The sequence below is a fragment of the Neoarius graeffei genome, chromosome 25, assembly GCF_027579695.1.
Source record: "Neoarius graeffei isolate fNeoGra1 chromosome 25, fNeoGra1.pri, whole genome shotgun sequence".
Classification (NCBI taxonomy): Eukaryota; Metazoa; Chordata; class Actinopteri; order Siluriformes; family Ariidae; genus Neoarius; species Neoarius graeffei.
In genome coordinates, this window is record NC_083593.1 from 38,430,743 (window position 1) to 38,502,831 (window position 72,089).

General features: G+C 41.6%; 2 protein-coding genes across 4 annotated transcripts; one reads left to right on the top strand and one right to left on the bottom strand.

Moving 5' to 3' along the window:
* Positions 1–13,006: 13,006 nt before the first annotated feature.
* Positions 13,007–37,948, top strand: ubxn8 (UBX domain protein 8). 3 transcript variants are annotated; one of them, XM_060908519.1, is made up of 8 exons: positions 13,007–13,044; positions 13,380–13,508; positions 24,855–24,931; positions 26,676–26,801; positions 26,946–27,074; positions 27,174–27,215; positions 28,608–28,682; positions 36,301–37,948. In XM_060908519.1, the coding sequence occupies exons 2-8, from the start codon at positions 13,442–13,444 to the stop codon at positions 36,469–36,471; spliced, it is 687 nt and encodes a 228-aa protein (XP_060764502.1). In that variant the 5' UTR covers positions 13,007–13,044; positions 13,380–13,441; the 3' UTR covers positions 36,472–37,948. The 3 variants fall into 3 exon arrangements, with proteins under 3 accessions (XP_060764502.1, XP_060764500.1, XP_060764501.1); XM_060908517.1 differs by having other exon boundaries at positions 13,019–13,120; XM_060908518.1 differs by lacking the exon at positions 13,007–13,044 and adding an exon at positions 13,070–13,155.
* A 1,776-nt stretch (positions 37,949–39,724) lies between these two features.
* On the bottom strand, positions 39,725–60,344 carry ppp2cb (protein phosphatase 2, catalytic subunit, beta isozyme). Its single transcript, XM_060908516.1, has 7 exons — positions 59,829–60,344; positions 50,714–50,923; positions 50,434–50,607; positions 50,233–50,322; positions 40,934–41,095; positions 40,681–40,799; positions 39,725–40,476 (listed from the first exon to the last, which is right to left on the bottom strand). The coding sequence occupies exons 1-7, from the start codon at positions 59,928–59,930 to the stop codon at positions 40,404–40,406; spliced, it is 930 nt and encodes a 309-aa protein (XP_060764499.1). The 5' UTR covers positions 59,931–60,344; the 3' UTR covers positions 39,725–40,403.
* Between the last annotated feature and the right edge of the window lie 11,745 nt (positions 60,345–72,089).

Sequence of the window (72,089 nt, forward strand, 5' to 3'; positions counted from 1 at the left end):
TCATCTCCAGCCGCTTTATCCTGTTCTACAGGGTCGCAGGCAAGCTGGAGCCTATCCCAGCTGACTACGGGCGAAAGGCGGGGTACACCCTGGACAAGTCGCCAGGTCATCACAGGGCTGACACAGAGACACAGACAACCATTCACACTCACACCTACGGTCAATTTAGAGTCGCCAGTTAACCTAACCTGCATGTCTTTGGACTGTGGGGGAAACCAGAGCACCCGGAGGAAATCCACGCGGACACGAGGAGAACATGCAAACTCCGCACAGAAAGGCCCTTGCCAGCCACGGGGCTCGAACCCGGACCTTCTTGCTGTGAGGCAACAGTGCTAACCACTACACCACCGTGCCGCCCACCCTGGCTACATATTTTTTTAAAACGTCTTTGTTTACGACATAATTCTATATATGTTCCAGTGTTGTAGTCGAGTCACTAAATCTCAAGTCCGAGTCCAGTCTTGAGTCCCTAGCGTTCAAGTCCAAGTCATTAAAGAAAATTTTGAGTCGGGTCCGAGAACAAGACTCCAACTGCACCAATTGACGCTGGCTGTTGCTGACTTTATGTGAAACCGTCTCTGCTACTGTGTTGGACTACCGTTACTGCTCGACTGCCCCATTTTAGGCTACATCCACACGACAACGGCAACGAGATTTTATTAAAAAAAAATATCGCGTCCACATGGGCAACGGATCAGTAAAATATCAGGTACATATGGCAACGCAACGCTTGCTGAAAACGATGCAATACACATGCCACACCTCTACGTGCGCTGTAAGACGGTCCCATCGGAGACACCAGAACAATAGAAGAAGTAGGACGCATGCGCATAAACCCCTTCTTCTACCCGGCGTGAAGCACTCAAAGGAACAAACACACAACAACAAGAAGAAGATGGCTGTGACTACGCGAGGAAATCGTGCCTTCTGTGTGTACAAATTAGTTTTATTAGTGTGCATAGTTTTATATAACTTAATTTTCTTATTGTGTGTGAACATTTTGAAAAGCATTTTTATATAATTTATATAACTTTTTATATTGTGTGTGAACATTTTGAAAAGCCGTCTTATCCAATAAAAAAAAGAAATTCAAGAAATGGTTCAGTTACTTGTTTATTTAAAAGAAAAGCTGTATACAAAAGTGAATGCAATGCAGTGGTTCATACAAAACAGTGAGAGTGCTGCTTGTTCTAGTCATGTGGTTGTGACATCATCGTAAACAAATCCTTTCTACTCATCCAGACGACTTCGCAACGGTGCCGTTGCCAGATTTTTCCACTCTGGAACCCGTTCTCAAAAAATATCGTTTTGGGGCACCCAAAACGCCGGTGCCGTGTGGACGCCAGGCCGAAACAATAAAGAATTTTATCAGATTCACCTGAATCCGTTGCCGTGTGGACAGGGCCTTAGTTAATAGCCTACAAATGAAAAGCTTGTTCATTGCTCAGCAAGCCCCGCCCACTATCAACAGGGCAAATAACATGAAAGAGGGTTAACACTAGCTAGTTCATCGCTCAGCAAGCCCCGCTATCAACAGGGCAATGAACATAGCATGTCACTTCCTTCTTTGGGTGTAGTCTTGCCAAATGACGATTGAAATTCGAGGTTGTCCTCGTCGTCTCCTCGATAGTTCTTCTACATATGGAACACATAGCAGTGCATTTTTTTCCCCACTGCACGAGAAGTCTGTAAAAGCAAAGCTGACAATCCTAGGGGCTTCTCTCCAGGCATTTTAGCGCCGTTAACGTTAGTTTGTTCCTGAACATGATGTATGAACAGGTGAATGTGCATTCTCTTGCACAAAATTAGTATAAAAATGAATGTAGATATAAATATGCCAAATTATTATGGCATGTTACAAAAAATAAAGAAAAAAATCTGAATCCTTGTCTCCAATTTACAAGTCTGAGTCACCAGTGCTCAAGTCCAAGTCAAGTCACGAGTCCTTAAAATTAGGGCACGAGTCAGACTCAAGCACTACAAGCCTGATATGTTCCATATGTTATTTCATAGTTTTGATGTCTTCAGTATTGTTCTACAATAGTCAAAATACAGGAAAAACCTGTGAATGAGTAGTCCAAACTACTGTCCTGTATATGACAAATAAAGGCTACTTCTTCTCCATATTTTTGTATAATGTTTTATGTTTTCATAAACTTCATTCACTTGTAAATTATGCTCTAAATCTTTATAGAGAACTATTTGCTTGGCCACCCAAATAGGTGGATGGCGTTTCTTTAATGTAATAAAATATAATGAAAATACAGCGTGTATACAGTACATACATAATTATATATTTTTTATCATTATATTTTTTTCTTTATATTGTATAGTCAGCTTGTTCTTTGGATTTTTTAAAATTCTATTTTATGTTGTACAATGTTTTTGCATGTCTGATAACTTGCTGCTGTAACATAACAATTTCCCAGCTTCGGATCAATAAAATATATCTATCTATCTATGTGATAAATTCAGAGTATTAGCCAATCAAGAAGTAAATGAATAAATCATTGTTTCTTCTCACAGTGTCTCCTATTACAGGCACTCTCGTACACGTAGCAGTTATCAATGTGTGTTTCTTCCAGGTTCTCTGATTTACTTCCAAAGTCATGTACAGGCATGCTTCAGACGCTACTTTGAAATCACTGGATTTGGTTTACAATTCAGCTTTAAGGTTCAGAATAAATGCCAGAAGCTGTACTCATCACTATCTCTATTAAATGACTGATTGCCCTCTGCTTTCAGTGCAAAGTGAGAGATGAGTTTTGTCCATCCATCCATCCATCTATCCATTATCCATAACCACTGATCCTGTTCAGGGTCATGGGCAAGTTGGAGCCTATCCCAGCTGACTATGGGCGAGAGGCAGGATACACCCTGGACAAGTCACCAGATCATCACAGGGCTGACACATAGACACAAACAACCATTCACACTCACATTCACACCTACGGTCAATTTAGACTCACCAATTAGCCTAACCTGCATGTCTTTGGACTGTGGGGGAAACCGGAGCACCCGGAGGAAACCCATGCGGACATGGGGAGAACATGCAAACTCCACACAGAAAGGTCCTCCTGTTGGCCACTGGGCTTGAACCCAGAACCTTCTTGCTGTGAGGCGACAGTGCTAACCACTACACCACCATGCCACCCTGGATGAGTTTTGTATATAAGGCAATTCTTGGTCAACCTCCTTGATAGTATCTATCTGTATGTACAGTATCTTTGATGTTCTCGTGGTAAGATCTGTAGCTTTTAGTTATAGAGCCTCATCATCGTAGAAAGGCTCCCAGAATCATCTAAAACGAGTAAAATTAATCTTGTGATCAGATTTTAAGCTTTTGATAAGAGAATTGTTTCAGTGTGAGTGCTCTTTTTATGTTTTTTTTTTTCAGAATCCTGTGTCTGAAATTTTTTTTCAGTCATATTTATTGTTCTGGCTTCTTAGCCAGGGCTTGCTTGCAAAAGAGATTTTTTTTTTTCTCTCGATGTGACTGCACTGCTTAAATCAATGTTAAATAAATAAATAAATAAATAAAAATGCTGGTAGGTGGATTGGCTATTCTAAATTGTCCCTTGTGGTGTGTGTGTGTGTGTGTGTGTGTGTGTGTGTGTGTGTGTGTGTGTGTGTGTGTGTGTGTGTGTGTGTGTGTGTGTGTTGGCCCGTGATGGAAAAAGCTGTTACTGAAGATAAAATAAATCTATTTATTTGACTAACACTTTTATCCAAAGCAAACTGCAAGCAAGGCAAATCTGCTCCAAGCCCAGACCTAAAAGCAGGTGAGGGTTAACTGTTTTGCTCAGTGGTGGTTTCCAACTACTCGCTCAGTAGTTTTTCCAGAACCTAAAATGCTGAGCCACAGCTTTCCCCTTTAACAGCCCTAATTCAATTTCCACAGAACATCAGTGTATGAACACTTGCTGCATGACAGCTAATTTTATTTGGTGGCATGTTGTGTGGTTTTCACATGTTCACACTCAAGTAGGCCTTCGTGAGAAGTCTATTTATGTTCTCTTGCTCTCTAATGGGATTTCAGCAGCGGGGTGCAGATCTTTCAGCAAAGGTTACTCATTAATAAAACATAGTTCACCTACATATTTTCATCTTATAATATGAATGTTTCAGAAATGATCAGCTGGAGATGTCTAATCATAGGGATAAGGTATTATGGGACAAAAGAATAACAGCATTCGGGGCTGTTTATTCCACTTTCAGTTCTTAGTTCGGGGTGGGCAATGTCTCATCTCATCTCATTATCTCTAGCCGCTTTATCCTTCTACAGGGTCGCAGGCAAGCTGGAGCCTATCCCAGCTGACTACGGGCGTAAGGCAGGGTACACCCTGGACAAGTCGCCAGGTCATCACAGGGCTGACACATAGACACAGACAACCATTCACACTCACATTCACACCTACGGTCAATTTAGAGTCACCAGTTAACCTAACCTGCATGTCTTTGGACTGTGGGGGAAACCGGAGCACCCGGAGGAAACCCACGCGGACACGGGGAGAACATGCAAACTCCGCACAGAAAGGCCCTCGCCGGCCCCGGGGCTCGAACCCGGACCTTCTTGCTGTGAGGCGACAGCGCTAACCACTACACCACCGTGCTGGGGGTGGGCAATGTGCCCAAAAAAAATTTCACAAGTTACTGAACAGAGCAACCAAAACGATTTCTCTATTGATGAAAATATAGCTCTACAAGGAAACATAAGCACAAAGAAAAAATAACAGAAACCATCTAGGCCAGTGTCATTTTCAAACAAATTTTAAGAAATTGCATTCGTTTCCTCAATATCGCATATTTTGTGAACAACCGTTGTTTGCGCCATGCCCATTGTGTAAAATCTATGTTGAATTTTTAGGCACCAACTCCTCGCTGTTTCATCAGCCACGTTACTGTGTTGCTAGCCAAATTGAAGAAGAAGTGTAAGAAGTCTAAGTGTAATGCCTCCTCTTTACTATTGGTTGATTCTTGTGTCCGTCAGAGAGAGCACAAGCTGGAATCTCATCTCATTAACTCTAGCCGCTTTATCCTGTTCTACAGGGTCGCAGGCAAGCTGGAGCCTATCCCAGCTGACTATGGGCGAACGGCGGGGTACACCCTGGACAAGTCGCCAGGTCATCACAGGGCTACAAGCTGGAATAAGAAATAAAATCTGGTTTGTACCATCTTGAGATACAACCCCGATTCCAAAAAAGTTGGGACAAAGTACAAATTGTAAATAAAAACGGAATGCAAGAATTTACAAATCTCAAAAACTGATATTGTATTCACAATAGAACATAGACAACATATCAAATGTCGAAAGTGAGACATTTTGAAATTTCATGCCAAATATTGGCTCATTTGAAATTTCATGACAGCAACACATCTCAAAAAAGTTGGGACAGGGACAATAAGAGGCTGGAAAAGTTAAAGGTACAAAAAAGGAACAGCTGGAGGACCAAATTGCAACTCATTAGGTCAATTGGCAATAGGTCATTAACATGACTGGGTATAAAAAGAGCATCTTGGAGTGGCAGCGGCTCTCAGAAGTAAAGATGGGAAGAGGATCACCAATCCCCCTAATTCTGCGCCGACAAATAGTGGAGCAATATCAGAAAGGAGTTCGACAGTGTAAAATTGCAAAGAGTTTGAACATATCATCATCTACAGTGCATAATATCATCAAAAGATTCAGAGAATCTGGAAGAATCTCTGTGCGTAAGGGTCAAGGCCGGAAAACCATACTGGGTGCCCGTGATCTTCGGGCCCTTAGACGGCACTGCATCACATACAGGCATGCTTCTGTACTGGAAATCACAAAATGGGCTCAGGAATATTTCCAGAGAATATTATCTGTGAACACAATTCACCGTGCCAGCCGCCGTTGCCAGCTAAAACTCTATAGTTCAAAGAAGAAGCTGTATCTAAACACGATCCAGAAGCACAGACGTCTTCTCTGGGCCAAGGCTCATTTAAAATGGACTGTGGCAAAGTGGAAAACTGTTCTGTGGTCAGACGAATCAAAATTTGAAGTTCTTAATGGAAATCAGGGACGCCGTGTCATTCGGACTAAAGAGGAGAAGGACGACCCAAATTGTTATCAGCACTCAGTTCAGAAGCCTGCATCTCTGATGGTATGGGGTTGCATTAGTGCATGTGGCATGGGCAGCTTTCACATCTGGAAAGACACCATCAATGCTGAAAGGTATATCCAGGTTCTAGAGCAACATATGCTCCCATCCAGACGACATCTCTTTCAGGGAAGACCTTGCATTTTCCAACATGACAATGCCAAACCGCATACTGCATCAATTACACCATCATGGCTGCGTAGAAGAAGGGTCCAGGTACTGAACTGGCCAGCCTGCAGTCCAGATCTTTCACCCATAGAAAACATTTGGCGCATCATAAAACGGAAGATACGACAAAAAAGACCTAAGACAGTTGAACAACTAGAATCCTACATTAGACAAGAATGGGTTAACATTCCTATCCCTAAACTTGAGCAACTTGTCTCCTCAGTCCCCAGACGTTTACAGACTGTTGTAAAGAGAAAAGGGGATGTCTCACAGTGGTAAACATGGCCTTGTCCCAACTTTTTTGAGATGTGTTGTTGTCATGAAATTTAAAATCACCTAATTTTTCTCTTTAAATGATACATTTTCTCAGTTTAAACATTTGATATGTCATCCATGTTCTATTCTGAATAAAATATGGAATTTTGAAACTTCCACATCATTGCATTCCATTTTTATTTACAATTTGTACTTTGTCCCAACTTTTTTGGAATCGGGGTTGTATAATGTCTGAGCATTTTAAAATGTGTTTAGTATCAGAAGACATGTGATCTTGTTATAAGTGGGCTCTTTCACAATCATAGTTGTCTTTTTGACTAACGCCAACTAACTCCTGCAAATAGGTCCAGTATATACAGTACATGCTACAGTCTCTTTTTTTTTCGTTTCCATTTCCGGTTGAGAGTACGCTGTGCGCATTCTGGCTGCCGCTTCTCACTGGAGCTTTTTATTTTTATTTTACTTCATTTTCCCTTTTGTTTTTCTTTTTTGTGTAGTTTGATGTTCGTTTTTTGTTTGAGTGTTTTGTCCGCCAGTTGTGCTTTAGCTCCAGACCCAGTTTTAGGCATCGGTTCCCTACAGGCTTTGGTTAGCCACGGGTGATGCCTGTGCTCCTGGCTGTGGACTCGTTGTTCTTTTAACATTGTGGTTGTCCAGCGCTCTGTGCGGCGGTGCTTTTGTGCTTGGCGCGGTGTTCCAAACGATGCTGCTTGGTGGTGTTGTGGTGGCTGTGCAGGTGGTTTGGGACATACCAGCGCTCAGCATGGTGGTGCTTCTGTGCTCGCTTTCCGGATCCATGGCGTGGTGTTCCGAGTGATGTTGCCTGGCAGCGTCCTGACGGCTTGCAGGCAGTGTGGGACTTACTGTATCTTCATGCGTCTTTTGGTGCGGCTGTGGCAGCTACACCATTGGAATGACATCCTGATCTTCTTTTGGAGGATTTTTTTTTTTTTTAATTGTAAAGCGACCTTGGGTATGAGAAAGGCGCTATATAAATTCAACTTATTATTATTATCTCATCTCTCATCTCATTATCTCTAGCCGCTTTATCCTTCTACAGGGTCGCAGGCAAGCTGGAGCCTATCCCAGCTGACTACGGGCGAAAGGCGGGGTACACCCTGGACAAGTCGCCAGGTCATCACAGGGCTGACACATAGACACAGACAACCATTCACACTCACATTCACACCTACGGTCAATTTAGAGTCACCAGTTAACCTAACCTGTATGTCTTTGGACTGTGGGGGAAACCGGAGCACCCGGAGGAAACCCACACGGACACGGGGACAACATGCAAACTCCACACAGAAAGGCCCTCGCCGGCCACGGGGCTCAAACCTGGACCTTCTTGCTGTGAGGCGACAGCGCTAATCACTACACCACCATGCCGCCCATTATTATTCTTTTTTTTTTATACCTTATTTTACAGAAACACACCGGCCCCACCTACAGCAGTAATGTCTCTTATAAATATGTTTGTGAGAGTCAGATGCGGGCTCAGTTTTGACCTTGTGGTCATTTCTTTTAATTCTACTTTGATTATTAAGTTTAGATTTTACTGGTTAACTTCAGAATTGCATTTTTTTAGCACTAACTATGTTTTACTTTGGGACATATACTTTCATTCACAACAGAAAGATATTTAAAGTGACACAGGTCAATGCGTTGGTTCAGGAATCATTTAATCCACTCCCCTTTCTGAATTGTTTGAGCTGATACCCATCCCCATAGCTGGTATACATTATCGTGTTTCAATACATTTTATTTCCTAACACGGGCATCCTAACCACGTGTTAGTCTGTTTACTAACTGTGAGGTCGCGACCATGGAGCCACAGCATATATGGCAGATCGCCCAGATCAAAAGAAGACTCCTAAATCAAGACAAAAAAACAATGATTTTAAGGAAGTATCTGACATTGTTAAAGGTAAAACGCGCCAAAAAAGAGAGGGAAAAAACATAGCAGACAAACCGAGTAAATATTGCTGGCTCTCGAGCGCTCACTCCTGTGTCGGAGGCCGCAGGTTCCACCATGTTTGCTACGACCTCGCTCATTATAGTATTATAATGAGGATAAACTTCAGCCGCTTCGGTACAAAAGTGTAAACATTAACGTGTGGTGTTTTTCCAGCTCATTCTCCTTCACAGGCATGAGGCAGCAGGCAATACAGCATGTGATTCAAGTACCCAGGGGTTATTCTAGCTCCATAGGGTACTATTCATCTTTTTAATACATCGACCTGTGTCACTTTACAGTGGTGCTTGAAAGTTTGTGAACCCTTTAGAATTTTCTATATTTCTGCATAAATATGACCTAAAACATCATCAGATTTTCACACAAGTCCTAAAAGTAGATAAACAGAACCCAGTTAAACAAATGAGACAAAAATATTATACTTGGTCATTTATCTATTGAGGAAAATTATCCGATATTACATATCTGTGAGTGGCAAAAGTATGTGAACCTTTGCTTTCAGTATCTGGTGTGACCCCCTTGTGCAGCAATAACTGCAACTAAACGTTTGGAGTAACTGTTGATCAGTCCTGCAATTTTAGCCCATTCCTCCATACAGAACAGCTTCAACTCTGGGATGTTGGTGGGTTTCCTCATATGAACTGATCGCTTCAGGTCCTTCCACGACATTTCCATTGGATTAAGGTCAGGACTTTGACTTGGCCATTCCAAAACATTAACTTTATTCTTCTTTAACCATTCTTTGGTAGAACGACTTGTGTGCTTAGGGTCGTTGTCTTGCTGCATGACTCACCTTCTCTTGAGATTCAGTTCATGGACAGATGTCCTGACATTTTCCTTTAGAATTTGCTGGTATAATTCAGAATTCATTGTTCCATCAATGATGGCAAGCTGTCCTGGCCCAGATGCAGCAAAACAGGCCCAAACCATGATACTACCACCACCATGTTTCACAGATGGGATAAGGTTCTTATGCTGGAATGCAGTGGTTTCCTTTCTCCAAACATAACTCTTCTCATTTAAACCAAAAGTTCTATTTTGGTCTCCTCCGTCCACAAAACATTTTTCCAATAGCCTTCTGGCTTGTCCACGTGCTCTTTTGCAAACTGCAGATGAGCAGCAATGTTCTTTTTGGAGAGCAGTGGCTTTCTCCTTGCAACCCTGCCATGCACACCATTGTTGTTCAGTGTTCTCCTGGTGGTGGACTCATGAACATGAACATTAGTCAATGTGAGAGAGGCCTTCAGTTTCTTAGAAGTTACCCCGGGGTCCTTTGTGACCTCGCCGACTATTACACGCCTTACTCTTGGAGTGATCTTTGTTGGTCGACCACTCCTGGGGAGGGTAACAATGGACTTGAATTTCCTCCATTTGTACACAATCTGTCTGACTGTGGATTGGTGGAGTCCAAACTCTTTAGAGATGGTTTTGTAACCTTTTCCAGCCTGATGAGCATCAACAATGCTTTTTCTGAGGTCCTCAGAAATCTCCTTTGTTCGTGCCATGATACACTTCCACAAACATGTGTTGTGAAGATCAGACTTTGATAGATCCCTGTTCTTTAAATAAAACAGGGTGCCCACTCACACCTGATTGTCATCCCATTGATTGAAAACACCTGACTCTAATTTCACCTTCAAATTAACTGCTAATCCTACAGGTTCACATACTTTTGCCACTCACAGATATGTAATATCGGATCATTTTCCTCAATAAATAAATGACCAAGTATAATATTTTTGTCTCCTTTGTTTAACTGGGTCCTGTTTATCTACTTTTAGGACTTGTGTGAAAATCTGATGATGTTTTAGGTCATATTTATGCAGAAATATAGAAAATTCTAAAGGGTTCACAAACTTTCAAGCACCACTGTAAGTGGAAGATACATTTTTTTTCATACTGTGAGCTGGCCTAGTGGTTAGCATGTTCGGCTCCTGACTGGGAGATTGTGAGTTCTACTCACGGTTGGGTCATATCAAAATGGTACCTACTACTATCTGGCGAAGCACACTGCTATACAGATGTGAGTAGGGAGTCAAACTCTTCCGATGACCAGACCCCTACTGTAAGCCTAGATATGTAATAAGCAAGAGGCCAAGGGCTATGGAGATTGGTGCTGCCCAATGTATTAAGTGCCTGGTTAGTACTGGGACAGGAGACTGCCTGGGAAGACCTGGCACGGGAGGGACTTTAACAGTTTTTTGGGAACTAAGTGTCTCAGACAAGAGCCTTCGTCCATCAAAAATATCATCTCTGTAAAACCTTCACCATATGATGAGGTTGTAAATGATTTTTTCAGAAAATATTTGTCTTTTTTGAAGCAGAATACTCTGTCATTTCACAGTAAAAAAAAAACAGGACTTGAAACAGATGCAAGACGCATTTGCAGCAGAGCTTCACACATGGTTGAAATGTGAGTCTGTCAAAAAGTGTCCTCTCCAGAAAACCACGAGGATTATTACTACTTCAGTTGTTATTACAGTTACCACTGTGTACAAACATTGCTGCACGGTCCTTGAAAATTTGTATATAAAATCATATACATTTCAATAGTTTTTCACTTACTCTTGTGGATGATAAGAAAGCGTCAATTTTAGAAATACACTACTGTATATGCTGTCTTCTTACCACAAGTAACATGATGAACAGTGTATGATCTGTAGCCCTGAAATTCTGTGCAGTTCATTTCCATCTCAAAAGGTCTTTTTTGGCAGCAGAGAAACACAAAAATCTGAGGTTTGATTTTTGGACTATTGTGGACCTGAAAAGTAGACCCTGATTGTGAAAGAGCCCTATTACAGCTCATGAACACATTTTAATTGTTCATGATCTACAATCATCATATCACCCACATCTTGTTAAGTATTTATGTTGTTTTAACATGCAAAATGTTATATTGTAAAAAGCATAATACTTTTCAAAGTAACTATTGGTGTAAATCATATGTCCAGTATCTGTGAGTCTGTGCCTCAGATTCTTTTTCTTGGCTGACAGGAGTGGACCCTGATGTGGTCGTCTGGTGTTGCAGCCCATCCACCTCAAGGTTTCATGTGTTGTGTGTTTTGAGATACTTTTTTGTTCACTGTGGTTGTAAAGAGTGATTATTTGGGTTATTATAGACTTCCTGTCAGCTCAGGCCAATCTGGTCATACTCCTCGGATCTCTCATCAACAACGTGTTTCACACACTGTGTTTTTTGTTTTTCACACTATTCTGTGTAAACTCTAGAAACTGTTGGGTGAGAAATTCCCAGGAGATCAGCAGTTTCTGAAATGACATAATTAAAGTCACAGAGATCATCCATCCATCCATTATGTCTAGCCGCTTATCCTGTCCTACAGCTGGCTATGGGCGAAAGGCAGGGTACACCCTGGACAAGTCGCCAGGTCATCGCAGGGCTGACACATAGACACAGACAACCATTCACACTCACATTCACACCTACGATCAATTTAGAGCCACCAATTAGCCTAACCTGCATGTCTTTGGGGGAAACCAGAGCACCCGAAGGAAACTCACACAGACACAGGGAGAACATGCAAACTCCACACAGAAAGGCCCTCATCGGCTCGAACCCAGGACCTCCTTGCTGTGAGGCGACAGCGCTAACCACTACACCACCCCACAGAGCTCACAATTTTCTTCAATCTGATGTTTGATGTGAACATTAACGAAAGATTTTGACCTGTGTCTACATGGTTTTATGCACTGCACTGCAGCCACACGACTGGCTGATTAGATAACTTTATAAATGACCAGGTGGGGCGGCACGGTGGTGTAGTGGTTAGCGCTGTCGCCTCACAGCAAGAAGGTCCGGGTTCGAGCCCCGTGGCCGGCGAGGGCCTTTCTGTGCGGAGTTTGCATGTTCTCCCCGTGTCCGCGTGGGTTTCCTCCGGGTGCTCCGGTTTCCCCCACAGTCCAAAGACATGCAGGTTAGGTTAACTGATGACTCTAAATTGACCGTAGGTGTGAATGTGAGTGTGAATGGTTGTCTGTGTCTATGTGTCAGCCCTGTGATGACCTGGCGACTTGTCCAGGGTGTACCCCGCCTTTCGCCCGTAGTCAGCTGGGATAGGCTCCAGCTTGCCTGCGACCCTGTAGAACAGGATAAAGCGGCTACAGATAATGAGATGAGATGATTTAATAGTGTTTCATAGATGTTTGTACCATGTCGAATTAGCTCCAAAGTGGATTATGGGTTTGTTTGTGCATTAAATCATGCATTAAATCCTTCACTGATTCATTGATTGATAAATTTATTGAGAGGAGACTATTTATTTATTTATTTATTTATTACAGACGCTGAAAAAAAAAACTTGAGGCTTTTATTTTGAAAACAGCACTTCTGTATGAAAGCCGTCAACGTCGAGGCTGAATCCCGAATGACTCCATCGTGCACTACATAGCGTAGAACTAAATGCTTTTTTAAAACTTTTTGTAGTGCACTAGATCAACAATGAGTATCCGTTTAGGATTGAGCCGCAGCTGGAGGAAATGGCTGAAGTGAGAGAGTATTTATTTGTTGGCGTTTTCTTTTTATCGGTAATTTGTATTGTTTCATGGAAGTTTTCAATAATAGGTAATGTGTCTTTTCGAAAATTTAATTCAACACAGGTAATAATAATTTATTATTATTTAAAAAAGCTTTTCAGATACTTAATAAAAAGTTTGTATATCATGTAGCTCTTCTGAGGTACTTTCTGGATCTCGGCTAAGAATAATACACTAATAATAATAATATGCCTGTTGTTGTTTTTTTCTCCCCCAAATGAAGTGTTTATAGTTTATTAATAATGTGTGTAGTTGTAGTAAATGTGCCCCTCCGGTGTGTTGTTCAGGTGTGAAGGATGCAGTGAAGTTAGCAGGACGCGGGCTGCTGCTGCTCGGTGGGTTGACTTGGATGAGCTCGTGCTTGTACCCCAAGCTGAAGTCATACCTGTGTCCGGTGACTCCGCCCCCACTGGAAGGTTCGAGAAGGTTTTCTTCTTGACGTCATGACACTGATACAGACTTACAGTGCCATTCCACCATTGGATGTATTCTTTGGCATAAAATACAATATATTTTATGACAACATGATTAGACAGAGAAATCTTTTAGCTTCAAAATGATATATCAAACATAATTTTTTGACAACGACAAGTATATTAATTTTGCGACCAAAGTCACCTACCCTTTTAATTTCCGCGCGGTAGTGAAACGTGATGTCATCGGCAGGTTCCCCTTCTTGTGTACCGTGTGACGTGGCACAGATTATCAGCAATGGCGGATAGAACGCGATTGTCAGCTTCGGAAAAGAAGCGAAGGAAAATAGCAAGTGATGCCCAAAGGAGACGGTCGATGGTGAATATCGGCACAGCAATCGACAAGTGGAAATCGCGTTCTATCCGCCATTGCTGATAATCTGTGCCACGTCACACGTGACGTGGTACACAAGAAGGGGAACCTGCCGATGACATCACGTTTCACTACCGCGCGGAAATTAAAAGGGTAGGTGACTTCGGTCGCAAAATTAATATACTTGTCATTGTCAAAAAATTATGTTTGATATATCATTTCGAAGCTAAAAGATTTCTCTGTCTAGTCATGTTGTCATAAAATATATTGTATTTTATGCCAAAGAATACATCCAATGGTGGAATGGCACTTTAAGGGTCGGAGGTGAAACGTAGAATATCAACTTTATTGTCTAGAAGAACGACCCAAAAAGCGAATTCAGTCTTCCTGGTGTCTAATTTGCACCCTAAAATTGAATAAAACGGTTAAAATATACTGTTTTGCCCAATTTTCTGAGGGCAGTCGTCATGACGTCATTTAAGCGAAACAGACTGGGAACAGGGGCAGCACGGTGGTGTAGTGGTTAGCGCTGTCGCCTCACAGCAAGAAGGTCCGGGTTCGAGCCCTGTGGCCGGCGAGGGCCTTTCTGTGCGGAGTTTGCATGTTCTCCCCGTGTCCGAGTGGGTTTCCTCCGGGTGCTCCGGTTTCCCCCACAGTCCAAAGACATGCAGGTTAGGTTAACTGGTGACTCTAAATTGACCGTAGGTGTGAATGTGAGGTGTGAATGGTTGTCTCTGTCTATGTGTCAGCCCTGTGATGACCTGGTGACCAGTGTTGCCAGATACTGCTGACGTTTTCCAGCCCAAAATATGTTCAAAACCCGCCAAAATGCACTTTAAACTGCCCAATCTGGCAACACTGCTGGCGACTTGTCCAGGGTGTACCCCGCCTTTCGCCTGTAGTCAGCTGGGATAGGCTCCAGCTTGCCTGCGACCCTGTGGAACAGGATAAAGCAGCTAGAGATAATGAGATGAGACTGGGAACAGTTCTGTGTTTACTTGTGAACCGAGCACACGTGTACGAACTTTGGTCATGAGAGGTTGTGTAAAATGTCTGAAAGCGACAGCGATTTTGAAGTAGGAACTCTTCAAATTGAATATCGAGAGGTGAAACCATATATGTATGAACTAGAGGTCTGCGCGGGACAGAATTTTCAGTCCCGCTCCCGCATTATGCAGTCCCGCTCCCGCAAAGAATTATGATTTTCAGCCCCGCTCCCGCCCGCAAATCCCGCATGATGCAGACGTTCGCGTTATTTCTCACAAAAGTTCTTGTCATTGGCTTGGGGAATTAAACATGCTGAGCTTAGCTGAGCTCTCCACTGACCAATCCTTCACCTAGCGCACGTAGCGAGGGTGCGCGTTGCCAGGCGGCATGCGCAGCTGAGGCTTTACAGAGATACTCAGAAACTTTTGGCACTTATCACAACAAGCAAAGGGCAGCTGATTTCCCTCTGTGTCGTACACGAGTGAGAACGACTTCCAAATGTCTGATTTCAGGACTCTTGACTTTTTAACGGTAAATGTACCTCTTTTTAAAGCAGCACTTACTTCTAAAGCACTGTGAGCTTCACTAGAGGAGCTCTGCTCTTCTGCCATGATCGGAGATCTCAAACACGGAAGAGCGGAAAGGAATCGGAAACGTACGCGAGATTAGACCACATCCGCAAATTTAGGCATCTTAAAATGTTTTTATTAATGCCAAATAAAATATCCAGCACAAATTATATATGATAGACAAATTAATAATTTATAAATTTTATTTTAAACACGTTTTTAGTTGGTGGGACTGCAGCTTATCACCTCTCCCGCCCGCTCCTGCATTGTGCACTCCCCCTCCCGCGCGCGCCCGCAATGAGCTTTCAAAATTTGTCCCGTGCCGCGCTGCTTTGTGTCGGGTCCCGCGGGACTCCCGCGGGAGTGCAGGGCTCAAGTATGAACCTATGGCCGTTGCGAAGCAATCGGTGAATGTGGCTCACTGGTTTGACCGTGCGGCCTCGGAATTGGACATCGACTCTGCCGACTCTGATCGCGGTGACCCCGGACCTCGACAAGACTCACGCCCAAATGATTTATTCTGGTAGTTATGATAAATTCCTACTTTCGTCGTAATACTAAATAAGAGCCCTTTTGAAGAATAATTAAAGCGCCCTCCCTAGTGGATATAGGGAACAATCACTGGACAGTGCGCCGGTAGGCCACATTAGCCTGCCATCCGTGGCATTATACTATTTATAGCCTACTCTAAGCGAGGAAATATCCCTTTGTCTCATTTCCACAATGATTGTACAGGATCCAACAGGATTCTTGAAAAGCCAATTGCAAGCAAAAGTAAAAATGTTTACCTCCAATTTTCTCCTTTTTGCTTGAGCGTTGCTGCTCTGTTTCTTCTTTGACTGCTTGATTTTGTTTCACATGCACAATCCACTCTCTCCACCTCGTCTCCTCTTCTGGAAAAAAAACAACCCTCTGGCTTTCTATGACTTTCTATGGATTTGCCCACCAAGTTGCGGTCGCCTTGTCCACAGCTAACGTTAACACATAGCTAGTTAACTTGGACACTGTTAGCATGTAAAAAATGGAGTTACACAAACATGAATAACATTAACTTATCTGAAGTCCTTTCAGAAATATGTTTTAGCATAACGTTGCCAAATAACCAGAACGTAGAAATCTTTCTTTTCTAGTAGCGTTAGCTACCCAATATGATTTTGAGTTTGAAAAGAGTTTGCTAGCATGTCAGGTGGAGCTTCACTGACTAGCTAGCTTAACGTTAAACCACCATGATGGCACAGCATGCGTTCATTTTGTGAATTCACATTTCTGTCTTTGGTAACAGCATTAAGTTTTGTAAGTGTTGTGGCAATAATACAACGATGTGTTGACAGAAAATCTACTTTTAATACTTAATTATTTTTAAAAGCAAGTACTTCAGTATTTAAGTAAAAATTTGACTGGACAACTTTCACTTGTATCAGAGTAACATTTGACCAGTGGGATCTGTACTTTTCCCACCTCTGTGTAATACTGAAGACAATTTTTTTTTTTTTTTTTTAAATTAAGGAAGTATCATTTCTGAGCATAGCCCTGTGATGACCTGGCGACTTGTCCAGGGTGTACCCCGCCTTTCGCCTGTAGTCAGCTGGGATAGGCTCCAGCTTGCCTGTGACCCTGTAGAACAGGTTAAAGCGGCTAGAGATGATTTTATATATATATATATATATATATATATATATATATATATATATATATATATATATATATATATATATAAAATTTACTGCAAATTGGGGTCACGGGGGGTTGTTTTGTTTGTTTTTTTAAACACATCTCTATCTCTTTCAGTGTAAGTGCTCCAGAGCTTAACAGGTCTTTCATTTGACTCAACCTAGTATAATGGAGTAGAACAGAAAATAAGGAAATAATAAAACATGATTGTATGGTTTTATTGGAAAAAAAAAATGCATCCGGAGTGATGTGAAGCAGAGAGCCATTATCTCTCCGAAGTGTTATTCCACTCATAGCACAACAATTTGATGATTCAATGTTTAATTTATTAACGAATGACACGTCATGCATTTTAATGGTTTATAGTTAGATTTAATCTTAAGGAACATCCGAGAGACAAGTTAGTTCCTGTTGTCTCATGTTATAGCTGTAGTAAAGTCATTCTCTTACCACCCTCTCTCTCTCTCTCACACACACACACACACACACAAAAAATAGCTTGTCATTTTACCAAGGAAGTTTAAATTCCGCTGTCCTGAAGACTTTCTGCGAAACTTTACAAAGGGCTGTGATCATTCCAAAGTGCTGACCCCCGAAACACATTCCATAAATGTTAAACAAAATGTCTACTAAAACCATTTTTTTAAAAACCATTCCATCAATGATTGTTTTACATCAGTAAACAATACTACTTATTTATTTTTTTATTCAGTGTAATCTTGCATTATGTGGAGCTTCTGCATACAAGTCTCTGCATATGAGCTGTTACTATGGAAACAATAGCATATTAAAATGAGCGCCTTAATATTAACTTATCATTCATGTTACAGGTGGAGCTACTGTCTGAACCGTACGCTTATACAAAAATAGGTACCCTATGGGTACGTGTGGCTACTGCTTATAAATAAAATTTTCTGATCCCATATCCATACAGTAAATATAGCATATATACATGTTAGCAATTATACTCTCCTCATCTCTTGCAAGCATCACCAAGCTGTGAGGAGCATCAGGGCTTGAAGTATTTTGGTTACCAATTTTGTTTACTGTGTTTTGTTCAAAATACAACGCTGTGAACTAGGGTATTAGGCAGTAAAAGAAAATTACCAGTCAAAAATAATATTTTATATAATCCTGATGAGTGCCGCAGGCGCGAAGTCCCTCTGGGGGGGTCTGGGGGCATGCCCCCCCAGACAATTTTTGAAATTTAGACTTAATTTCCTGCATTCTAGGACATTTTCAGGGTGAAATGGCGTGTAATTTTTGATCAGAAATATTGCATATTTTTACTTTGTATTTTTTTCAGTTTCACTCCTGAATGTATCAGATGTATGTATGGTGTTTGATTTGGTAACAAAAGTGAAAAGAAAATAAACAACAATGAATTGTATATAATCTTTTGATCTAGTTACAGTATTGAATAAAAAAAAAAAACCAACAGTATTCTATTTTACGTGGCACAAATTAAATCGCAGAATGTCTGTCACTGACTGTCATCCATAATATTTTGACCAAACTACTCAAAAATTAAAATTAACTTTGAAAGAACGGGAACTGAGTTTCTTTGGTTTACACAAAGATTACAGACGTCTAGGGGCCTGCAAGAATCGGTCGGCTGCTGCATCAAAGTCAAATTCCTGACGATCTAACTTTTCGTAGCTTTGTCTGATAAGCTGTTCCAGCCTAACTATACTTAATTTTGTTCTCAACTTGGTTTTGATCCTGTTCTGAACAGAAAAGACTCGCTCAGCCTCTGCATTGCCAACAAGCACACACATTGCCATTGACATGAGGTGAAACATGCTTGGATAGAGCCGCTGATTTGGCATGTTTGGACCTCCAAATATCTTCTTCATGAGCTGAGTTGGTCTTGCAAAATGACCCTCTTCCTGCCATTCATCATCACCATCTGTTGAGAACCTGTTCTGGTATACTAGTCGCTTGAAGGCAAGAAATTCTCCTCTTGCCTGTCTGAGGGTCGCTATCCCAATCGATCGGACGGCGACCCCCGTCCTCCTAAACCCAGATGCGCCTCGCGCCTCTCAAGGCTCTCTCCCCCGACCTCCCAACACGCGCCTCCCGCGTCACGCCGTGCGAACGCCTCGGCCCACCCCCCGCGGACGCGCGCAGCTGCCGGTGGATCCTTCCACTCTGGCTGCCCGCGCGCGCCCCGGACCGGGACGAGACGGGGTCGCGGCCACGGGCGCGAGAGGCTCAGGCTGAGGCCGGGGGTCGGAACGACGAGAGGCCGCCTGAAGGGGAGGGCCCCTCTCCCTTTTTCGAAAACCCCATCCGAATGCGACCTCAGATCAGACCAGACGACCCGCTGAATTTAAGCATATTACTAAGCGGAGGAAAAGAAACTAACCAGGATTCCCTCAGTAGCGAAGAGGGAAGCGATGAAATATTCTGATTTTTCATTTCAAGTTTTCAGTATTTTTCGTATTAAACTGTGTTTCTTACGATTTGTAAATGATGGCAGAACATAACTGGATTTATCGGATGACATGTGGGAGTATTCATGTGCGAAAATTTTCGGCATTATCGTCCGTTTCAGTATCCGTCTGTGTGTATACTTGCCCGTTGAAATCGGCAATCGCCCGTCAAATTTACGGGTGGACGGGTCTCTGCCTAATACCTTACTGTGAACAATATCTATTCTCAAAATAGTAAGAAAGCACTTGTTCATGAATTGTCTTAGAAGCATTATTTACAACCCCGATTCTAAAAAAGTTGGGACAAAGTACAAATTGTAAACTAGACAGGGACACTCTAACGAGTGCAAACCCCGCCTTTTCCCTATTAAAATACATTGGGCGAAAATTTCGAAGTTCTGCCTTGACCTTTGACCTTTGACCTCCAAAATTTAATGGTTTCCTTCCTGGGTGATTGGCAACACATGTACAAAATTTGGTCCAAATCGATCCATTGGTTCTTGAGATATCTTGCAGACACACAGACAGACAGATACACACACACACACACACAGACTGACGCAGGTGAAAATAATAACTCCTCCGACTACTGTCGGCGGGGTTAATAAAAACAGAATGCAATAATTTTTTTTTCCCCCCAAGATGGCGGCGCGCGTGGCTGCAGCGGCTTACGGCTCTCCTCTTTAAAGGATATGGGACATGAAACATAAAAGCACGCTATATCAGTTTCTTTCCATTAAAAATATGAATTAATTGCATCAACAAATACAAAATCATCTATTAAATTCAGCAAAATCGTTATATTCGTGGTGATTATATGGCATTTCTGCTCGACTTCCGATATGCATTTTTTGCAACCGGAAGAGCCGCTGTCACGTGATCATACGTCACAAAAACTTTCGGGCACAGCACAAGCGGGTAGATGAATGGAGAAGTGGATGACAAGAAAATTGTTTTTATAGTCTTTAAAGTACATTGGACATCATGGTGTATTGTGCTGCTTATGGTTGCAATAATTCCAATGGGAAATGCCCTGGAGTAAGTTTTTTTGCATTCCCCAAGGACCCAAAGCTGAGGAAAGTGTGGGCTCACCTGCGCATGCGCAGTAGGCTTCGCGCATGCGCAGTAGGCTTGGTAGGACAACTTTACAGAACACCTGTTGAAAAAAACTTTGCACCTACTGTTTCCCACAAACTGTATTCGGACCATTTCACTGAGGATTCTTTCAACATTAATACTCAGGTACTGAGCGATATTAATTCATGAAACAGGAAGCATAAGGATGAGAAAAAAAAAACAGTTCAAATCGGGAAGCCGCGCACACCTGCGCCAGGCTGCACAAATGCGCGCAGCTTCCCGACCCAAACCGCCTCTCTCTCATCCTTACACTTCATGCCTCATGCTCCATGAACCAACATCGCTATTTTTTATTTTTTTTAATCGGATCTGTGCGATTCAGCCGTGAAAAAGGCGGCATCCGCCGAAAGGCGCGCTGTTTGCATCCCTGCACGGAGGCCAGGGGACAGGGCAGGAATATTTTTGTTGATATGAGTGATCCGGTGCGATTTCGCGACCCCCCCGTTGAAGACCTCTGCGCTAAGCGGCTGAAAGCCGAAGTAAGGATTAGTATTATAATTTTGGGTGTATCAATTATTGATTATCATAATTCTGACTCGTTTCGCCATTTTGAATGTTTTCATCTTGGACTCTGGAAGCATTGTATCTCAATCAATCTCGAAAAATATCAGCAAAAAAAAAACTAGCTTGCAACGGACTTTAGCTAGATCTATGATGAACTTTCAATGTATGATACAAAAATAATACTTCTTTCAACAGATCATTAGCCTTTGAGCAGAATTGTTTTTAAATTACCAGGAAGTGTTGTCGAGCCGACCGCTTTCAGTTTCATGAGGGCTGAATGAACTCTCACTCTCAGAATCATCTGACCCGTCAGAGTAAAGACAAGATCCATGTTCATGTGAATTTCCAGCTATCGGTTCGAATTGATAGGGTCTAACTTCACATCTCTGTGAAACATCGGGAACATCACTGTCGATGGTGTCCATTTCGGTAACCTGTTTACATTAGATTCCCAAGCGCTGGCTCCTTGGAAAGTTTTTGTGACGTCACGTGACCACCTAGCTCATTAACGAATCCTTGTTTTACGCTGATGTATAGAAAAACTCGAATAATGTGGTGATTTTCACATTTTTGACGCCCTGCAGTGATTTAGATGGCATTTCTTATGTCCTTTATACATAATTATGCCCAGGTAAAAATCCATGTCCCATATCCTTTAATCTCATTGTACATGTGTATAGTGACAATAAAGGCATTCTATTCTACAAATCTCAAAAACTGATATTGTATTCACAATAGAACATAGACAACATATCAAATGTCGAAAGTGAGACATTTTGAAATTTCTTGCCAAATATTGGCTCATTTGAAATTTCATGACAGCAACACATCTCAAAAAAGTTGGGACAGGGGCAATAAGAGGCTGGAAAAGTTAAAGGTACAAAAAAGGAACAGCTGGAGGACCAAATTGCAACTCATTAGGTCAATCGGCAATAGGTCATTAACATGACTGGGTATAAAAAGAGCATCTTGGAGTGGCAGCAGCTCTCAGAAGTAAAGATGGGAAGAGGATCACCAATCCCCCTAATTCTGCGCTGACAAATAGTGGAGCAATATCAGAAAGGAGTTCGACAGTGTAAAATTGCAAAGAGTTTGAACATATCATCATCTACAGTGCATAATATCATCAAAAGATTCAGAGAATCTGGAAGAATCTCTGTGCGTAAGGGTCAAGGCTGGAAAACCATACTGGGTGCCCGTGATCTTCGGGCCCTTAGACGGCACTGCATCACATACAGGCATGCTTCTGTATTGGAAATCACAAAATGGGCTCAGGAATATTTCCAGAGAACATTATCTGTGAACACAATTCACCGTGCCATCCGCCGTTGCCAGCTAAAACTCTATAGTTCAAAGAAGAAGCCGTATCTAAACATGATCCAGAAGCGCAGGCGTCTTCTCTGGGCCAAGGCTCATTTAAAATGGACTGTGGCAAAGTGGAAAACTGTTCTGTGGTCAGACGAATCAAAATTTGAAGTTCTTTATGGAAATCAGGGACGCCGTGTCATTCGGACTAAAGAGGAGAAGGACGACCCAAGTTGTTTTCAGCGCTCAGTTCAGAAGCCTGCATCTCTGATGGTATGGGGTTGCATTAGTGTGTGTGGCATGGGTAGCTTACACATCTGGAAAGACACCATCAATGCTGAAAGGTATATCCAGGTTCTAGAGCAACATATGCTCCCATCCAGACGACGTCTCTTTCAGGGAAGACCTTGCATTTTCCAACATGACAATGCCAAACCACATACTGCATCAATTACACCATCATGGCTGCGTAGAAGAAGGGTCCGGGTACTGAACTGGCCAGCCTGCAGTCCAGATCTTTCACCCATAGAAAACATTTGGCGCGTCATAAAACGGAAGATACGACAAAAAAGACCTAAGACAGTTGAGCAACTAGAATCCTACATTAGACAAGAATGGGTTAACATTCCTATCCCTAAACTTGAGCAACTTGTCTCCTCAGTCCCCAGACGTTTACAGACTGTTGTAAAGAGAAAAGGGGATGTCTCACAGTGGTAAACATGGCCTTGTCCCAACTTTTTTGAGATGTGTTGTTGTCATGAAATTTAAAATCACCTATTTTTTCTCTTTAAATGATACATTTTCTCAGTTTAAACATTTGATATGTCATCTATGTTCTATTCTGAATAAAATATGGAATTTTGAAACTTCCACATCATTGCATTCCGTTTTTATTTACAATTTGTACTTCGTCCCAACTTTTTTGGAATCAGGGTTGTAGTATTAATGAGCACATTTTGTTTCACAAGTGTAGTGTAAAGACTTTAAAATAAAATTAAAAAATGAAAGTGAATAGCAGAAGTTTGATATTGACTTCTCAATATCTCATCTCATTATCTGTAGCCGCTTTGTCCTGTTCTACAGGGTCGCAGGCAAGCTGGAGCCTATCCCAGCTGACTACGGGCGAAAGGCGGGGTACACCCTGGACAAGTCGCCAGGTCATCACAGGGCTGACACATAGACACAGACAACCATTCACACTCACATTCACACCTACGGTCAATTTAGAGTCACCAGTTAACCTAACCTGCATGTCTTTGGACTGTGGGGGAAACCGGAGCACCCGGAGGAAACCCACGCGGACACGGGGAGAACATGCAGACTCCGCACAGAAAGGCCTTTGCCGGCCACGGGGCTCGAACCCGGACCTTCTTGCTGTGAGGCGACAGCGCTAACCACTACACCACCGTGCCACCCCGCTGTGATAATCAAAAGGTAAATTTTCTTAAAATAAACACCACTTACTGGATACTGAATCAGTAGCCTTGGCAAACCACAAGGTGAATTTCGTTTATCTTTTTATCTGCCGATTATCTTCCGATACTACGAAGTTATAACGAAGTTTCTCTTATTTCGTTTCTGGTTCTGATTGGTTCCGAAGTTTACCAAGCAGTAGAACGGTAATCAGACTTGATCAGGATAAATGCTGATTGGTTACGAAGTTTCGCTATTGTTACACTCATTCTTACAACATGATGACATCGAGGCGAAGCGAGACAGTAGTCACTATGAGGCAGTAACCACAAAAATAATGCACCCTTTCTGATCAGTCAGATTCGACAATATAACCTCGCTGTGATAGAATAGATTAGACCTAATTTCTTATAAAAAGATGAAGTATTTGGTCATAGCACTACAAACTAAGTATTTAAAAATTCGATCATTTCTATCAGGAATGTAGACAAAAATAAGCGTTTTGAGGAACTAGCTGGAAAACAGCTTAGAAATAAAACAATTATGAATTGAATTATGCACTTTTGTTACTTACAGCCAAGAAGATGATTTAAAATGAAGAAGAGCTCAAAAGGTACAGGATAAGAGCAATGCAGTTTTGCTTTTGCATATTATTCTCATGTCGCAAGTGAAAAGTGATTCCATGGGTGGATCGCATTTCATGTTTTTCCCTGGGTGGGATTGTTTCTGTCTGGCACTGAAACGTCTCCATACTTCATGACCTAAAATTTATTCCTCGGATTAACTCCTACTACTTCTAAGAGTGCCTCAGAGAAGTTTTATAACGCAGTTTGCTCCCAGCTTTTATCTCCGATGAGTTCTTGGATTAGATTATTTTTGCAAGTAATTTTTACAAAAATAATTCTACCGTTTATACATTATGATGCTGGCCCTGAACGCTGTACTGTCAATGCAGGTCCTGCTGAAGATGCACGCAGTAACACTGAACAGGAGAAAGCAAGAAGGGAGCAACAACATCAGCACAGTGTTAAGGTTGGGATAGTTGCACAAACCTGTATTGCAGAAATAAAAGGACTCCCTAAAGTGAATGACGTATGAAATGGAATGACGAATGACAGGTAGTAAATTTGAACAATAAATGGTCCCTTGTCATTCAGATTCTTACAAATGGAATAACGATTGAAATCTTTAGTTTTAGACCTCCCTAGGATAAGATAAGTGGGTGCTTGGTGGGATATCAGCTTTTACAAATGGAATGACAGGGTTTCTATATGTATTGACTTACTTTGAGCTAATGTTGTCAGTGATATCACCTTTTACAAATGGAATGACAGGGTTTCTATATGTATTGACTTACTTTGAGCTAATGTTGTCAGTGATATCACCTTTTACAAGTGGAATGACAGGGTTTCTATATGTATTGACTTACTTTGAGCTAATGTCAGTGATATCACCTTTTACAAGTGGAATGACAGGGTTTCTATATGTATTGACTTACTTTGAGCTAATGTTGTCAGTGATATCACCTTTTACAAATGGAATGACAGGGTTTCTATATGTATTGACTTACTTTGAGCTAATGTTGTCAGTGATATCACCTTTTACAAATGGAATGACAGGGTTTCTATATGTATTGACTTACTTTGAGCTAATGTTGTCAGTGATATCACCTTTTACAAATGGAATGATAAGGTTTCTAGGTGGAATGACATACTTTGAGGCAATGTTATCAGTGATATCAAATTAACAAATGGAATGACATTGTTTCTAGGGTTAGGTTATAGGTGATATCACTGATAACATTGCCTCAAAGTATGTCATTCCACCTAAAAACACTGTCATTCCATTTGTAAAAGGGGATATCACTGATAACATTAGCTTAAAGTATGTCATTCCACCTGGAAACGCTGTCATTCCATTTGTAAAAGGTGATATCACTGATAACATAACCTAAAAGTATGTCATTCCACTTAGAAACAATGTCATTCCATTTCATGAGCTGAAAGCATGTCATTCCACCTACATTTCAATCGTTATTCCATTTATAAGAATCTGAATGACAAGGGACCATTTATTGTTCAAATCACTAGCTGGCATTCGTCATTCCATTTCATGCGTCATTCACTTTAGGGAGTCCCGAAATAAACTACATGTGTGATCGTTGATCTTGCAGTATGTTTATGGTCCTCTGTTGTTTGCGAGGTGAAGTATAATACCTTGTAATTTCAGGGCTGGGAAATTTTAAACAAATGCTTGAAATAAATGAAGCAGATCCTATATGTACTTTGATGAAAATAGAACTGTATACTTTTTTTACATACAGTTTAGTATTTCAATAATATTGGCTGGCTTTGAGTGGTATATCAGATATATGCCATTCAGCTGAGCGAGTCGAAGACGAGTAGCTGAATGGAATATATCTGATATACCATGAAAAAAGCCAGCAAGTATTATTATTTATTATTATACGTTTGAGGGAACAATTATAGATTTTACAAAAAGTTATAAACGGGGTAACTTACCAATATCGAATGCTGATTCTGATCAAATGTAATTCAATGTTCTGTCAATCCAGTGTACAAAGTCAAAGTTCTAACAATAAAAATGGTACAAAAAGCCTGAACAACAACCCAACTTGTATACAGGCTGACAGTTCAAGGTCAAAGTTACTTTTGGTGGTCGTTAATTGTTACATTGCAGTTGCATTGCAGTCTACCTTTAATGTCTGCTGCTTTGTTAGTGACGTAAACTGATTTTTTATTTTCTTTCAAAACAGTGCGACAAATACGTCGAGGCAGTGGTGAAGCCCCGTCAGGAAGCAGTGCTCAGGAAGAAAGAGGAACACTTCTATAGCATGACTGGACAAAGCTGGAAACTTAGCCAGGGTTTCACACTAGGAGGAGTGAGACACCTGATCATATACCGTTTTAAACCAGCTCTGTAACCTTTTCCAGATCATTAATGAATTGTGCTACTCTGACCCTTTCAGTTTTAGTTGATGTAATGCCTCCCACTGCCAGTACACTAACTGTAGCCAATGATGCAGGAGGAGCAGATGACGGCACATACAGATGGCGATGATGAGACTCCTAACCAGAGGGCCGCAAGGAAGCGAAAGGAACTAGAGGTGCCGAATCCGGCTCCTGTCCAGACCCAACTTCTGAAAGAAAAAAAGGTAAGAAGTGATTCAGGTTACATTGAGTCACTGCCGAGGTAGTTTTGTGACTGGATTTATCATTACGTGATGTACTTTTTTTTTCCTTTTCTATCTAAGATCATAAGCTTACCTGATGAACCTTCAGAAGACGCTAATGGGGTGAGTGTGTTCATTCCCTAAAAGTTTGCTTTCACACCTTTTTTTTATATATATATATATATATATATATATATATATATATATATATATATATGTGTGTGTGTGTGTATGTATATATATATATATATATATATATATATATATATATATATATATATATATATGTGTGTGTGTGTGTGTGTGATTTACCAGCTGGGAGGTCCATATCGTGAAATACCGTGACCGAGGTCTTGAAAGTACTGACCAAGGCCGAGGTCACGGTATTTCACCATACGGACCGACCTTAAGCTGGTAAATAATATATATATTTTTTTCTTTACCAAATTCGAACAGAAAACGAGAGCGCCCGAAAGGGAAAACCGAGCCGAGCCGCCATTTTGAATCCTCATTCACGGCTGTAATGCAAATGGCTTCATCCTCGGTATACAAGTGCACTTCCATGGCAGGAAAAAAAACCTACTTTTTGCCGCCTATGTAGTCCCCTATTTATACAAATAGGAGTCATTCAGGGTTCAGCCATGTTTTTGCTCGGCGTTAGCAACAGTTAGAGGTTTTTAGCTTTCTCCTGAAATGTTTTCTTTTATTTCTTCTTCCTCAGGGTAGTAAAACTCGCTTTCGCTGTGAACACTGTCGTTATCGCTATCCATGCTGTAAAATTAATGCTATTCTCCTGAGAAATGCTGGCAAAAATGTATAAGATTTTTGATAATCTTATAAATAAATCTTATTTAAAAAAGATAAATGTTGATTAAAAAATGCTACTATGTTTGTTGTTGTGAACGAGCAAGTCGCCAGAGGTCCCTAACCGGGGTCCGTATCCTAGGATACGGACCTGCTCGCCAGCCAATCAGAGCGCAGGATTTGATGGAAACCGGACCGCGAAAAAAATAACACTTATTTAGTAATAACTCTGAAAAGCTTAATGATTACAGGTTCAACAATCAGTGCAGTAGAGACTCTATAAAAGATGTTCCTTTATATGGACAGCAACTCTTTCTCCGATTACAGCCACACCCCTGACTGTAGCTCAGGGCTATGATTGGACTGTGATTGCATTTCAGTGTGCGACAACTGCAACGCATTGATGAAAGTGAAATGCACAGGGGAATTACATTCACTTCTGTCATGAATTCAGTTAAATTATTTTTTAAAAAATACCTTGATTGACTGCAGAGATGAAGCAGTGTAAGAGCAGTGCAGTAAAGATTGTGTGTTTCACTGTGACATGTTGTCATCACGTCACAAAGCTGTCTGTCTGTTCCATTTTATGTTTTCGCCCAGTGCAGTTTCTTTTCTGTCTGCCACAGAATCTTCCCCACGATGGCAGCAGTACAGTAAGCATGAATGGTGGAATATATATTTGAGCTGATTAATGTAATGACTTCTCTTCAGGTTGTAAAAATTGCTCTGAGATGTCCCAGCGGAAGAACAGTCCGAAGAAGGTTTTTCAAAACCTGCAGGTCTACAGTGAGTACACCCTGGTTCATTCATGACAAGTTAAAAATGGGAGTTAAAATGAATGCAATGTCCCTAAACCACAAATTATATTGATTTGACCATGTGTTTTCGAACCATAGCTGATCCAAAAGGCCATAAATCGATGGAAAATCAATAAGATCAGCTGTTTTTCACGGAATCTGCCGAGACTGATCCGGAAGATCCTGAAGGGATGCGTGATGCAGGGATCCCAGACATCCGCTATTTAGCGGAATTCCGCTATTTTTCTAGCCAAAGTGGTGGTGTTTTTGTTTTGTTTTTTTAAATCTCTTGTATATCCGTTAAAAATATGTTTAAGTAAAATGACCAGCAGAATACGTTCTGATTTGGTTTGCTTGTTTAGCGATGTTTTTGTCAGCTTCGTTTGTTCTCGTTGACATTCGGGAACACTCGGAAGTTAAATTGATGTAAATACCGCGAGCAGTGTTGCCAGATTGCGCGGTTCTCCGCCCAGTTGGGGGGTTTCAAGTGCATTTTGGCAGGTTTTGAACATATTTTGGGCTGGAAAACGTCAGGAGTATCTGGCAACACTGACCGCGAGACTGTACGCGATAGAACAAGAAAACAATATGGCTGCGCCCATTTGCTAGAAAACATGTTTTAACTCCGTTCGTGCTTTTGTTTCTAATGCGTTGAACTTAATTTAATTCTAATGCGTTGAACTTAATTCAGAGCACTGCAGGAACATCAGAAAAGCAGAAGGAAAGATCAGAGAAACAAAAGCAGAGAAAACTGGAGGAAAGACAGAATGCACCCCAGAAAAGAGCATTAAATTCCTTTGCAGTGAAACCTTTCAAAAAGAGAGGTTTAAATCAAATATCTCCAGTATTTGCTGTACATATGTATATATCTAATATTACTGAATCATTGATTTCTGCTCATATTCATGATTTTTGAAAAATGAATGTGGCTTATCTCTACTAGTTTTGACATTAACTTGAAACAAAAAAAAAAAAAACAAATGAGATGAACTATGGATACTATTGTTATAACAAAATCCGTGGAATATTTAGGCAAGTATATTCTTCAAAGCTACATTTTCATCTAATTTTTATAATTTTTTTTTGCCACTTATGTCATTGATTACAAAATATGGCATCAAATAGATACACATTATGGTTAAATTCTGTTGCTTTTCTATGTTAAATCTATGTAAAAAATGTGTTCTATAGCATCTTTAAATGTTAAAATCTCAACAGCTTCAGGCAGCCCCCTTGACCCCTGCTGATAGTTTCTCATCTCATCTCATTATCTGTAGCCGCTTTATCCTGTTCTGCAGGGTCGCAGGCAAGCTGGAGCCTATCCCAGCTGACTACGGGCGAAAGGCGGGGTACACCCTGGACAAGTCGCCAGGTCATCACAGGGCTGACACATAGACACAGACAACCATTCACACTCACATTCACACCTACGGTCAATTTAGAGTCACCAGTTAACCTAACCTGCATGTCTTTGGACTGTGGGGGAAACCGGAGCACCCGGAGGAAACCCATGTGGACACGGGGAGAACATGCAAACTCCGCACAGAAAGGCCCTTGCTGGCCACGGGGCTCGAACCCGGACCTTCTTGCTGTGAGGCGACAGCGCTAACCACTAGCCTACACCACCCTGCCGCCCGGTGATAGTTTCTTACATTCCTCTATTTTTTTCAATTACTGCTGGGATCCCTGGTGATTTCAGACGTGTAACAAAGATCCAGATATCAATTTCGTTCATGTGTGCAGCAGTGGTTAGACCAGTCTCAATATGGAATCACGTGTTGGAGAGAATTCTGATAGCGATTGGGATTCTTATATGTCGGATGAAGGGGCAGATGATTATCAAGGATATTCTGAAGTAAATGGTCGTCATCTTTTCGAGCCCCCAAGACGAGAAACTGCCAGTTCACGACAATCCCACTCACCACCGATAGCGTGCCACCTGATTGGTTTGTGGATTTTTATTCGAAGCTGGCTACTGCAGAATATAGGGAAAATATTTACATGTACCTTAATAAATGCAGAAATATTATCTTTAAAACGTACACTTATTCAGTGTAATTGTTGAAAGAAAATATGAAGTGGGCGATAATAGGGGAATCGACGAACTGTCCGAATGTCAGATCAAATGTCATCTATTAAATCACAGGGTGGCCGCGGGTCCTTAAAAAGTCTTAAATTAGTTTTCCTAAAATAAGGACATTCTTAAATTGTCTTAAATTTCAAACCCCGTGGTCTTAAATTTTCAATCTTAAATTTATGGAAATTTTACTCAGTCATATCGTTAAAATGTGGTACACTTTGGATGGGGAAAAAGTTTAATCGTTTTTGATGCTCACAATTATACCGCGCAGGCTCCGAATCCACCGGTTGCTAGACACACGCGTGCTTGACAACCACTCAGTGCCTGATCTGTTGATGGAGGGTAGTCCGAGCCACAATGGGTAAATGTAAATTTAATGATAACTGGCTGCAAGATGCAAAATACTCGTGGTGGCTGAAAGCTGTACCCAAAGATGCCAACGAGGCATACTGTGTAGCATGCTGTAAGACTTTTAAGTTGGGCACAATGGGGATAAGAGCGGTGGACTCTCATATGAAGAGCGCCAAGCACGTTGCTTTTGCTAAAGGCTGCGAGCATCAGCCTCAAATATCCGACTTCAGCGCTGCCACCACTAACGGTCGTGGAGAAGAGATGTAAGATCTGCGAGATGTAAGAGAATATTGTGTGTGTGTGTGTGTGTGTGTGTGTGTGTGTGTGTGTGTGTGTGTGTGTGTGTGTGTGTGTGTGAGAGAGAGAGAGAATATATTCTATTGCGTGCATGTGAGAGAATAGTATTGTTTGTGTGTGGGTATCGTTCCAAGTGTTTTAAGAAGTGCAAGTGAGCATACCTTTCAAGTGAGTGAGCCGAGGTTTCAGGTGTACGTGCATTCACATTGTTTAACTGTTGTTTTCTGCATTGTTGTTTGACCAAAGATGGAATTGGACAATTCTGCTTACAATGTGACTCCCCAAGCAGAGAAAATAATAATTTAAAAAACCTGTTGCATTGGATTCTGTGTGTGACTTCATTCACATTTTCACAGTGTTACATTGGATTCAAATGTTGTAACTGCATTCTGATCGTCACATAATTACAAGTTTATCCGATCCTTATATTGTGTTCTGAGTGTGTGAATGCCTGTCAAGGAAAAGAAATGAAGTACTTCTACTAGAATAGTGTTTTCTGGTGAATGTTTACAAGAACAGTAAGTTACATTAAATTATATAGGGTTTTTTTTTTCAAAAGAGTACGTTTTTGCGTGACTTTAGATTTGGTCTTAATTTTTTTTTTTTTTTGGAACATGGTATGAAAAAGTCTTAAAAAGTCTTAAATTTAACTTGGACAAACCTGTAGACACCCTGAATCAACAGGTTTCTTTTTTTGCTCCAGTAATTCCCATGTGGTCGTTCTGGTGGTGACGAACACTTGATGAATCAGATTTATTATTAGTAGGCCTAGTCATGTGTAGATCTGTGTGCAGTAAACAGTGGGTCTAGACTCTAGTGTCCCTACTGTCCATGCAGGTTAGCAACTGTGATGCATCAGTGTACATATCTGATACATGTAGCTTTATATTTCACCAAGTTACATGTATTTGGAATGTATGTGTAAATATGGTATATTTCAGGCACCAGTGTGGTCATTGTCAGCCAGTCTGGATAGTTGACACACTTCCTGGTTTCAAAAGGTGTTTTTTTTTTTTTTTCCCTCTTCTGGCCTGTCATCTGTTCCATCAAGAACACCTGTCCTTCATGGCAGTTCTTGTCGAAATGCTGCTCACAAATTCCTACTTGATTCTTCTCCGGTGGCGACATGAAATCTGCCCACTTCATTTGCACAAACTTCACCCACTGTCGCTTTCGATTAGTGTCATTTCTCGGAAATTTGTGAACCGAATGTCCTGTTGTATCTGGATTTGAACATCCGAACACAACGCAGCACTTTCCCATCGTTATTTTTGTAAGATTCCAAAACCGATATCCAATTTCAGTGAGTAAACAAGCACGGAGTCAGATGAACCAAAACGACCCAGATAACCGGGGTTCCACGTGTGACGTCATGCGAGATTAGCCCTGAGGCAAGGCTGCCTTTTTCCAGGATCCGGATGCCGTGATTTATTGATAGCTTTGTGCTTGATAATAAAATAACAAATGTATATAATTTCCCCCCTGCTTTTATTAATTAATTTTGGTCATTATTAATAATATATATTCAATCCAGCCAGTGGGGGTGAAAGGTAAGATGTATAAGACAGTAGTGAGACCAGCTGTGATGTATGGATTGGAGACCGTACCCTTAACGAAGAGGCAGGAGGCAAAGTCGGAGGTGGCGGAGTTGAGGATGTTAAGGTTTGCGATGGGAGGTTGGACAGGATAAGGAACGAGCACATCAGAGGGACAGCACGTGTGGAGAGCTTGGGAATTAAGCTCAGAGATGAGACTGAGATGGTATGGGCACATCCTGAGAAGAGATGCAGAGCATGTTGGAAGGAGAATGTTGAGGATGGAGCTGCCAGGCAAACGAAAACGAGGAAGGCCAAAGAGGAGAGACATGGATGTGGTGAGAGAGGACACGAAAGTGGCAGGTGTGGTAGAGAAGGAGCAGCCAAAAGAAGATGACGACTAATGATGTATATTCATTTTAAAGCATTACAATAAGGCATTACATACACTTTTTAAATAAAATTTCACAATTTTCCAAATATCTCCCATGTAGTTGATCAGTCAAGACATGTTTGGTGTCAGAGGTTTGTGTCTCTCCAGTTCTGCACTGGAATTATGAAGATATAACAAATTTTCCAACTCTATCAGCGAAAATCTCATCTCATTATCTGTAGCCGCTTTATCCAGTTCTACAGGGTTGCAGGCAAGCTGGAGCCTATCCCAGCTGACTATGGGCGAAAGGCGGGGTACACCCTGGACAAGTCGCCAGGTCATCACAGGGCTGACACACAGACACAGACAACCATTCACACTCACATTCACACCTACGGTCAATTTAGAGTCACCAGTTAGCCTAACCTGCATGTCTTTGGATTGTGGGGGAAACTGGAGCACCCGGAGGAAACCCACGCGGACACGGGGAGAACATGCAAACTCCACGCAGAAAGGCCGGGCTTGAACCCAGGACCTTCTTGCTGTGAGGCGACAGCGCTAACCACTACACCACCGTGCCGCCCCAGCGAAAATCTGATTTAAATAAATGTATGATGCCTTGGTTACATGCTAGGATTTTTACAATACTAAAACTTCTAAAAATGTAAAACACCTCAGATATTGACTGATTTTTACAAGGTTTGTCCAAAGTAAGACATCACACACACTTTGATCATGATCTCGATTCTAAGAATGTGAATTTTCTGTAAAAAAAAAAAAACATACAACCCCGATTCCAAAAAAGTTGGGACAAAGTACAAATTGTAAATAAAAACGGAATGCAATAATTTACAAATCTCAAAAACTGATATTGTATTCACAGTAGAACATAGACAACATATCAAATGTCGAAAGTGAGACATTTTGAAATTTCATGCCAAATATTGGCTCATTTGAAATTTCATGACAGCAGCACATCTCAAAAAAGTTGGGACAGGGGCAATAAGAGGCTGGAAAAGTTAAAGGTACAAAAAAGGAACAGCTGGAGGACCAAACTGCAACTCATTAGGTCAATCGGCAATAGGTCATTAACATGACTGGGTATAAAAAGAGCATCTTGGAGTGGCAGCGGCTCTCAGAAGTAAAGATGAGAAGAGGATCACCAATCCCCCTAATTCTGCACCGACAAATAGTGGAGCAATATCAGAAAGGAGTTCGACAGTGTAAAATTGCAAAGAGTTTGAACATATCATCATCTACAGTGCATAATATCATCAAAAGATTCAGAGAATCTGGAAGAATCTCTGTGCGTAAGGGTCAAGGCCAGAAAACCATACTGGGTGCCCGTGATCTTCGGGCCCTTAGACAGCACTGCATCACATACAGGCATGCTTTTGTATTGGAAATCACAAAATGGGCTCAGGAATATTTCCAGAGAACATTATCTGTGAACACAATTCACTGTGCCATCCGCCGTTGCCAGCTAAAACTCTATAGTTCAAAGAAGAAGCCGTATCTAAACACGATCCAGAAGCGCAGACGTCTTCTCTGGGCCAAGGCTCATTTAAAATGGACTGTGGCAAAGTGGAAAACTGTTCTGTGGTCAGACGAATCAAAATTTGAAGTTCTTTATGGAAATCAGGGACGCCGTGGCATTCGGACTAAAGAGGAGAAGGACGACCCAAGTTGTCATCATCGCTCAGTCCAGAAGCCTGCATCTCTGATGGTATGGGGTTGCATTAGTGCATGTGGCATGGGCAGCTTACACATCTGGAAAGACGCCATCAATGCTGAAAGGTATATGCTCCCATCCAGACGACGTCTCTTTCAGGGAAGCCCTTGCATTTTCCAACATGACAATGCCAAACCACATACTGCATCAATTACAGCATCATGGCTGCATAGAAGAAGGGTCCGGGTACTGAACTGGCCAGCCTGCAGTCCAGATCTTTCACCCATAAAAAACATTTGCCGCATCATAAAATGGAAGATACGACAAAAGAGACCTAAGACAGTTGAGCAACTAGAATCCTACATTAGACAAGAATGGGTTAACATTCCTATCCCTAAACTTGAGCAACTTGTCTCCTCAGTCCCCAGACGTTTACAGACTGTTGTAAAGAGAAAAGGGGATGTCTCACAGTGGTAAACATGGCCTTGTCCCAACTTTTTTGAGATGTGTTGTTGTCATGAAATTTAAAATCACCTAATTTTTCTCTTTAAATGATACATTTTCTCAGTTTAAAAATTTGATATGTCATCTATGTTCTATTCTGAATAAAATATGGAATTTTGAAACTTCCACATCATTGCATTCCGTTTTTATTTACAATTTGTACTTTGTCCCAACTTTTTTGGAATCGGGGTTGTAATTTTGACTCAGACAAAGGATGACTGTTCAGCCCTGCTGTCATTGGTTATCCGTTTTCTGTACATCAATATTACCTTTTCACGAGATGGTCAGCGTGTCATCGTCCACCCCAAAACTCCCCCCACTCATTTCTCACCACCCCAAACTACAGAATAATAAGTCTGAAACTCTGATATTACTTAATAAAATATGGGTCTCCGTAACTGGACTGTGAGTAGATCAGACGGGCTAAGATTGGACTTCACGCATGTTACTGTTTAGGACTGAGCTTTGTGTAGTATGGAGGGGGCACCCTATTGTGTGTTGTGAAAACGTAATCATGACATCATGTGTGAAGTTCTGACGACCAGTGACGGTTGAGCTGAAATGCCATCCACCATATTTGTGTTCAGATAAAATTTTGTTTTTTATAGATCAGATTAAGTCATATTCTGGCATGAACAATCGCAGCCAGTCTGTGTGACATTCCTAAAAACCTGTTTGAAGCAGATATTTACAGTAAAGTGAACCGCGAAGGAAAAACTAAGTAGCAAACGTTAAACTTTAACACATCTTGGTGGAACGTAAAGGTGTAACGCAATATTTATTTCTCATCCTTAGGTCCTTTTAGACTGGTTGCACAAGTCTGGATACTCTCCCACTCTTTATGCCTTGTACACGTCATACCCCAGGAGGCCACTGCTCACACAGACAGACCTCAGCATTGCAGATGTTGGGATCCTCTCACACACCACTCTTAACGTGGAGGAAAAAGACCCTTCGACATGTTAATCCCATGCCCAGGTCTTTGTGAAGGTTTTCAGCAATTCAGTAGTTGCCAAAGCACCTGGACCTTATTTATGATGAAACATTAGATGGTCTTCAAGCTTCGAATAAAAGTCTATCCATGTTTGTTTGATGGAGCTATTAGACACAACTAAATTGAAAGCTCCACAGGTTTCAATAACTTCTGGTTCTGTAATGTTTAATACTTTGTATTTTATTATGTTTTTTTTATTGTAGCAAAAATCTACAACAAAGAGAAACACTTGGTATAAACCATACGAATATACTGACTGATCTGAAGAGCAATATGAGAATACAATATTGATATTGTATACTATAACATGCTTTTCTGTACTTTTAACACTTTATGGGAATTTATTAGCAAACCTACAGTCGCCGATGAAGGTACTTTTTTAAAAGGCGAAGTTGATTTTTTTTTGTTGTTGTATACTGAAGACACTTGGGTTTGAGATCAAGAGAGGACGGATCAGAATTTCAGTTTTCAGGTCCTGGTATTTATATCTAGATGCGTTAAACAACTTGGAACATAGTACCTTTAAGAGCAGACCACCCAGGTTTTAGCGGAGTAAAAGATTTGGAAAAGATAATCTTAAAGGAAATAAAACTTATTCTATTCATATCCAGTGAATATGAGCAATCGTGCACTCTGATTGGCTACTCTACTACTTGGCTATCAGTGAGTAGAGAAAAACAAAATGGTGGCATGTGGTGCTGAACCAACTGAGAACGAAATGATTACTTGAAAACAAAACCCCAGAAATCTGAAAAATAAATAAATATGGAATGAATGTATTTGATGGTAATAACTTTTTTTCCCCAAGAACTATAGCATTTTTCACAAATTTGTTTACATTCCAAGTGGAAATGATCATGTTTTGTATAAAATTTAATGAATTTGCATACAAATGCTCTCTCAAAATCCAGTGAATGTGGATAGAATAAGTTTTTCCACCCACTCTAGTCATACATGGCTTACAGCCGACTCAGTGCTACAGTATGCGCCTTGTCGACTGTCAGCTCATGTACAACTCGATTTTGTGGAACAACTTAAATGTTTTCGTATATCCTTTGTTTGCTGTAACTGCATCAAGCTGGTCACCAGGCCTGTACTACAGCATCTTCCAGTGTTTCTCCTTTCAGTCTCCTTTTCAGGAGGTGCAATGCATGTTCAAATGGATTAAAGTCTGCTGATTGACTGGGCCAGGCTGATGGCATTTTTCTGCTGCATGGTACCAGCTCAGCTCAAGTCACTTTTTTTTTTTTTTTTAAATCAGGCCAAAGTTGTGCATAGTAACAGTACTTTTTCTTTGCCATCACCACTGCTGAGGTGATGAAAACACTGGTTGAGTGATCGGTCAGAATGAATCTTACCCCTGTATCATCACTGTGTGAGATAGGACGTCCTGAACAAACCGTACATTTTAAATAGCAATAAAATATTTATACTTGTGTACATGTAAAACGTTGTCAAGCTGAAGTTGCAATTTGTTAAAAATATCCATTCAGTATGTAATTGTAACAAAGCGCAATCAATTTACAAGCAGAAAAAAGGTACACCGTGTTAAAAATGGTATGATTAAAGCCCAAGGCTTTTTCATATTAAGTGGGGAACATTTTGCTGTAGGTAACTCAAAGTTGGTCATCCTGTACTGATATTTTACCCAAAGCTCCATCAGTAATAGACTGGTACCAAAATCCAGAATTGTGACACCCAAAGGCATTTGAGACAAAGTCGGCAAACAGTCTTATTTTGTCAATTTGGGTGTGCCGAGCTCTATCTGACCTCTGTTGACCTCTAGAGGTCATTGAACTTTGGGCCTGTAAACATCTCAGCTGAACCCAGTTTCTCAGCTTTCTAAGGAATGAAATGTACTAAAATGATTAATGAAGTTAGCAAATGGCCTTGTTTGTTAAATGTTTGGGTGCTGAATTCATTTTTCATTTGTAAAACGACATATGACCTCTGATAACCTCAAGGTCATTAAACTCGGCCTATAGGCCTATGCATTTAACGGCATTTTTAAACTGACTTTACTCCCCCAAAAAGAATATGAACAGAAAAAGAAAGGAACAAATACAACATTAAATGCCAGTCCATGTACATGTGACTTACTTTTCACAATGAGAATGCCTAGGCGATCACCTTACATAACATTGCATTACATTTAGCGGTTATTGTTTATACAAAGCTACTGAAAAAAGGACAGATTCAGCAGCATACAAAATGTGGGGGCATACAGGTTAATCAGGGTTAGTATATATGAGTTTTTTTCTTTGTTTTTTGTAAAGGCTTTACCCCGTTTAAAACAAAACAAAAAATAAAGAAAAAAAAAACTCATATACTAACCCTGATTAACCTGTATACCCTGTATGCCCCCACATTTTGTATGCTGCTGAATCTGTCCTTTTTTCAGTAGCTTTGTATAAACAATAACCGCTAAATGTAATGCAGTGTTATGTAAGGTGATCGCCTAGGCACTCTCATTGTGAAAAGTAAGTCACATGTACATGGACTGGCATTTAATGTTGTATTTGTTCCTTTCTATTTGTTTTTTGTCTGTTCATATTCTTTTTGGGGGAGTAAAGTCTGTTTAAAAATGCCGTTAAATGCATAGGCCTATAGGCCAAGCTTAATGACCTTGAGGTTATCAGAGGTCATATGTCGTTTTACAAATGAAAAATGAATTCAGCACCCAAACATTTAACAAACAAGGCCATTTGCTAACTTCATTAATCATTTTAGTACATTTCATTCCTTAGAAAGCTGAGAAACTGGGTTCAGCTGAGATGTTTACAGGCCCAAAGTTCAAGGACCTCTAGAGGTCAACAGAGGTCAGATAGAGCTCAGCATATTGCAGATTTGAATTCGGCACACCCAAATTGACAAAATAAGACTGTTTGCCGACTGTCTCAAAAATGCCTTTAACTCCTTAAGTAAGCACTTTTTTGAATTTTGGTACCAGTCTACAAGCATCTTGACAAGCCACAGACTGAATGCTCCTGCCTTCATAAGGCTTCATGCACCACCCTGACTTAGTAAGGGACAGAATCCTTCTTCAGGCCGAGTAATGCCATGTTTGATTTATTGCAAAACCTCGGTCAGCCCATAACTTTTTAACAAACAGTGGTTGAGGGCAAAATATCACTACAGAATTGTGCTCCAGTTATACATCTTGTGATTTTCCCCATACGCTACCTCGTTCCACAAAGGGGTTAAAACAAAAATTCACCATCAACATTTATTTTGAGTAGGTTGCGATAAAAGGACTTTATTAGTTCAAATACACCAAAGAAGAGGCAATCACATCATGACAAATACACAGAAAAAGACAGTGAACACAAAAGATGGTAGACGAAGGGATGGACAGTCGAGTTAAGATAGGGGTCCATTTACATGAAAGCATACACTCCCAAAAAGGAAAAGGCTCCTCCTTCAGATTAAGCATTCATTCCCAATAGTATAGTGTTTGGTGAAGACAGGAAAGGATGTAAGCTTGTGCACTTGTATAAAATGTTACCTTAGTTCACATGCCTGGCATTACCAACTTAAAGAATATCATTTGTCCAGTGATACTGAAGGGGGAGGGGGGAGGGAGGGAGAAGCTCTTTTTTTTTTGCGCGCTCAGTCATGTACATTTCAAGAACGAAGAACATTACTATCCATAGTATACAGCAGGCAATTGCACTAAAGGCTAAAATGGGACACTGTGTAGCAGTACTGAGACACAGGGCGATTTGTATTTCTGCATTAAATGCTTGTATGGCACATTTTGGTCCATGTTAGTGCTTTCATGTCATAACATCCCCAAATATATACACACGCAGTGGGATGAATACATGTATATATGAAGGGATCTGCTGTATTTGTCGTTTGCTTTAGAGGTCATTTTTCCTACGTCAGGCCAGTGTGTGTGTGTTTATAAGAAATAATCAGGGGTGCGACGGGTCACGTGAGGCTCTCCACGCCGAGGTGCGGGATCAAACTGAAGGCTGAAAGACAATTCCAGCAGTTAGAAAAGAGAGAGAGTCAACATTGTAAACACACAAGTGTAAAGGACCAAATACTCAGAAGCTGTGTTTAATAGAAAGCATGGTACAGGTGTAATTAAATATTTTATTTTAGGCCCTGTGCTGATGTGTATGCATGAGCTGAAGGTTTACATTTAAAAAAAGTCATCAGTTGCTAATACTTACAAGGAATATTTAAGAGTATCATCCAGTTCCATGATGGCAGCTTGGTTGCCACAGCGATAGCAGTAGTTTGGTGCACTAAAGATGGTGACAACATTCCTATCATGACACCAGTTGTATCCCTGAAGGACAAAAGAACTTGTTGAAATTTTAACATCTCAAAACACACACCAGAGTCATTTTCTGAATCCTCCCCTTGCATGTGGCACTTTTTTTTTGGTACCAAACTTGATTAACATGGAAAAATGGTCATTACCTCCATAACGAGCTGATGGGCACGGGAGACCAGGGTAAGACCATTGGCATGGTTGAAAGTTTCAGAGATGTCCTGTCCAAAAGTGTAACCAGCACCTCTTGGAGAGATTCCCCAACCACCACGGTCATCAGGATCTGACCAGAGCAAGTCACACATCGGCCCCTGAAACGCACCAGCAAGCAACAGGATTGATAAAATAACCAAAGTCATAGATTTAAAAAAAAAATAAGGCCCACTTTACACGGGTACGGTCTAAAACAAAAACGCAAAAGTCCGTTTTCGTTCTCACTTTTTTCCCACGTCTACACGACCGTTTTCAAGGAGGAAATCTGCGTCTATACGGTGACGCATAAATGTGTGGAATTCAATTGGATGTGCATGCCAGGCGGCTAGGTGGTGCTGTGAAAGACCTCCGCTATGTCTGCACGCATGCGCAACATCTTCCGTCTTGTCTGATCTGCACCGCGAAAACTTTGACTACTCTGGCTATGGTAAGTAAGGAAGTAAGTAAAAAAGTAAGAGCATACTATACCCGCCTCTGTTCATTAACGGTATATGTGCAGATTCGGTATAGATGTTCGAAGGACTCCTGGACGTTTATTAAAGCTGCCAGAGCAGCTTGAAGGTCCGTTGGATCGATGTAATCAGACATGCTCTTACTTTTTTACTTACTTTCTTACTTCCCGGGCTGGCATGTACAGTATATGACACATGTATGACGTAAACGCGTATCCGACGTGAGCAGATCCGAGCAGAGTTTCGCGTATTGGGTAGTTTAGACGGATATGCAACGGGGGCTGTTTTTAACTTATCCACTCTGGAAGGCGTTTTCAATTTTTTCCATTTTTCAGCCTCGGAAACGCCGTCCCCGTGTAGACGAAAGGCACTTCCGATAAAATATTTAGTCGTTTTTACCCGACAGCATCGTCGTGTAAACAGGCCCTAAAGCACAAAATTCTTATTTGGGTGAGTGAGTATCTGTACATATAATGCTCTAAACAGCTGCCAAAAATCAGAAATGCAGTCTAGCTTTCACTTTCATCTTATTCATTCAGTGTCAGCACAGGAACAATAAACAGCTGGAAAGGACATCAAGAGATAGACAAAGCATTCAGCCTGATCACGTAACAAGCCAAGATGTAATCATAACATGCATTTTTTCCCATGCTACTTTTATAGCTTAAAGTGCATATCACGGGTAAATTCAGGAGCAAGACCTATGTAATTCTATTTTATATTAAACTTGTCAAATATCTAACATTTTGCGCAATTTTTTTTCCCTTGCGCAATACCAGAAAAATTCAGTTGAAATCAAGCCATTTGAGGCGAACTGGTCCGCCTCTGAAAAAAACTCGGCATTTGGATTTCCCGGCAAACGTTAATTTTCGTGACGTCGCATGCGGGACGCCTCCTTCTGAATCCTACGTCAGCGCTGGTTTGTTGACAAGAAAACAACCTGGTAGTTTTCTGCAAGTTATCACCTAATTGTTAAAGTGGTTAACAGATGCATCAACACCAATCATGACAGGATTAGTACTCATCGTTTCCCACATTGTGCTCAGGTGAAAATTCCATATTTCAATGCAAAATCGCGAGCTGCTAAACTTGGTCTACATAGGCTGTGCACTGAAACCGTGCAAGCTCTCGCAGTCTGCTGGCGCTTCCGCAGGTGACGTCACGAATCTGGCTCCAGACTCCCTTGGGATTTTTCCAGACGCGTTTTGTTACTTTATTTTTTTCTGCTGTAGACAGATGGCCTTGTGCAAAATTACCCTTCTGGATGAGCGTGTAAAGGGACATACTTTCATATTAAATATTTGGCCCAGGATATGCACTTTAATATTTGACAAATGTACTGAAACTGTCCTCCCAAATGGTGGCCAATTAGACATTTGTAGCACTGTTTTACATTACAGGTATTTAGCAGACGCTCTTATCCAGAGTGACGTACAACATATCCAGAGCAGCCAAGGGAGCAGTTGGGGGTTAGGAGCCTTGCTCAAGGACACTTCAGGCATTCCTGCTGGTCTAGGGAATCAAACTGATGATCCAAAGCTGCTTCTCCAACCTTTAGGCCATGGTCCCCCCCCCCATGGGAAGTTTATCTACTTTACATGGCTATTTTTCCTACAGTTAAACTGAAACCTACTGAGGCATCAACATGCGCATTTACAGGTCAATTATTAGGACAGTGGCAGGTTAAAAAAAAAAAAAAATTATACAGACTTCTACAGTGCCTTGCAAAAGTATTCATACCCCTTGAACTTTTTCACATTTTTCCACCTTACAACCACAAACTTAACATTTTTTTTTACTGAGATTTTATGTGATAGACCAGCAGAGCAGCACATAATTGTGAAGTGAAACGAAAATGATAAATGGTCTTCAAAATGTTAAACAAATAAAAATCTGAAAAATGTGGTGTGCATTAGTATTCAGCCCCCTGTACTCTGATACCTCTAAATACAATCCAGTGCAATCAACTGCCTTCAGAAGTCATCTAATTAGTTAATAGAGTCCTACTGTGTGTAATTTACTCTCAGCATAAATACACTTGTTCTGTGAAGGCCTCAGTGGTTTGTTAGAGAACACTGAAGAACAAACAGCATCATGAAGACCAAAGAACTCACCAGACAGGTCAGGGATAAAGTTCTGGAGAAGTTTAAAGCAGGGTTAGGTTATAAAAAAATATCCCAAGCTCTGAACATCTCAAGAAGCACTGTTCAATCCATCATTCAAAAATGGAAAAAGTATGGCACAACTGCAAACCTACCGAGACATGGCCGTCCACCTAAACTGACAGAGCGAGCAAGGAGAGCACTGGTCAGAGAAGCAGCCAAGAGGCCCATGATCACTCTGGAGGAGCTGCAGAAATCCACAGCTCAGGTGGGAGAATCTGCACAGGACAACTGTAAGTCGTACACTCCACAAATCTGGCCTTTTTGGAAAACTGGCAAGAAGAAAGCCGTTGTTGAAAAACAGGCGTAAGAAGCCATGTAGGGGACACAGCAAACATGTGGAAGAAGGTGCTTTGGTCAGATGAGACCAAAGTTGAACTTTTTGGCCTAAATGCAAAGCGCTATGTGTGGCGGAAAACTAACACTGCTCATCACCCTGCACACACCATCCCCACTGTGAAACATGGTGGTGGCAGCATCATGCTATGGGGATGCTTTTCTTCAGCAGGGACAGGGAAGCTGGTCAGAGTTGATGGGAAGATGGATGGAGCTAAATACAGGGCAATCCTGGAAGAAAACCTGTTGGAGGCTGCAAAAGACTTGAGACTGGGAAGGAGATTCACCTTCCAGCAAGACAATGACCCTAAACATACAGCCAGAGCTACAATGGAATGGTTTAGATCAAAGAGTATTCATGTGTTAGAATGGCCCAGTCAAAGTCCAGACCTAAATCCCATTGAGCATCTGTGGCAAGACTTGAAAATTGCTGTTCACAGACGCTCTTCATCCAATCTGGCTGAGCTTGAGCTATTTTGCAAAGAAGAATGGGCAAAAATTTCAGTGTCGAGATGTGCAAAGCTGGTAGAGACATACCACAAAAGACTTGCAGCTGTAATTGCAGCAAAAGGTGGCTCTACAAAGGATTGACTTGGGGGGGCTGAATACTAATGCACATCACATTTCAGATTTTTATTTATTTAAAATTCTGAAGACCATTTATCATTTTCGTTTCACTTCACAATTATGTGCTACTCTGTGTTGGTCTATCACATAAAATCTCTTTAAAAAAAAAAAAACTTAAGTTCGTGGTTGTAAGGTGGAAAAATGTGAAAATGTTTAAGGGGTATGAATACTTTTGCAAGGCACTGTAAATGGTGCAACACAAAAGCATTCTCCACATCACTGGAGACTGAATCCTGAGGAGGATAAACCCATCTAGTGGTCGGAAAATGGCACTACCAAGTGTGTGTGGTGGGGCGCAAATCTGTAGCACATCTCATGTTTAAAACTTCAAAAGGTGTGCAGGCAGGAATTCAATTTTAAAAATGGCTCATGCTTGCAATTTGTGATCCGTTGGACACTTGTAGCACTGTTTTACAGGAGTATAAAAAGGGAGTGAAACATTTGTACAGTCTCAAGTAGGAGGGTTTGAATATTGGATTTAATTAGGTGTCGATCAATTTAACAGCTCGTTCACAGGGACATGTATGACAATGTTTATTTACACCTCTAAGCATAACACTAAAATATAATATAACTAAGAAAAGTGATATCCATAAACTAAGTTAAAACCAGAACTATGAATTTTGTAGAGGGGGGAAAAAAAAAAGCATATGTAAATGTAATCTGGAAAGAGGTGCAGGAAGCCCTAGAATAACTTAAAGGCTAATCTAGCGAGGGCTTCCTAGGAATGACTTACAGTAGCAATGACGGGCCTTTTTTTTTTTTTAAACTAGTCATAATGTATCAAATTAAAGAACATGAAGATCTGAACTGAAAAGCTGTTTTTGTAAATGCAGCTTAAAGGAACAGTCCACCGTACTTCCATAATGAAATATGCTCTTATCTGAATTGAGACGAGCTGCTCCGTACATATCCGAGCTTTGCGCGACCTCCCAGTCAGTCAGACGCAGTCAGACGCGCTGTCACTCCTGTTAGCAATGTAGCTAGGCTCAGTATGGCCAATGGTATTTTTTGGGGCTGTAGTTAGATGCGACCAAACTCTTCCGCGTTTTTCCTGTTTACATAGGTTTATATGACCAGTGATATGAAACAAGTTCAGTTACACAAATTGAAACGTAGCGATTTTCTATGCTATGGAAAGCCCGCACTATAATGACAGGCGTACTTCTGCACGCTTCAACAGCGCATTGATACCTTCACTCGGAGTTGTACCTTTTTTTTTTTTTTTTAAAGAGAGGGCGGACGGACCAGGGCATTCGCCCGCCTGGCCGTGCCCGACGAGGAGCGCTCTCAGCCGGCTTGGGAGGCAGACGGCAGCCCCTCCTGGAAGTGTGGTTTTACCATGGGCCTCATGCGGAAAAATGACAAAGTCCCAATTTTACCATGGGGCTCGAGTTGTACCATTTTTTTATTTTTAAGACAGGGCGGACGGACCAGGGCATTCGCCTGCCTGGCCGTGCCCGAAGAGGAGTGCAGGTATCAATGCGCTGTCGAAGCGCACAGAAGGTGTTAGTACGCCGGTCATTATAGTGCAGACTTTCCATAGCATAGAAAATCGCTACGTTTCAATTTGTGTAACTGAACTTGTTTCATGTCACTGGTCATATAAACCTATGTAAACAGGAAAAACGTGGAAGAGTTTGGTCGCATCTAACTACAGCCCCAAAAAATACCATTGGCCATGCTGAGCCTAGCTACATTGCTAACAGGAGTGACAGCGCGTCTGACTGACTGGGAGGTCGCACAAAGCTCGGAGAGGTACGGAGCAGCTGTTATGGAAGTACGGTGGACTGTTCCTTTAAAAAAACAAAATTATGAACATTTGAAAAGCCAGTGTTTTATAAAAATTTCCATTTCTGTCTGTTGCCACGGTCAGAAACCAACAATCATTCCATTGGTTTAATTTTCCATTCATGAGAAAAAAAAAAAAAAAAAAAAGATTTAGAATTCTGAGATAAAGGCTTCTTGTAAATCACAATTATGCACCTAGAAGGCTTAAAAGTAATACATCGATGAAACCGGTACATCGTTTGGGTTTAAACATAAAGGCCAGAATTTAGCAGGTATGTTCACTTTAAATTGTGGACACCGAGCACGACTGATGACGGTGGTGCTTGGATGCACTGTGTATAAGAGGGTCAAACTTTTGTTAATTCTCTTCAACACAGTATTACTGATATTTATACATGAAAAAAATTAAATAAGAACATTAGGAAAACCATTAATTTTTTAGGAAGAACACAAAATTTCCTTCAGTGATCCGATCTTTTGTGGGCACTAGACAGCGTTCAGCCGATTTTATTGGAAAAATCAAGTCAACACTACAGATTCGACCACTAGGTGGGAACCATTAGTCTCAAGCTGATTGAACCAACAGTGAGCGAGCTGAAAGCAACAGAACACACTGACCGGTAACAAATATCACTTTTTTTTTTTAAACCCAAGATGGTGGCAGCACCCGTGATTTTGGTGTATTGCATTAACCCTTAAAGTAAAAGCTCATCACAACGCCACACAAAATTAAAGCTAGATGACCTTTTGGTTTCATAAAATCAGTGAAACTTAGTTCCCTCTGAAATTTGATCATTGTGATGGACGTTTATTTCTGTAATATCCCACAAAATATCAGGCCATTCTGTGGCTGGGGAAGTTATTTAATTTGAGGGGATTCCCAAGCAAATAGCGTGCATGAAATCACTCACTTCGCCCAGTCAAGCAGACAGAGGAAGTCCATGTGCTCATGCACAGGTTTACCACCACCTTCTTTTGGGTTTTATGGCAGCTGGCATCCAGTGTTGCATTACTGCCATCTACAGGTTTACCCTTGACCGTGCACCAAGGGCCTCTGCATGCTCTTGCGACAAGGCTTTCGCAGATAGCTTTTCGCAGACAGCTGTAATTTATCGTTGAGCAGGGAGTAATAGGCGTGCGCGATGTTATTCACCGCCACAACGCAAGGGGGTGCGAAGTCACGAAATCGCTAGGAGTAGTTGGTGGGTGTGGTTAGTGGAGTGTTTATCCTCCGGTTACTTATAATGACTAGAACTGGAGTCGTTTATGGCCCTTTTCCACTACCCTTTTTCAGCTCACTTCAGCTCGCTTCAGCTCACTTCAGCCCGACACGGCTCGCGTTTCGACTACCAAAAACCGGCACGACTCAGCTCGTTTCAGCCCTGCTTAGCCCCTAAAACTCGCACCGTTTTGGAGTAGGGCTGAAGCGAGCCAAGCCGTGCCGAGTGAGGTTGGGGGCGTGAGCAGACACTCCCCTGTGCACTGATTGGTGAGGAGGAGTGTCCTCACATGCCCACACACGCCCCGCGAGCGCGCTGGGATCTGTAAACACCGCAAACCCGGAAGGAGAATAATTACGAATTACGAGAATTTCTGAAGCCTTATGCGCCTCGCCTCATCTATACGCTCTTGCCAGTATCTGTTGGCGTTGTCGGTGACAACAAGCCACAGCACCAAGACCAGCAACACTAACGACTCCATGTCCTCCATGTTTATTGTTTACTATTCGGGTCGTGAGACTACCGCTTAAAAGCTCACTGAATCAGTGACATACAGAGCATCGTGGACGAGTTCGCGGAGCGCAAGGCTCGTCGTATGCCCTTCAAATAATGCGCGCAGTAGGCTATTGGTGTTTTATTATGAGCCATGTACAGTATGTCGCCGAATGTTTTTTTGTTTGAGTTACATGTTCGTTTGAAGGACTTCACACATCACACATCACATTATCTCTAGCCGCTTTATCCTTCTACAGGGTCGCAGGCAAGCTGGAGCCTATCCCAGCTGACTACGGGCGAAAGGCGGGGTACACCCTGGACAAGTCGCCAGGTCATCACAGGGCTGACACATAGACACAGACAACCATTCACACTCACATTCACACCTACGGTCAATTTAGAGTCACCAGTTAACCTAACCTGCATGTCTTTGGACTGTGGGGGAAACCGGAGCACCCGGAGGAAACCCACGCGGACACGGGGAGAACATGCAAACTCCGCACAGAAAGGCCCTCGCCGGCCCCGGGGCTCGAACCCAGGACCTTCTTGCTGTGAGGCGACAGCGCTAACCACTACACCACCGTGCCGCCCGTTTGAAGGACTTAATGTACAAAATAACATAGTTGCACCCCGTAGTGTTGAAATTGGTAAACACAGTGTATTCAGTGAGGTTTGCACCGCCCTCCTTTTATTTCTGACTCTTCCTGTCACCGTTGCAACCTCTGAGCGCTCATTCGTATGCCCTTCAAATAATGTGCGCAGTATAGGCTATTGATGTTTTATTATGAGCCATGTACAGTATCCTAATGTTTTTTGTTTCTGAGTTACATGTTCGTTTGAAGGACTTGATGTACTAAATAACATAGTTGCACCCGGTAGTGTTGAAATTGGTAAACACCGCAGTTGCGGACATTTTGTAGCCTAAAATGATGTTATGATAAGCTTTAATAAAGGGCCCGGTCATTTGCCCCGCCCCCGGCCCGGCTCGGACTTGTTCCGCCACTGTCACTGATGTCACTGTTTGCGCTGCTTAACGACATCACGTGACGTCCACCCACTTTCGCTAACTCCACCCAATGTGTCCACCCACTTCCAGCCAGCACGGTTCAGCGCGGTTGTAGTCGAAATGCAACTCCAACAGCCCCGCTCAGCTCGACTCAGCTCGACTCGGCACGGCTCAGCCGCGTTTGTAGTGGAAAAGCGGCAATAGATGTACGTACTTCCTCGATCAACCGCTGTTCGTGCTGCTCCATCTTCGTTCGTGTTTTTAAAAATGGCGGTCGTGAAAACAAACCAAACCAGGAAAGTAGGGAAGCGGAAGTGCGTGTACAGTGGATGTAGAGTGGACCAATCAGAGCCCTCTTGTCTGCGACGCTGTCTGCGAGGCTTCTGCGGTGGTCACAATTTTTGGGAGATGCACGCAGAGCGTCTGCGAAGGTGGGGGGGCTACGCAGACGCTATCTGCGAGGACTGGGTTGTCAGCATAAATTGGCCTTAACAGTTACAACACTGTCACTAAATGAACAGCTGATCACACAGAGAGGCTCACTGACCACCGATATTTATTAGTTTGGTCCTGCGTTTCCTTTCCTTCGCAACAACGTCTTTTCTTCTCGCTTTGTTACTGTACTCGGTCTTCCATGTTTCATTCATTCTCTCCCGTTTCAAATTTGTATCCCACAATGCCTTGTGCGAACAGGGAAAGCCCACCACATGATTCATGATGTAGTATCTTGAACTGGGTCATGGTGAAGCAGGAAAAAAAGAGAGAATTTAAGGCCACATGGCCCTAAAAATCATTAATTGCTCCATTTTAAAAATAATAAAAAAATTAAAGGGGGGGGGGGTCTGATTCGAATTCAGCAGCTTTCTGTCCACTAAACAAAAATAATTGGGTGCTGGGAAAAGTTTATGACTTACACTTGAAAAATCTGAAAGGCAGTCTACCTTGAACAATATATTCTGTACATACGTTATTTATTCTTGAATCGACGCTAGTTTTACGTAGATTAAACACTTAAAGGTCTTTAAGGGCCAAACGAAAACATGCTGCTCTCCCATACAAACGTATGGGAGGTTCATTAGTGCAGCGGCATGCCATGCCGTCAAGCCTACTCACAGCTTTAAATCTACTCATTATGCGTATACTGACCTCATGTGGCACCTCCTGAAGACGATCTAGAGCTCGAATGTGATCCAGTGTGTCTATAGATGGAGACAAACCACCATGCAGACAGAAGATCTACAGAGAGGAAAAGCGTATTAGTGGAAACTTGGGCTCAGTGGTCATAGTCACTAAAGGTGCATGATAAAGTAGCCGCCTTTTTTTAAAAAAAACAAAGTGTATATTTACCTGGCCATCAACGAGGGCTGTAAGGGGTAGATAGTCAAAGAGATCTGTGAAGTATTTCCACACGTTTGCGTTACCATATTTCCTCAAGCACTCATCATAGAAGCCGTACACCTGTGTAATCTGTCTGCTCTCATGGTTCCCACGCAATATCGTGATGCGCTCTGGGAAACGGACCTGCCAATTAAGAAACAGTAATGCTCAGAACCACAACACCGCATGTATGCAGATGAGGACTAATCGTTACTGTGTCTTGTAAATCCAGTACTTGCATCTTAAATACCTTCAGCGCAACAAGCAGGGTGACCGTTTCCACCGAGTAGTAGCCTCGGTCTACATAGTCACCCATAAACAGGTAGTTTGTGTCAGGAGACTTCCCTCCGATTCTGAACAGCTCCATGAGGTCGTGGAATTGGCCGTGCACATCGCCACAAACTGTGACAGGGCAGCGCACCTCCTGCACGTTGGACTCCTTAGTCAGGATCTCTTTAGCCTGTGTGGATATGGAACAAAGATCATTCCTGCTATAGTGAAGAGAATCAGATAAGGAGATACATCAGTTACATCTGCAGCACAAAGGCACCAGCAGGCCATCACACTGTAGCTGGTGGTATAATTAAGGCATTAGGTATCAACAGTATGATGGATCATGTACTTTCGAGACAAGAAGCAGAATGCAAGGTGATAAAATTTTGTACCAACGTTTCGGTCCCTAGCATTCATGCTTAAAGGAGATACGCAGAGCCACGGCCTCACTTTCGTTTATAAATGCCTTGAGACCTCAAGAATAGTTTTAAGCATCAACAATAAATCTAATAGTCATTTTTACGATTAAAGTGATTCATGTAGGTAGCGGTCTGAGTGAATGACCTTGACGTCCGTAAAGACAGCAGGAAGGCTAATCGGCCTCATCGCCATTTCCGCTATACTAAAACACAGAGCTGACTGCGACTCCGATCCTCCATTTTGAACCAATTTATCACCATGCCACGTAGATGTGTTGCTGGCCGGTGCAACAACAGGACAAAAGGTGGATTTACGCTGCATTCATGGCCCAAGAATCTTCAAACTGCAAAGATTTAGATGCGCAAGTTGTTCACGGGCACATTGGGTGCCTACGAACTGGTCTCTCTTCTGCTCTGTACATTTTACTGAAGACTCGTATGAAACCTCTGATCTGTTGAGTGTTGGCTATAAGCCTGTATTGAAACAGGACGCAGCACCAACAATTAAAGAAAACTACAAGAAAGGGAAAGCTTTTTTTTTTTTAAAAAAAGGAAAGCAAGTTCAGTTGCACCAGTCCTCCTGGAGCGTGAGCCGAGGGTTGTTAGTAAAACCCGGGATGGAATGGGACATATAGCTCGGGCAGTGACCTCCCCGCAGTTGTTGCTAAAGTTAACTGTTAATATTATAGTCAGGCTGTCTGTTGTTGCCCAAATGAGGATGGGTTCCCTTTTGAGTCTGGTTCCTCTCGAGGTTTCTTCCTCATGTCGTCTGAGGGAGTTTTTCCTTGCCACCGTCACCACAGGCTTGCTCATTGGGGATAGATTAGGGATAAAATTAGCTCATGTTTTAAGTCGTTCAAATTCTGTAAAGCTGCTTTGCGACAATGTTTATTGTTAAAAGCGCTGTACAAATAAACTTGATTTGATTTGCTAAAGCCGGTGACGTCCCGTCCTGGGTTTTACTAATTGCCTGACCTGAGCAGTAATGGCAGAGTACTCAGTATGGAGAAAATGGAGAATCCGTCTGATTTCTCCACTGGATATTGCTGCCATCTCGCCCTTACGTGGAAGAAGCGAATGAACGGAGAACTGAACGAACAACTAAAAGTCAGATGGTTTCAAAACAAATCGGCCACAAGATCAGCCTTCAAGAAGCAAGAACACAGACGGGTAAGCCCTGACTCATTTGGATACAAAACACGTCGTTTACCTGCATTTAGGTTAATACATGCAAGATGTATTGTGTTTAAGTTACCGGTATAAGATTATTTAATTTGCTTCAGAATGAGATGGTCTCAGTTCATTTGATTACCGTATTTTTCGGACTACAAGTCGCACTTTTTTTTCATGGTTCGGCTGGCCATGCGACTTATACTCCGGTGCGACGTATATGTTTTTTTTTTTTTTTTCACCGCGGAATAACTGGAGCTGATGCTGAGTCTGATGACAGCCACGCAGAAGAAGAGGAAACGGCGCTTCATCTGCCGCTGGAGGCAGAGTTGTTCAGAAGCAACACCGAGGATGAGGAATTCAATGGATTTGCTGATTTGGAGTGAAATCATCAGCTTGATAAACTTGATTGACCTGTGTTTTATTATTAATGATAGGCCTATAGTTATTTAAATAAGTTATGTAGTGATTTTAGGCAGTGCTTAATTTGTGAAGTGGGAGGTCCCAGAACGCAGGAGGTGGGTGGGTCCGGCGACTCAAAAAAAAAAAAAAAAGGCGGGGGATGGTTTACTATAACTTTACGCACATGTGCTTATTGTGTATGTAAAATAATAATAATAAGAAGAAGACATTATGATCTTAGAAAACGCTTTAGTGACAAACAGTTACAGACAGTAATGTCGTGATATTATATTATAAAATATTAATTTTTATTAGTCTCTATATTAAATTATATATTACATTTATCTTCTAAAATAACAGACTGTACTCATCACAACTGGTTTATTTCACCATTGGAGATCAGATCACACAAGACATGAGTTAAATGACTCATTTTAAGGATTTAAGTAGGGGATTTAAAAGCGGTTGTTTTTTTTTTTTTTCACTAGACAGTTGTTTTTACTACCGTACCTGTCTTTGGAGATGATATACCTATAGCCTACTTGACCTCTGATTTGATGAAATAAAATTCGACAAAAATGAAGAATGACACTCCTCGATGATGACTACAGCTTTAATAACACAGATGAAAGAGCCATGGGGCGATAATAAGCCCTACCGGTAAAAATATTCTAAAAGCAAACTGATTAATGCATCAGTAATAGGCTACTAATATTAGTTATAATAATAATATAGGCTATTAGTAATAACGACAGTGATGGTATTAAAGATAGTAGTAGATATTTAAAATAATCAGACGAGGCTACTTACGGGGCAAAGGGCGTGTTATCACTGCTCAGCTGTTTGTTTATTAAATAAACAATGCAGTCGCGCAGTAACCACGCGCCGCTTATCAGATAGAATCACAGATTCTATGGATAGAATAACCCTTCAAAAAAGTGCGACTTATAGTCCAGTGCGACGTGTATATGTTTTTTTCGTCTTCATAATGCATTTTTTGGCTGATGCGACTTAAACCCCGGAGCGACGTATAGTCCGGAAAATACGGTAATTAGCCTTTTACGTTTTTATCAGTGAAAATGCATGCATGTTGTACAAGTTATAACACCTATCCTGTTTTAATGAGAGTCAACCCACAATCAGTGAAGTCAAATCAGTAACGGTATTTCTTACTTTCACCACAAATTATTATTTATATGATTTTGGTCTATAGCTGTCAAAGGCCTCGGCCTTAAAACTGGTTACTGCAGTGACTTCACGCACTCAGGGCTGGCTGGCTCAGCAGGGCAGCTCGAATGCCAACTTTGCTTTCGATTTTAACTCTCAAATATATTTTTTATTCCCCATTTATGCAGCATACAAGAGTCAAGGATGGAGATACTTTCCACTCAAATTTATTTAAAAATAAGTTGGTGTATATCCTTTAATCATTTGTCATGCAGACCTTAAAAAGCACCACTGTTTCTACAAACCTCATTTTGAGAGCAAATAGTGCTGACCAAAGGAGGACCAATTTCTTCCTCATGCATGAATGAAAACCATCTCTCTCTCTCTCTCTCTCTCTCTCCATATGTTGCAAACTCTTAACATGGTGTTAGAGTCCAAGTGACCTTTACAAAACTCCATCAAATCAATACCGGCTGCAAGTACGACCCCCTGCGTCGCCATGGAGACAATGCAAGGGTTTCCATGGAGACCTCTCCTCTGCAGTCCTGTTCTTTCCCACACTTCCCTCATTTAACACAGCAAATAGGACATTAGAGCAGGTGCCACGGACAGCCGGAACCCAAGTTTAGCCTCTCAGAGCCATGCTCTTTCCTGATTAAAGACCAAAACAGTTTGGGAGCTCTTGGCGTGTTTAAAAATGAAACTTAATTCAGAGATTATGAAAATAATGAAATGGCATGTCAGTGATTTTGCAACAGTCCTGAATTCAGAACTTGGAGGAAAGAACAGGACTTCACACAAAGACACTCAGAGCACTCGTTATTGACAGTGTCAGTTTCTCCTAGTTTTCTGCCTTGCGCTTTTAAGGCGTCCGTACATGCGTGTAACACGTCAGTTTATAACAATTCAGCTGGGCAATAGGATGATGCAATCCGATATCAGCAATGTACGATAGAATTGGTGCAAACCTGACAGTCGATTACTCCCCACTTTGAACACAGCTTATAAAATACACCATCAGCCAAACATTTACATCTGAACTATTCATCCTACAACTAAGAGAGAGGGGGGGGAAAAAGAGGAGAAAGAAAAACAAGCATTTGTTTATGAAGTACTTGGTTACTGCAAAATATAAAGCTAAACCAAAATGCTTTCTAAATGTTTAACCGATTAAAGAAAACATTTTAGCCATGCATTTCCAAAACTGCTTTCACGTGGGTAGGAGGAGGATGAGATCTGAGTGGACTTCAACGTTTTATAATTTTAAAAGCCAGGTGTCGATCAAAGCAGCTTATGAATAGTGCTGTATATTCAGACGCATCTTCTGAAACAGGGTACGACTGCCGTGAATAATGAAAAAGAAGTTACTGTGACAACCCTGCTGTAAACTGCCTTACCCATTTAGGTTGAAGGGGCAGGGTGGCGAAACATTGGGTTTCTCTTCTTTTTAACAAAACCAATCATGTTCCAGTTTTTCCAACCATAATGCAGAATTCTAACTTCACAATTAGTACACAAGTCAACCATAAACAAAATACACAACCTTCCTAAAATACAATTAAAAGGTCTCAGTTTTAAATAAAAAGCAGTCAGGTCCATATTTATTTATTAAAAAAAAAAAAAAAACAACCCATTACATCTTACAACATTTCAGGCACATCAGTACCAAAACCCAACATTAAAAGTGCATCTTTTAGTCTTCACCCTCTAATTATGTTCATAACAGCTTTACTGTAACAAGACACGCAGTATTTTGCATTTCTGTTTTTGTCTTTCAGTGGAAACACCACTCACGCATGCTGTAATGGTTATTTGAGCTCCAAAACCTACCCACCAAACAAAATGCATTTTGAGCAGTAGGATCTGTACTAACAGCTCCAATGCATCACTGGGGTGTGTGTGTGGTGTCAGGGTGTCTGTGTGTGGTGTCGGGGTGTCTGTGTGTGGTGTCGGGGTGTCTGTGTGTGGTGTCTGTTCTGAGCACATGCTCGTAAGCAGCAGCAGTATTCTGTATTGTGCATCTCTCTGGAACAGGAAGTGGCATTGTAATAGTGTAAAGCACGTTCCCTGATTTCTTGATCCAATACGTCTATGTTCCATGATGTGTCTTCAATCAAACAGTACATCACATTTTAATTTACCAGAGAAGTGAACTTGCATGCTGATAGGAATGCTTAATTACAGCAAACCACCCTCCAAATGCCATTACCATCTCTAACGCTTCAACCATGATTTTCATCTCATGAAATGGGTCAGTCACTACTAGGGATGGCGAAAACTAAAAAAAAATCTTGACCGGCCACCGAGCCTCATTAGCCGGTTAAAGTCGGTTAACCTATGAGTTTAAACAGGGATGCAAATGGCACGCCTTTTTCACGGCTCGTGCAGATCCTATTTTTTTTTTTTAGGGGGGGCGTTGGAGTGTCCGAATAATTTCATCAGAGTAAATTCTGTATTAAAATTACTAAGCAAATGCCGTTACAGTCCACGAAAAAGCCGTGAAAAAGTCGGCATCTGCGCCTTTAGTTTGTGTGGAGAGATATGATCTGCAATAACATGCATTGTTGGCTACAGACCGAAACATACTTTCAGAATGCACTGGCCAAGGCAGGACTAAACTCGATGTGCCTTCTAATAATAATTAAAAAAAAAAAAAAAACAGAATAGTAATTTGTAAGCTAAAAAGCCTGTGTCTACACTTTATTGTTTTGCCGAGTGGCAGCTGTGTTCAACTGGGGTGGGACATGACTGAATGGGTGTTTCTGATTTGTCAGCTGTCATCCTTACACCCATGGCATGCCCCAAGCGTTTACAAACACAGAATTCCAGGTCCTCCGCTCCAAAATCGGCAGCTTCAAAACGACTGATTTTTTTTTTTCCACAGACAACCAAAAAAAATTAACCGGTTGACATTGATTTGGTCAACCACCAGTCAAACGGTCATTGGTTAACATCCCTAGTCACTACGGACATACATGAGAAGGAAAGCCAGTGATTGTACAGCATTAAGTTGATTATTATAATTTTTTTTTGGGGGGGGGGGGTGCAGCACTAAACTAGAAGGACGCTGTGAAAGCACAGACCTCCGGCAGAACAACAGTCAACTCCACGATGTGCAAATCTGCAACTGAAACCACATATTTCCAAAGTTATTGGAATTGTGTGCCTACATGTCTATTCCACATGATTACTGGGACTCGTGAATATGGATTATGATGTGTAGAAATAACATGACTCCATTTCGTCATTTTTAGATGGATTTTTAAGGTGTATGGAATTGCTGTGGTCAGACTTCCACCAAGGCCAAATGCCATATCTAGCAGCACACAGGCTTAGCTAGCGAGCCGTGACTTACACAGCCAATTCTCGAAAAACATGGTCATAAATCCCCACACGCAGACTAAATTTTATACAAATCCATGCTAACCAAAATTGTGCGTTTCTGTGGATATTTTTGTCAACTGGCAGTGGTTCCCCAGGGCCTGCCCAGCACATGCGCTTTCCATATATGAAAGTTAAATCGAGAAAATCAAATTTACAGCCAAAAATGTAGTACTCTTATTGGTCAGACTTCAAAACAAGGCTTGAATGGAAGCAAAATACTACGAGTTTTGAAAGCTTCGCTGGCAAAGCTTGGCAGGTTTAGAAAGAGTAGATTTAGATAAATATCTTTGCAAGTTTTTTTTTTTTTAAATCATACAAGAATAATATATTGACCAACTTTACATTTTCCTATGTGGCCACTGCCAAATCTAGTTTTTAAATTACCTAAATTCGGCAAAACAAGACCTGCCACCTTCCTCAGTCACACCAGACTCTGCATGCTGAGAGCTCACAACAGCATCCATAAAAGAATCTTCACATAGTAACAGCATGATAACCACTTTCACTCTTTCGGTTTCAATGGGTTTCTCTTTCGCCAAGATTGGCATCTTAAATAGTACTTTCATAAACTACCATTATTGTATTTGTTGTATTGTTTACAATATTTAAATTTCAAGCAACTACAGGAAAATTTCCTTTCATTTGTAACTTAATTTCACTTACTTTTAAATTCCTGTTTATTGCACTTTAACAGACTCAAAATGATTCCCCAACACTGTGATGCAACACTTGCATTATGTACATTTTGTAAAATCAAAACTTGTTAAAGGTACCCATTACTTTCAGTTGTGTATATAGTTCATAATATTAATCTTGAGTTGGCTGAATTTCATTTGTTGTACAGTATATAGTAAAAACGTATTCTGTATAATAGGACTTGATTGCAGCAATTTGCATTTTGTTTTTTTTTGTCTTAAGCGCACAAGAAATTAATTTAAGGTTTCTGCTTTTATTGCAGGAATTTGTAGATTTTACTGATAGTGATTTGTAAAGTTCTGGTAAATGAATAAGAAGCTAAATTTAATAAAATTATTAAAAAATTTTAGTTGGTAAATTTAAAAAAAAGTGTTAAATGCGTAATAAAATATTCACACTTAAAATTAATGCTTTCTTTCCGAGGCTCAATTGCAGCTCTAGAAGTCACCGGATTGTACCCAAAAAAGATGAAATCTTCAAAATTGTGGAATTGAGATTTCATTTATCCATTTCAAAACAAAATATTTTACGCAAGCCGGCATAGATAAGTGACAAGTCTGTGCACATTACATTCGCATGCAACTTTTGAAGATTGAAGAGATTTTTTTTTTAATCAATCACCTTTTTTATTTCCACAAAGCTATCCACCTGAAGCTCAGTGAATAACAACCTCACCATCTCAGTTATCATTCGCCGATATTCACTTGGCCTTCGGCGAATAATTGTTAAAATATTCCTGGTGTGACAGACAACTAACCTCTGTTTTAAGTGGAAAAAGTATACAGAATACTGTGCTGTTTCACTATGCACTGGGGTTATAATGGATGTATTAACATGCATGTTATTTTTAAATCCTCAGACATAATTGGCCACAGAAGTCCATTATAAAATTGCAATGCTTTGATTTTAATAAAATACACATATCAAACAGCCTGAAGCAAGATAAAAGCCTGTAGAACGCTCAAATCTCAACGTGGCAGCTTATTTATTAGGAGCCAAGCCAGCTGAGTCGATCCTGACAACCCTCTACATTTAACACCTCATCAGATAGCATGAAACACTGGGCCTTAGAGAATCAAGGCTCGTTTAAATCACAGCACACCACCATCTTTAAACACGACGCCTTCAAGTCATTAGGAATTTAATTACTACCCAGGGTTGTGTGCAAGAGTGATGAATGACGTCATTGTTACTTGGATAGTCAGGTATAGTAGCTTAAACACTGCGGCTACAATGGCCACAAACTACATTTTATATAAAACAGCCGTATTATATAATTTGAATTTAGAGGAGAGGGAAATGAAGCAGGGTAAACGCTGACTTAAATGAATTTTTTTGCGCAGCTATTCCATGTTAGCTAATTAGCTAGCTCAATAACACTGCGGCTAAAAATGACCTGAAAATGTATATATTTTTAAGCAAGACATGTATTAACACAAGTACTACCGCGAACACCACGTTACAATTAAAAAGCTGAATCTGAATGGAATTTTTTTTAAATAAAAACACACCCACGGTTAGTGCTAACTTAAAGCTAAAATAACTAACGCTAGCTGACTAATCCAGCTAATGGGGCTGTGGCTCAATAATCAGCCATGTTCTATTTTGAGAAGCGCTAACATTAGCTAACAAACAAGGAAACTGCGCTGGTAGCTAAATTAGCTGAAAGGGGGAAAAAAAGAAATCCGCTGTAATAGTTAATGTTTCCTCGTCATAAATATCACCCAAGATCCCGATAATGACTAAACCATCATTATTATCATCAATGTGTCATCCTTACCCGAACACCGTTCCTGAATACGTAGTTAGTGGGGCTTGCTATGAGGCTAACAGCGTTAGCAGGCTAGTGCTTACCTTTTCGCACAGCGTCCTCACTTGATTCTCGGTGAGCTGCTTGCACTCGTTCAGCTGTTCTACCCATTGGTCTAATTCTTTAGTAAACGCTTTATCGTCCATTCTGAAGACGTCTTGAAGGATGTTACAGATTTGCCTTTTTTTTTTTACTTTTTCAGACACTGATCTATGTTTCAGGTAGCTAACACCCCCCTCGAGACCCGCGGCGCTATTTGTGTGTGTCTAGCTAGCTAGTTAGCCCGACCCGCTAAATTTTCGCCTAGCAATGCAAGATAGCTTAGCACACCACAGGCTATTTTCCTCACAGTTTTAACATCCGAAAACTACGCGTTTACGGCGAGAAAACTGGTCACTCCAAAAGCTGAAGTGCTTTTCCGTGTTCTGGGATTAATCTGATAATAAAGCTGCTCAGCAAAACTAGCAGATTGTCGTTAATAATCTCCGGCAGATTTGCTTTAATTCGGCCGACCTTTCCGAAAGAAAGCCGCTGCGTAATGGCCGCTCTGCGTCCGCCTCATATCGACGTCATCACAAAGGCATCCGCGGAGGAGGGGCTCGAGGAAGGCGTTAAAAAAATAATAATTCACCACAACCCACCTCTCTACTGCCCTCGCGCGGCGTAGCGGACCAATAGGAGCCGACTAGGATTTCTGTTTATTAAAGTGCTGATGACACGAACATGACTCTATGCAATTTCTTAAATAAACTATACAACATGGCAAACATGTTAGATTTCTGTTATAGTTACGTGAAAAGAAGCTGTTGTTACGCAAATATCCAACTTTTAATTGCACAGCGCAAGAAAACTGGGTCCGTGGCTCGCGGCCATGTTGTGACGTCAGCGGGAGAACACGCTGCGGTTCACTGGCTGTTCTACTCTGGTTCTACTCAATGGAAATGGCGCATGAAAACGCCGGTGAACTCTCTAGTGCTAGCTCTTCCTCTTCTGGGAGTCTAGAATTGTGTTGATCTCTTCCGAATAGAATCTATGATAGCCTACCTTCTTTACCCTTTGCCTCTCGTTGCTAGGCGGCAGTTACATGAAAGCCGCAAGCTTTCACAAGCAAATACATGACTGATATCACGCCGACTTTATGATTACATTTATGATTATCATGTAGAATATATAGCTCTACGTACCTTTATCTTATGTCGTTTCACAACACATGTTCTGACAGGAGGACTGTAGACCCCCAACGGAATACTGGCAGTGTTGCCAGATTGGGAGGAATCCCGCCCAGTTGGGCGGTTTCAAGTGCATTTTGGTGGGTTTTGAACATATTTTGGGCTGGAAAACGTCAGCAGTATCTGTGAGACTTGAGCCGTTGGTGGCGCTAGAGAGTTTGACTGAATAACGGGCAAAGTAATAGCACACCGAGTCCGACCGAGCCGCACGTTTTGGTATATGGCTTGCCCACAGATACTGCTGACGTTTTCCAGCCCAAAATATGTTCAAAACCCACCAAAATGCACTTGAAACCGCTCAACTGGGCGGGAAACCTCCCAATCTGGCAACACTGTGTAGGCACTGCTGATGGTAGTAACACACGTTTGTGATGAACTGCACACCCAAGAGATTCTTTTAAGCTGAGAAGGGTGTCAAAACAATCCAAATCGAAGTGTTCAGAGCACAGGACGGATGTTGGTGAGGGCTCCCACTTGTCACGAGTGCGCCTGACTTACTTCACCCACTTCGCATGCAGCTCGGGATCTCTGGGAAACTTGAATAAACTTACCCCATCCTTGTGGGTTTTGGAGCAAAAGCCGGCAACACAATGCGAAGGCATAATAACTATATAAAATGTATAATAATAATACTAATAATGACAAACTGAACACCTGTCGCATCAACAACAAACTGGTAAGTTAGGAGGAAGGTTCTTTCGCTGACGTCATATAGCTCCTCCTCCTCTTTCGTCTCCTGGGTGCTGCAGCCCCGTCAAATTTGCCCAAATAGCCGCGTTTTTTATCATAACTTGTAAAATAGGCGCCTTCATGAATTAATATATGGATCATCGGGAATTACTTTTTATGTTATAAAACATCGCCAAAGATGTCAAAAACGTGTCATCAGCACTTTAAAGTGCCATTCCACCATTGGATGTATTTTTTGGCATAAAATACAATATATTTTATGACAACATGACTAGACAGGCCCTGTGATGACCTGGCGACTTGTCCAGGGTGTACCCCGCCTTTCGCCTGTAGTCAGCTGGGATAGGCTCCAGCTTGCCTGCGACCCTGTAGAAGGATAAAGCGGCTAGAGATAATGAGATGAGATGAGATGACTAGACAGAGAAATCTTTTAGCTTCAAAATGATATATCAAACATAATTTTTTGACAACGACAAGTATATTAATTTTGCGACCAAAGTCACCTACCCTTTTAATTTCCGCGCGGTAGTGAAACGTGATGTCATCGGCAGGTTCCCCTTCTTGTGTACCACGTCATGTGTGACGTGGCACAGATTATCAGCAATGGCGGACAGAACGCGATTTCCACTTGGCGATTGCTGTGCCGATATTCACCATCGACCGTCTCCTTTGGGCATCACTTGCTATTTTCCTTCGCTTCTTTTCCGAAGCTGACAATCGCGTTCTATCTGCCATTGCTGATAATCTGTGCCACGTCACACGTGACGTGGTACACAAGAAGGGGAACCTGCCGATGACATCACGTTTCACTACCGCGTGGAAATTAAAAGGGTAGGTGACTTTGGTCGCAAAATTAATATACTTGTCGTTGTCAAAAAATTATGTTTGATATATCATTTTGAAGCTAAAAGATTTCTCTGTCTAGTCATCTTGTCATAAAATATATTGTATTTTATGCCAAAAAAATACATCCAATGGTGGAATGGCACTTTAAGGTGGGTGTGCTAATTTATGCTGGCACCCCCTCTCTCTTTCTCTCTCAAAATCTTTATTTGTTTTCAAAAATGTGCAAAGAACGAACTACTGCAAAACCCAGCTTTACAAACAAAGATATAGGCTACAAGGGATTAAGAAGGAAAAGAAACATAATGCACAAGGTGAAATAGCTAGATTTGCATTTCCTGAAGGAACTACTAGTGCAAAACATTCAAAATTCTAGATCTCATCTCATTATCTCTAGCCGCTTTATCCTGTTCTACAGGGTCTCCGGCAAGCTGGAGCCTATCCCAGCTGACTACGGGCGAAAGGCGGGGTACACCCTGGACAAGTCGCCAGGTCATCACAGGGCTGACACATAGACACAGACAACCATTCACACTCACATTCACACCTACGGTCAATTTAGAGTCACCAGTTAACCTAACCTGCACGTCTTTGGACTGTGGGGGAAACCGGAGCACCCGGAGGAAACCCATGCGGACAACATGCAAACTCCGTACAGAAAGGCCCTCGTTGGCCACGGGGCTCGAACCCGGACCTTCTTGCTGTGAGGCGACAGCGCTAACCAGTACACCACCGTGCCGCCCCTAGATAGATAGATATATAGATAATTAGTTATAGTCATCATGCAAGACCTACGCAACGAAGTTTCTACATTAAGTGGTTCTTAAAGCATATACGCAGAGCCACGGCCTCACTTTCGTTTATAAATGCCTTGAGACCTCAAGAATGGCACAGGAATAGTTTTAAGCATTAACAATAAATCTAATATAGTAATTTTTTACAATTAAAGTGATTCGTATAGGTAGCGGTCTGAGTGACGTCCGTAACGTCACAGCAGAAAGTCTATCGGTCTCATCGCCATTTCCGCTACACTAAAACACAGAGCTGACTGCAACTCCGATCCTCCATTTTGAGCTAATTTATCGCCATGCCACGTAGATGTGTTGCTGGTCGGTGCAGCAACACGACAAAAGGTGGATTTACGCTGCATTCATGGCCCAAGAATGTTCAAACTGCAAAGATTTGGATGCGTTTTGCGAGAAGTTCACGGGCACATTGGGCGCCTATGAAGCGGTCTCTCCTCTGCTCTGCACATTTTACTGAAGACTCGTACGAGACCTCTGATCTGTTGAGGAGCATTGGCTGTAAGCTCGTATTGAAAGAGGATGCAGTACCAACAATTAAAGAAAACTACAAGAAAAGGAAAGTATTTATTTAATTGTATTTTTTTTTTTTAAAGATATTTTTTTGGGCTTTTTGCACCTTTATTGGATAGGACAGTGTAGAGACAGGAAATGAGCAGGAGAGAGAGAGACGGGAAGGGAAGGGATCGGGAAATGACCTCGGGCCGGAATCGAACCCGGGTCGCCCGCATTCATGGTATGGCGCTTTAACCACCTGAGCCACGACGCTCCTAATTGTATTTTTTTAAAGTGCATTCAGTTGCACCAGTCCTCCTGGAGAGTGAGCCAAGGGTTGTTGGTAAAACCCGGGACAGGACGGGACATATCGCTCGGGCAGTGACCTCCCCATGGTTGTTGCTAAAACCGGTGACATCCCGTTCCATCCCAGGTTTTAGTAATTGCCTGAGCCGAGCAGTAATAGCGGAGTACACAGTATGGAGAGAATGAGTGGACCAGCCACCTGATTTTCTCCACTGGATATTGCTGCCATCTCGCCCTTATGTGGAAGAACCGAATGAACGGAGAACTGAACGAACAACTGAAAGTCCGATGGTTTCAAAAACAATTGGCCACAAGATCGGCCTTTAAGAAGCGAGAACGCAGACGGGTAAGCTCCAACTCTCATTTGGATAAAAAACAACACTCGTTGTTTACCTGCATTTAGATTAATCAGGGATCGAAACGGGAATTTGGGAGCACTGGTCCATTTGTAATTATAAATACGGACCAGTGCTGGTCCATTTGGACCAGTGCCTCTCAGAGGTACTGGTCCGAATGGAGTAGCACTGGTCCATATTTATAATTACAAATTTCAAGCTGATTTTATATATTTATTCATATAATACAACCATATTATACACGAGTGATCAATTTCAACTGTCTATAAACTTCTTCCTCAGTCATCTCATTATCATCACAATCTTCGAAACCCTCATCCAGATCATCATCATCTATCGGGTCATACACCACATCATGCTGCGCCTCCTTGTCATCTTCATCTTCCACCTCCTCATTCTGTCTCTCCTGGGGCTCTACATCTCCTGCCACATACTCCCTCTCATCACCTGCAGGCTGCTCTGGCTCATCATACTTGTTGAGCGATATCCGTTTGTTTTGATAGCTGTCAGAAATGTCAAGCCAAGGACTTTTAAACTTCGCGGGGGTCTAATCTATCTGACCAATAGCGGTTCAAGTTACATTTGTCTTCACGGGCAGCAACGAAAATGAACGGGAAGAAACGAAACTTCGCACAGCCATGCTGCATGTAGCGGTGTATACTGCGCACGTAAACAATATGGCGGCGCCCGCGTCTATGCCAACTTGACAAATGTCTCACAAAATCTATTGAAATTATCGTAAAAAACGGTAAAATAGACCAAGTTCTGCTTAAAATGGGCGAGAATCGTTGATAGAAACCATCGAGGCAGTGCGTAGTTTGATATATATATAGCGTGGCGAGCCAGTCGCCCACTCGGTCGAGTACATGTTGTCACTAGTCGCCCGTACCCTTTCCAACTCGCACTGGCGAGTGGGCGACCGCCCGTTTCGATCCCTGTTAATACATGTAACTTGTATTGTGTATTTAAGTTACCGGTATAAGATTATTTAATTTGCTTCAGAATGTGATTGTCTCAGTGCTTCTGATTATTTAATTAGCCTTTTACGTTTTATCAGTGAAAATGCGTGCATGTACGTGTATGTTGCATAAGTTATAACACCTATCCTGTTTTAATGAGAGTCAACCCACAATCAGTCAGTGAAGTCAAATCAGTCTTAGTTGAGCAAGTCAGTAACGGTATTTCTTACTTTCACCATAAATTTTTATTTATATGACTTTGGTCTATAGCTGTCAAAGGCCTCGGCCTTAAAACCGGTTACCGCTGTGACGTCACGCACTCGGCTGGCTGGCAGTTCAAATGCCAACTTTGCGGTCGAGTTTAACTCTCAAAAATATAGATTTTTTTTTTTTAATTCCCATTTATGCAGCATGCAAGAGTCAAGGATGAAGATAATATCCACTCAGAAATGTATTTAAAAATAAAGGTTCTGTGTATGTCCTTTAAGTTGGAAGAAGAACAAGAAGAGGCATCTCAATAAAGTGCTTTGCTTTACAAGGACTATAATAAAATTTGTTTTAAAAAATTGTCTCGTGAATTTCTACAAGTATTTCTCCAATTCTAAATAATTTATTTCTAACTAAAACAGCTGATATTTTTGCTATATTTAAATTCACAAGGGAGTTTGGAAAAAAGTCACCTCAAAACAAAACAAGGTAAAATTTGCTTAGAAGTTTACTTGTGCAAAACTTTGACAAAAACTCTTTCACAAATATAGGCTGGAGGATTAAAAGTTATACAGAATTTTGATTTGGGTCCCTTTAAATTTGTTTGACCTCACAAATTTGTTGTGTTCTGACCAGACATGGAGAAAAGAAAGTGAGGGGGAAATCCAGGTTGTAAAATGTTCAAAAATGTTTATTTGGAGGCACTGGGTTATTTGGGTGGTCCGATAATCCCTAACTGGAGGGTCATTAATAAAACTTGATTAAAAAATATTCTTTTCAAAACAATTTTTTCTTAAATATGGTCTGCCTCTGTACAAAACATATTGACTGTTCCATACAATACACCTCTGAGGAGAGACATTATGCTTGAAGGCCATTTTCCATGAATCTACTGCTAGCTTACGGTGTATGAAAATCTGAAAGCTTTATGGGCAATTTACTCCACTTAAAATCACAGGCTGGTATAAACCTCAGACCACTGCATTTTGCAAATAATAAATATGGAATGTACACTCATGGGGTATTGTCTCCTGATAAGGACTGTTATATTACAGGCATTTAGCAGACACTCTTACCCAGAGCACCGTACAACAAACATACCCAGTGCCTGGGGAGCAGAAGGGCAGTTGCTCAAGGTGCCTTGCTCAAGGGCACTTCAGCCATGGATTTTCCGACCAGTCCAGGCAATCGAACCAGTGACCCTTTGGGCCCAAGGTTACATCTCTAACCTTGTTGAATCCAACTGATTTTAAACACTGTAACAAGAGTAGTGAAATCCAGGGCATTAACACCTTTATCAGTGTAGCATGAATAATGAGATGTAATAATTAATAATATTTAAATTTAATACTGGGCGGCACGGTGGTGTAGTGGTTAGCACTGTCGCCTCACAGCAAGAAGGTCCGGGTTTGAGCCCCGTGGCCGGCGAGGGCCTTTCTGTGCGGAGTTTGCATGTTCTCCCCGTGTCCGCGTGGGTTTCCTCTGGGTGCTCCGGTTTCCCCCACAGTCCAAAGACATGCAGGTTAGGCTAACTGGTGACTCTAAATTGACCGTAGGTGTGAATGTGAGTGTGAATGGTTGTCTGTGTCTATGTGTCAGCCCTGTGATGACCTGGCGACTTGTCCAGGGTGTACCCCGCCTTTCGCCCGTAGTCAGCTGGGATAGGCTCCAGCTTGCCTGCGACCCTGTAGAAGGATAAAGCGGCTAGAGATAATGAGATGAGGTGAGATTTAAATTTAATACTGGGCGGCACGGTGGTGTAGTGGTTAGCACTGTCGCCTCACAGCAAGAAGGTCCGGGTTTGAGCCCCGTGGCCGGCGAGCGCCTTTCTGTGCGGAGTTTGCATGTTCTCCCCGTGTCCGCGTGGGTTTCCTCTGGGTGCTCCGGTTTCCCCCACAGTCCAAAGACATGCAGGTTAGGCTAACTGGTGACTCTAAATTGACCGTAGGTGTGAATGTGAGTGTGAATGGTTGTCTGTGTCTATGTGTCAGCCCTGTGATGACCTGGCGACTTGTCCAGGGTGTACCCCACCTTTCGCCCGTAGTCAGCTGGGATAGGCTCCAGCTTGCCTACGACCCTGTAGGACAGGATAAAGCGGCTACAGATAATGAGATGAGATGAGAAATTTAATACTTTCCATTTGCTCAATTTTTTTTCTCTTCATGTGTTCTGTCTTATTTCTCCAAACAAACTGAAATAACAAAGAATCAATATCCGCGCTTGTACTTGAGTCAACGTTTAAAGAAAAGGCAGGATGAACCAGTCTTGACACAACTTCCGCTTCAGAAAGCAAGATCCAACCCTGTAGAGTAAGGTCTCATTGAAGCCAGATGTTAAATACAGATTTGGCTTTTTGAATCTTTGGGGGAAAGTTGCTTACCAGTCTGTCGTGAGTCAATTTAGTGATTGTAATGCCAAGGTACAGTGCTCAGCGTAAACGAGTACACCCCCTTTGAAAAGTAACATTTTAAACAATATCTCAATGAACACAAACAATTTCCAAAATGTTGAAAAGACAAAGTTTAATATAACATCTGTTTAACTTATAACGTGAAAGTAAGGTTAATAATATAACTTAGATTACACCTTTTTCAGTTTTACTCAAATTAGGGTGGTGAAAAAATGAATACACCCCACTTTAAGTCTCTGGAGCAAAGCTAAATTGTAGACTACAAATGTCTAATTTAACAAGAATACAATCACAGGTGAGTCTAATTAGTCATTACAGAGGTGTCCAGCATACAGTTGACTGTGTTACTTAAAGAAACCCCCTTCCCATTTCATGCTGTCAGCAATGGCACCACATGGAAGAGAAATGACACAAGACCTGAGAAAGAAAATAATTTCTTTACACCACAAAGGTGAAGGCAACAAGAAGATCAGCAAAGCTTTACTTATCAGTCAGAATACTGTAGCAAAAGTGGCACAAAAATTTAAGAAAGATGGAACTGCAACCATCTCACAGAGACGTCCAGGTTGTCCACGGAAGTTAACACCTCAACAGGAGCATCTTCTGATGAAAAGGGTTGAAGAAAATCGGCATGCAAGTTCACTGCAGTTATCTAAAGAAGTAGAAAGCCAAACTGGGGTGACTATTTCCCGTGACACAATACGGCATACACTGCAAAGGAATGGCATGCATGGACGCCGTCCACAAAAGAAGCCTCTCCTAAAGCCCAGGCATAAAAAAGCCCACCTAGAGTTTGCCAGGACCCATGCTGACAAAGATGAAGACTACTGGGACTCTATACTCTGGAGTGATGAGACCAAGATAAATGTTTTTGGAACTGATGGCTTCAAAACTGTATGGCATCGCAAAGGTGAGGAATACAAAGGAAAATGCATGGTGCCTACAGTGAAACATGGTGGTGGCAGTGTCCTTATGTGGGGCTGCATGAGTGCTGCTGGTGTCGGGGAGCTGCATTTCATTGATGGCATCATGAATTCACAGATGTGTTGCTCTATACTGAAAGAGAAGATGCTACCATCACTCCGTGCCCTTGGTCGTCGTGCACTTTTCCAACATGACAATGATCCTAAACACACATCTAAGGCCACTGTTGGATTTCTGAAGAAGAACAGGGTGAAAGTGATTCAGTGGCCAAGTAGGTCTCCTGATCTGAACCCAACTGAACACATATGGGGAATTCTGAAGAGACAAGTTGAGCATCACTCTCCATCCAGCATCCAGTCACTAAAAGAGGTCATTGTTGAAGAATGGAAAAAGATTGATGTTGCAAAATGTCGCCAACTTGTTCATTCCATGCCTAGAAGACTTGATGCTGTCATTAAAAATCATGGAGGCCGTACAAAGTGCTAGATGTAGTAGTTTTTGTTGTGGGCTGTACTCATTTTTGCACCACCCTAATTTGAGTAAAACTGAAAAATGTGTAATCTAAGTTTATATTATTAACCTTACTTTCATGTTATAAGTTAAACAGATGTGATATTAAACTCTGTCTTGTCAACATTTTGGAAATTGTGTTCATTGAAATATTGTTTAAAATGTGACTTTTCAAAGGGGGTGTACTCATTTACGCTGAGCACTGTATATTACAGACTGTTTATTTATGTTAACATCATGCTAAAAAAGGAGGCAAAGTGACTGGTGATGAAGCAAAGTGGGCATACCAGGCAATGTGACAAAGTTAAGCATTTATCCTCAGTAAACGCTTTATCCCACTGTGTATGAAGTGGGAATGCACCCTTAATAGGACATTAGTCTATTGTATGGTAGGAAATCATATACACATGTTCACACTCTCATTCATAGCTAAGGGCCAATCCACCTATAGGCATGTTTTTGGGAGGTAGAAGAAGGTCCCATGTGGACATGGGGTAGAATATGCACAGAAACCAGAGCTGTGAAAGAAATGTCTGAAACTGCATGAATTCAATTAGTGTAATGGTTAGCGCACAATATTCCAGGCTGGCTCCAGCAGTGTCCAAAAACGAATCTGGATTTGCCTCTCCTAGCTTGCATGCACGTCTGGCAGACTCTAAACAGGCCGTGACAGCCACCGTTAAAATACAGGTGGCCTGAACTGGAATGCTGATGTGTAGCCCATAGAACCAAAAGCACCCTTTTACACGGCATTAGTCATGAAGGACTTCACCGTCCTACCATGTAAGGATTTCATTGAGAATTATAAAGGAAGTTAATTGTCATCTATACTGTACCCAGGCTTTGTGCTGTGCACCTTGGCTAACGTGATGGGTTACAAACAGATTGGCCTCGGCTAAAAACTGCCGTTTGCACTTCTGTTGTGTCTCGCCGTTGGTTTTACCAGATGAAACGTTGCTTCCTGCATTCAGGCACTTTCCAAAGCACCAAATGCAGATGCTCAGATGATATTTTGGTGTAATCTTTCATCATTGCCTCACATACAGGCGATTTGTTACCCATTGGAATGATCGTCACAATCTACAGCTATCAATACTTCTGTGGCAAAGCTGACTGAACCCTCACTCCTAGCAGTGGGACACCTAGGCTAGGACATGGGGCAATTCTCTGCTAATCTAGTTTATGCACCAAGTGTCAGGTGCACCAAATGTGGTTGGCATAGTTCTCATTGACAAACAAGTGTAAATCAACCCTACAAAATCTGCCCTGTGTGCCAGAGGGTTAAGGCTGCTGCCAAAGAACAGCGCTGACACAAAGGGAGGAGAGCACAAGTTTCAGAAACTAGACACCAGCACAGCTAAGGGACTTGCCACGCAGCCCCCACACTCCACTGAAGCCCAGCGCTGTGTTTCACCATCCACATAAATTTTGCTAGCCTTGCACAAGCCCCAAATTGACTGTTACAGTGCCTTGAAAAAGTATTCATACCCCTTGAACTTTTTCACATTTTTCCACCTTACAACCACGAACTTAAAAGTTTTTTTTATTGAGATTTTATGTGATAGACCAACACAGAGTAGCACATAATTGTGAAGTGAAACGAAAATGATAAATGGTCTTCAAAATTTTAAACAAATAAAAATCTGAAAAATGTGGTGTGCATTAGTATTCAGCCCCCTGCGTCAATACTTTGTAGAGCCACCTTTTGCTGCAATTACAGCTGCAAGTCTTTTGTGGTATGTCTCTACCAGCTTTGCACATCTAGACACTGAAATTTTTGCCCATTCTTCTTTGCAAAATAGCTCAAGCTCAGCCAGGTTGGATGGAGAGCGTCTGTGAACAGCAATTTTCAAGTCTTGCCACAGATGCTCAATGGGATTTATAGGTCTGGACTTTGACTGGGCCATTCTAACACATGGCCATGACATGGGCCATTTCAGTGTCTAGATTCTTTGATCTTAACCATTCCATTGTAGCTCTGGCTGTATGTTTAGGGTCATGGTTTTGCTGGAAGGTGAATCTCCTTCCCAGTCTCAAGTCTTTCACAGTCTCCAACAGGTTTTCTTCCAGGATTGCCCTGTATTTGAATCCATCCATCTTCCCATCAACTCTGACCAGCTTCCCTGTCCCTGCTGAAGAAAAGCATCCCCATAGTATAATGCTGCCACCACCATGTTTCACAGTGGGGATGGTGTGTGCAGGGTGATGAGCAGTGTTAGTTTTCCACCACACATAGCACTTTGCATTTAGGCCAAAAACTTCAACTTTGGTCTCATCTGACCAAAGCACCTTCTTCCACATGCTTGCTGTGTCCCCTACATGGCTTCTGGCAAACTGCAAATGGGACTTCTTATGCCTGTCTTTCAACAATGGCTTTCTTCTTGCCACTCTTCCAAAAAGGCAAGATTTGTGCCGTGTACGACTTATAGTTGTCCTGTGCACAGATTCTCCCACCTGAGCTGTGGATTTCTGCAGCTCCTTCAGAGTGATCGTGGGCCTCTTGGCTGCTTCTCTGACCAGTGCTCTCCTTGCTCGCTCTGTCAGTTTAGGTGGACGGCCATGTCTTGGTAGGT

Bases quoted from the DNA above. Each gene is read 5' to 3' on its own strand.
- ubxn8 (XM_060908517.1), top strand. From the start codon at position 13,036: ATGGCTGAAGTGAGAGAGTATTTATTTGTTGGCGTTTTCTTTTTATCG. The intron at 13,121-13,379 runs GTAATGTGTCTT...TGTGTTGTTCAG, and splicing joins ATGGAAGTTTTCAATAATAG to GTGTGAAGGATGCAGTGAAG. The intron at 28,683-36,300 runs GTGAGTACACCC...TCTCATCCTTAG, and splicing joins TCAAAACCTGCAGGTCTACA to GTCCTTTTAGACTGGTTGCA.
- ppp2cb (XM_060908516.1), bottom strand. From the start codon at position 59,930: ATGGACGATAAAGCGTTTACTAAAGAATTAGACCAATGGGTAGAACAG. The intron at 50,924-59,828 runs GTAAGCACTAGC...ATATCCACACAG, and splicing joins TGAGGACGCTGTGCGAAAAG to GCTAAAGAGATCCTGACTAA. The intron at 50,323-50,433 runs GTAAATATACAC...TCCTCTCTGTAG, and splicing joins CAGCCCTCGTTGATGGCCAG to ATCTTCTGTCTGCATGGTGG.